Here is a 71691-nt window from a genome sequence, read left to right as displayed (position 1 = left end):
AAAGTATATCAAATCAAATGTGTCTTAGTGCAACCATAACAAGGTCATTTATTTATTCACGTATGCCTATACCTTCATAAAACATCTCCAGGAGGTGCACAAAGAAGAAGAACATCTCAGCAGAAAAATAATAAAAAACATACATCATTAAAATGCAAGAGCAAATTAGTATTCTTGCAACTACATTTATAATCCAGCACAGTTTAAAACCAAGTACAAACTACTGGGATTAAATACCAGTCACGGCCTGGGAACATATACAAGTTTTCAATTTGCTGAAAGATGAATAAGACTGTATCCTGTCTGAATTCATTAGAAAGCCCATTTCCAAAAGCTGGGGGCACCACAGAGAAAGGCCTTTTTTGCTTTCTGCTGAATTGCTTTCTGCTGAGTTAAATGGCTTTTTTCTTTTCTTTTCCCACCTATCTCTCAGAGCCCTACTTCACTTGCTACTGTTACCTGTGTGTGAGGCTCAGACCAACCTCAGAGGTGGCCCGAGAGGTGTACTGCCTGTCTCTTCAAGAGGAAACCACGAGGGACAGCTGGCAGACATAATGAAAGACTTACAAGAGCTAGAACCAGGGGTCTTAAACATGCAGCCCAGGGGCCATTTGCGGCCCCCAGATGATAGTTTGTGGCCTTCACCTTACCTGCCCCCCAAAGTGCCCACACATCCTCTGCTGTCAAGAGTAAAAAAAAAAAAAGCCTTGCCTCGCTTGCCAGCTCTCTCCCAAGACAGCATCTCTTGCACCCTCCATCCCAGACTGCAGCCTGCCAGTCAGCCCACCTGTCTGTCGGCTAAGGAAACTCCTGGGCGGCTTCCTCGGGCTCTTGCTCCGCTTGGCAGAAAATCTGATGCAGCCCAGCCTCACCCAGCCTCAGCCTCTAGTGGCCCCCAGGAAAATTGAGTTTAAAACCCCTGGGCTAGATGTAGGGACAGAAACAATAGGGGGGTGCCATTTCAGTGAGGGGGAAGAGAGGAAAAGGGAAGAGTAGGGAGGCAGAGGGGACAGTTGGAGGAGGAAGGGGAAGAGGAAGCATGCTGGATGGAGAAGGTAGAAGAGAAGGAGGATTTAGTGGATTTGGTTCAAGAAGACCCCTGGACAGGGGAATGGGTGGAATTTAGAGTTCCTTGAGAGTATGCAGAGAAGGAGTGGAAAAGGCAAATATGTAGGAAGCCACCCTACTGAGGCAAGATGGAGGAGAGAGAAGACAGAAAGGTATAAAGCATGGATACAGCAGGAGGCTCAGTGGAAAGAAAACGAAGCATAGGAAGAGGTGGGAGACCCCGTGGGGCCAGTCCATTTTGTCCCAATTTGAGACTTATGCTGGGCAAGAAGGTTTGGGAGCCACAGATGGGCTGGATCTTTCCCCCCTCACCTTGAAGCGAAAGGCGATATCTCTAGGGGACTTGTTATCGGAGTCCGACAGTTATAAACTGGTTTTGAATTCTTCACACATCCATAGGAAGGAGAACATATTGTTGTTTAAGGAAGATAAATATGGTGCCGTTTCTGTGAAAGGAGGGACGTGGAGGGCGCTAGGAGGGACGTGGTGGCACTGCGGGCTAAACCGCAGAAGCCTGTGCTGCAGGGTCAGAAGACCAAGCAGTCGCAAGATCGAATCCACGCAACGGAGTGAGCTCCCGTCGCTTGTCCCAGCTCCCGCCAACCTAGCGGTTTGAAAGCATGCAAATGCGAGTAGATAAATAGGGACCACCTCGGTGGGAAGGTAACAGCGTTCCGTGTCTAAGTCGCACTGGACATGTGACCACGGAAGATTGTCTTCGGACAAAACGCTGGCTCTATGGCTTGGAAACGGGGATGAGTACTGCCCCCTAGAGTCGAACACGACTGGACAAAGATTGTCAAGGGGAACCTTTACCTTTACCTTTTTCTGTGAAATCAGAGGCAGATGTTATTGTTGAAAAAGCCCACGAAACCGTGTTAAACAATAAAGACGTTTTATTAGAAAATAGTGAAGTGGCAGATTCAAGATGTCACATTTGGAGAAATGGGCTGAAAAGGATCACACTGTATAATTATTAAATAATGCAGGTGATGCTGTCCTGTCCCTTCAGCGCTGCCTGGGGACCGTACTGGAATGGATGCAGGAGAACGGCCTGAGGCTGAACCCGGACAAGACGGAAGTTCTGAGGGTGGGGGCCCCCACGGCAGGGGGCTTGGGTAGCTCTCTCTCGTTTGGGGGGGCGGCCCTGGCTCCGGCAAGTGGTGTCCGCAGCTTGGGCGTACATCTGGACCCGACGCTCACCATGGAACCACAGGTGGCGTCGGTCGTCCGTTCCGCCTTTTTCCATCTTTGGCGGATCGCCCGGCTGCGGCCCTATCTCGACACTGGGGCACTTACTACCTTAGTGCACACGCTCGTAATCTCAAGATTAGACCACTGCAACGCGCTCTACGTGGGGCTGCCTTTGAGGTTGACGCGGAAACTTCAGATGGTGCAGAATGCAACGGCCAGGCTTCTTACTGGAGGGAGAAAATACCACTACATTTCTCCTACCCTGGCCAGACTGCACTGGCTGCCCATTCATTTCCGTATCGACTTCAAAGTTCTAATGCTCACTTATAAGGCCCTAAACGGTTTGGGACCTCGATACTTGGCGGAATGCCTGCTCCCACCAAGATCTACCCGGACCACCCGTGCGAGCCAGGAGGTGAGGCTGAGGAGCCTGACGCCGAGGGAGGCCCAGTGGGAAAAGACGCGAAACCGGGCCTTCGCGGCGGTGGCTCCTCGCCTTTGGAACAATCTCCCTCCTGAGATTCGCACGGCCCCTACGCTGGGTACATTTAAAACGCAAGTAAAAACATGGCTCTACAGCCAGGCCTTCCCTCCTGCCAGCATGTAATCTGATTTGACCTAATTTTCTTCCTTTTTTCTATCTATCATTTATTATCTTTGGTATATTGTCAGTTTTGCCAGTATTTGGTGTTTATGGACTTTATTTTAATTGTATATCCTTTGCTGTTAGCCGCCCAGAGTGGTATGATATACCAGATGGGCGGGATAGATATAAATAAATAAATAAATAAATAAATAAATAAATAAATAAATAAATAAATAAATAAATAAATAAATAATGCCCACATTGGGAATACTGCAGCTTAGAGGGCGTGAATAGGGAGTTTGACCCTCAGGTCTCTTCAGAGTTTGAGAACAGGCAATATGAGTTATGTCCCTTCCATCTCAGCAGCTCTAAGGAATCAGTTGTTCCTGTAAAACAGGGGTTCTCAACCTTGGGTCCCCAGACATTCTTGGACTGGAACTCCCCTTATCGATGGTCCTGTTCTTCAAACAAATTTAAATTTAACAAATCCCACTGTTGCCAAATATATTCCACCTCTAGTAGTGGATCCAAACCTGGAAGGGAGCAACAATGGAGGTGTCAGGAGCTGGGGGTTGAGAGGATGCAAACCTGCCTTAGCTACATCCTGCTCGGATTGGTGTAACTTACTCTATGAGGGGCTGCCTTTGAAGATGTTTGGGAACTTCAGCTGGTTCAAAATGCTGCAACCAGGTTATCAAATGGCACTGGTTAGAGGAGGCCTACAACAATACTACACCAGCTACCATTCCATTTTCAGAGTGCCAGTTATGACGTATTATTACAATCCTATATGGTTTGGATCTAAGTTGCCTGAAGGACCATAACATCCTATATGAGCTCTCCTGGCTTTGAAGATCTCTTCAACCCCCTTCTCTCTGTCTCATAGTCATCACAAGTGTATTTGACAGGAACACACGTTTTTAGTCTAACTTGTTTCAACTATTGTGAGCTACCTAGTGGAGAAAGGCAGCAAAGAAATGAAAGAAACTAGCTAACAAATAAATAAAATAACTATATTATAGCAGGTTAGGTCGCTTGCCCATCTCGATTGTTGCTATCTATGGAACCTACCATAACTCTCTGCACTGAACTACCTGGCAGTTTATGTTTGACCTCACTTGTAATTAGTGTAATAGTAAGTATTACATAGTTGTGGGTTTTGTGAAAAAATGTGCATGAAATTACACATGATTTACACAATTATAGATTGGTGATATCATTTAATGTTTTCTAGCACTAGGCGGCACTGTTGCTTACTTTAAGAATGGAAACAAGTATTACTTTCAAAATCTTCTAGAACTGACACCAAAGAAAGATGTTCTTTTCATTATAGGGGATTGGAATGCTAAAGTAGGGAGTCAAGAGATAAAAGGAACAACAGGGAAGTTTGGTCTTAGAGTTCAAAACGAAGGAGGACAAAGGCTAATAGAGTTTTGTCAAAAGAACAAGCTGGTCATCACAAACACTCTTTTCCAACAACACAAGAGGTGACTCTACACATGGACATCACCAGATAAGCAGAACCGAATCAGATTGATTATATTCTCTGCAGCCAAAGATGGAGAAGCTCTATACAGTCAGCAAAAAACAAGATCTGGAGCTGATTGTGGCTCTGATCATCAGCTTCTCATAGCAAAATTCAAGATTAAAATGAAGAAAGTAGGAAAAACCACTGGGCTAGTCAGATATAATCTAAACCAAATTCCTTATGAATACACAGTGGAAGTGAAGATTTAAGGAACTAGATTTGGTGGACTAGAGTGCCTGAAGAACTATGGATGGAGGCCCGTAACATTGTACAGGAGACAGCAACAAAAACCATCTCAAAGAAAAGGAAATGCAAGAAAGCAAAGTGGCTGCCCAGCGAGGCCTTACAAATAGCAGAGAAGAGAAGGGAAACAAAATGAAAGGGAGATAGGGAAAGTTACAGAAAATTGAATGCAGACTTTCAAAGAATAGCAAGGAGAGACAAGAGGGCCTTCTTAAATGAACAGTGCAAAGAAATAGAGGAAAATAATAGAAGGGAAAAACGAGAGATCAGTTCAAGTATATTGGAGATATTAAAGGAACATTTTGTGCAAAGATGGACACAATAAAGGACAAAAATGGCAGGGACCTCACAGAAGCAGAAGACATCAAGAAGAGGTGGCAAGAATACACAGAGGAATTATATCAGAAATGTATTCGCAAAGGCCTTCACGGCTGGGATCTAATGGTTGTTGTGGGTTTTTCGAGCTCTTTGGCCGTGTTCTGAAGGTTGTTCTTCCTAACGTTTCACCAGTCTCTGTGGCCGGCATCTTCTAAGGACAGCACTCTGTGCTCTGGTGTAGTTGAGTTGGGAGTGCACAGAACATGGCCAAAGAGCCTGAAAAACCCACAACAACCATTATACCAGAAATATCTGGATGTTCCGGACAACCCAGAGAGTGTGGTTACTGACCTTGAGCCAGACATCCTGGAGAGCGAAGTCAAGTGGGCCTTAGAAAGCATGGCTAACAAGGCCAGTGGAGATGATGACATTCCAGTCGAACTATTTACAGTATAATCTTAAAAGATGATGCTGGTAAGGTGCTACACTCAATATGCCAGCAAGTTTGGAAAACTCAGTAGTGGCCAGAGGATTGGAAAAGATCAATCTACATCCCAATCTCAAAGAAGGGCAGTGTCAAAGAATGCTCCAACTACTGTACAATTGCATTCATTTCACACGCTAGCAAGGTTATGCTGTAAATCCTACAAGGTAGGCTTCAGCAGTATGTAGATCGAGAACTCCCAGAAGTACAAGCTGGATTCCGAAGGGGCAGAGGAACTAGAGACCAAATTGCTAACATGTGCTGGATTATGGAGAAAGCCAAAGACTTCCAGAAAAACATTTACGTCTGCTTCATTGACTACACAGAAGCCTTTGACTGTGTGGACCACAACAAACTATGGCAAGTCTTTAAAGAAATGGTCACCTTATTTATGTCCTGAGAAATCTATATGCAGGACAGGAAGCAACAGTTAGAACTGCATATGGCTACCAACATGAATTCCGGGAAGCAGTGGAAGACAGGAGGCAGTGGAAGACATGGGGTCATGACGCGTTGGACACGACTAAACAACAACAACTCCTTTCTGCTCCACTTCTGTGTTAAATTGAGAATTAAAAAAGAGATGTATGCACTTTTCCCAAATTTATAACTACTATTAGTGTAAGAAAGAGTATGAAAAGCATAACAGGCTGAAGATACCACACTATAAATAAACAACTTTTTATTAATATGTTGTTGTTTTTGTTGTTTAGTCGTTAAGTCACGCCCAACTCTTCATGACCCCATGGACCAGAGCACACCGGGACCTCCTGTCTCCCACTGCCTCCTGGAGTTGGGTCAAATTCATGTTGGTAGCTTCGATGACACTGTCCATCCATCTCATCCTCTGTCACCCCCTTCTTTTCTTGCCTTCACACTTTCCCAACATCAGGGGCTTTTCCAGGGAGTCTTCTCTTCTCATGAGATGGCCAAAGTCCTGGAGCCTCAGCTTCAGGATCTGTCCTTCCAGTGAGCATTCAGGGTTGATTTCCTTCTGAATGGATAGGTTTGTTCTCCTTGCAGGCCCTTCTGATGTCAGAGGTGCAGGTGTTGAAAGGGAATAGAGCTACTTCTGAGCTAGCTCACTTTCTGTTCAAGAATTGTCACAATATTAGACAGCCTTCCCAGGAGAATGGATGCTGTTCTACACAGGAAATGTGACAAACCTGCTCAACTTGGCATTTTCTCTTGCCTTTTCTAGGTAAATTTTCTTCTGGAAAGAGGCCATTCTGTGCTGCAGTTGTCATAATCCTGTGCAGTAAAAAATGACAATGAAACCATGAAGAAATCAGACAAGATTTCCTGTGATATTCCGTATAGGGTGAAAAAAAGGAGATTCCTCTCCATTTCTCTCCAAGCAAGAGGCTGCAAGATTCATCACCTTAGTATGTGCTAATTTGAAACCTGGGTGAGATGGTAGATGCCAGTCCAACAGTACATTGGGAGACATGGCCCAGCACCTATAATGGGGTATAGATTGTGAACAACCTAGGGAAAAATAAATGACAACCCTTAAATTAGCATTAACAAAATTGAACACAGAGAAATTCAAAACAGGCTTGAATTAACAAAATGTTCAGCTTCAGTATCTTCCACTTTTTTTAAAAAAAAAATGAAATACATATTCTTTATCCCAAATATGAAGAAATTTGCAAGTTCTTATTTTAAAAAACTGAAATACTTATCCACTCCCAATTATTTGGGTAATGGACACAAAAACAGTTGACATCAAATGCAATGCAACACAGTAAGGTGATCTGTATAAATCAGTTAAAGCCTTTTTAGAGTAGACTATGTCTAGATGGGCGGCATATAAATGCAATAAATAAATAAATAAATAAAATTTTAGAGTAAGCAGGAGACATTGCTAGTGTTAATGGCTGAAGAGTGCTTACTCAGTGGGACTTACCCAGCCCTTCCTGGACATGCAAATTGGTTGAACCTGGGCCCTTTCATACGCAAAACATGTGCTCTGCCAAGCTGTTCTGGCCCATCCTCAAAGGAAAACTTCTAAATTTTCAAAGCATGGGAGATGGAAAAACGGAGTAAGACCGGTCAGTTGAGCCAGTTCCCTGCACCTCTCATCTCCTTCCTGTAGATATGATCTTCAGAGACCTTTTCAAAACAAACAGTATAAATTTATGCCTCAGAAGAGGCAGATTTATGGGGAAATGGAGTCAGATAAGTTGTCCATGCCCACTCCACTTCCTCATAGCCACCTTCCATGTCTACCTTGCAGATAAGATCTTCATGGATCACATCACAATTGGCTACCTATAAGGCACACACAAAGCCCCAGCCATGTTACAAGAAAGAAGAAATATTTCTTACAAAGGTCAGTTACACAATACGGCAAAATTGCGGCATGATGCCACCAAATATGATTGGTTATTGGAAAACCCATAGAAGGAGGAGCTGTCTGACAATAGAGGTCACATTGATGATTTTTTCCCTATAAGAATCAGCTGGTGATGTTTTAGAGCTTAAGCAATAGGAGGTCACAGTGAGGAAGGCCACTTTGGTGTTTAGCTTGCTTAAGACCACCTTGAACATTGCAGAACTACAGCAGGCAGTTCTGTCTTGCTTCTGCTCTTACTGTGTACACCCAAGCCAGCCTTGTTCTTTACTGCTGGGGTGAGTCTGTCCATCTGATCAAGAGCAAGATACCATCTCGGTGAGCAAACTATGATGTTGTGTTCTTCATTGTTAGTACTATCTGGAAAAGCTAGTTGAATTTGCCAAAAGTTAGCACTATAACAGTACAAGCTTCTTGCACGGGGCAGCTGTAACAGTGGCCATGCCCACTTCCACTTCACATGAAACATACAATTCTTGTATTAACCAAGGACACCAATGGGGATAGGGTTTTCTTTGGAGAAGACCAGCACGGTAATTATTTCCCCAGGTGCTCTTGAACTGAAATACATCTTAATGGGATGTGTGCATTAGCACTATCTGAAGAACCCTGGAAGGGAAAAGTGGTCATTGGTTCCATCTGAACAATTTTGTACTTAATTTTGCACTACTACCATTTTTTTTAAAAAAAAGGAAGCCAAAATTCAAACACAATTAGTGAAGTTTCATTAGGGAGTAGGAGTGGTGGGAAGAGGAAGGAAGAGAAGTGACCAAAGATAAAGTGGGGAAGAGGGTGAGTTTTGAGGTGAATAAAGGGCCAGACAAGGAGACCAAGGGCATGATGAAGTTATGATGGGAGCAGAGCTATCATGTTAAGATGCAGATCAGGAAGAGTAGTGTTGGCGGTGGACATTGTGGCACTTTGGAAACAATTGTGGAGAGATCACAATCACATATGGATATGGATATAAACAGGACCTGGTAGTGTTAGCTACCAGGATCAAGGCTGGAAGAAGTATCAAACAATGCACTCTAATGAGTCTTTTCGGGAAAAGCCCGTGGTAGGGTGCATTTCTGTTTCCATGACTGAATCCAAAATACCTGGTGAAAACTGTATTGCATGACTGTTAGAGAGAGTGTACATTGGTGCAGTGCTGATCTGGGACACGCCTGGCCATACTGAACCTCATTAAAACAGTCAGGAATCTGTTCATTTAGGCTGTGAAATTTCATTCCACCTCTCTGCCCAAAGTGATTAAAATAAATTATTCCAATCAACATTTTGGCCCTATTTAGTTTGGAGATAGGTTTGCTGGATTTAAACCCATCAGCATGTCATCCTGGCCTGAACACCTGTATCACAATTCTAAAGGAATACAGCTTTTTCCACCTAGCTTATTTAATACCTGCCTTCCATGAAGCTAATTAAGATTAGGAACCTGTTGGAACTGAGCAGGGAGAGGGTGAGGTGGTGACCTTGATTCAGCACTACAAACATAGATAAATAAGATACTTAGGGGCTCAAATTGAGACTATGGGCTCGATCACACCTGCCAGAAGAACCTGTTATACCAATTTGGCTGGATTTTTTAGATCATTTCATAATTTTCTGTTGACATGATGTACAGCCAGCATTGATTAATTTGCCCCTGCAAGTGATTTATTTCCCTCTGCTGGGAGGGTTGTTTGAAATTGTACCGATAATGAATTGCTCCAGTCCTTATCGTTCCAGCGTGTATGAATGTTACTGTTGACTTTTTCCCCTGCAAAGGGGTTGTGTTTCTGAGCACTGTGGCCAATTTATGGCCACTGTATTTGTACTCTTTTTAAAATAATGGGATATTTGGAAGCCATTTGATTTTGCTAGTAATGGCTGCTACTAGTGAAAACAACACCAATACAATGCTCAGAAGGAGACAGTCTGAAGGAGGTAGTCTTCCCTCTCCCTTGTGGGTGAAAGAGAGTGAGAAAGAGAGAGATTTCCTGCTTTGAATTATAAATAAAGGGGTGTCGTGTCAATGTCTACTCTCTCTTTTTAACCCTACTCTTCATCATACACTTCCCCCTTCCAATGCTGTGCAAAAAAGAAAATGAAAATGAAAGGGAGAGATATTCAGGGAAATAAGGGAAAGGGATGAGTGGGTAAAACAGTGAAGGGAAAAGGGAAGGAGGACAGAAGACTCATATTGCACTATTGCTCTACTAATATTTATTTTATTTATTTATTTATTACATTTATACCCCGCCCCTCTAGACCATGTCTACTCGGGGCAGCTTACAACATAAAAATCAATATAAAATATATATAATCATTAAAAATACAGTTACTATATTAATTAAAACAATTAATTTAAGAAAAAATTACCAAGATGGGTAAGATAAGAAGAAATAAAAAGACTTAGCTGACTGGAGGGAAGGCCTGCCTAAATAGCCAAGTTTTTAATTGTCTTTTAAAAACACCCAGCGAGGGTGCCAGCCGAATTTCTGTTGGGAGGGCATTCCACAGCCGAGGGGCCACCGCCGAGAAGGCCCGGTTTCTAGTTTTTTCCTTCTGAGCCTCTCTTGGCGTCAGCCCCCTCAGCCGTCCCTGCTGGCTATGGTGGGTGATTCGGGTAGATCTGGGTGGGAGAAGACGATCTGCCAAATATTGAGGTCCCAAACCGTTTAGGGCTTTATAAGTGATCATTAGCACTTTGAAGTCGACGCGGAAACGGATGGGCAACCAGTGCCACTTTTATTATTTTTAAGAAAAGGACAGGCGGGGCCTGATTGCCGCAAGAAACAGTAGAGAAAACAAATTAATGCAAAATTAAAGAGCAATGTTACCTATTAATAATGGTTCAAATAGAAAGAAATGAATTGATGCAGTTAGAAACAATGTTCCTCCTGCTGATATGTGATGGATGAAAAAAAGTATGAGTACAACAGAGGTATGAAAAGAATCAATATAACTGGGGTTCTTTTCTTACATGTGATTAAACTCTATGAAGAACTAAGCATTAGTAACTAGAGATGGGGGTATTCATAGTCTTATATGAATACAACTACCCCTACACAGGTGGACATAATGAGGGTCTTGCCCCCTGGGGCCGGACTGTCCACTCACCTGTCCACTGCTGCAGCCAGCTCTGTGCTCCCTTCCAATCACTCCGGAGCTCGTGGTTGACTAGCCATTCCTGGCAGAAGGAGGGAAGACAAGCTTCCCTGCCAGGCTGACAAGTGGCTAGTCGACTGCGAGCTCTGGAGCGATTGGAAGGGAGCACTGAGCCAGCTGCAGCAGTGGGAGGGTGAGTGGATGGTCCAGACTGCTTGTTATGTCCACCTGTGAGTGTAACCTCTGCCTAGAAGGAGGAATAGATTAATTTTGCTTTCTCCTCCATGTGAATTTCTTAAAAAATAAATTTATGACCACGCCAATTATTATTGAGCCCATACCATTAAGTTGGCAGCAAGTGCTATCTGCATACAACAATACCAAAAAAAAAAACCCTTAAGAGACTTACGTATGATCTTAAGATTGCATATGTAACTCCTGTTAAAACAGCAGACAAACATTTTGCATTAAAGCATTACATGTTGTAATCCATGTGGTATTCTCTTCTTGCAGATTATCTCCTGCTGATCAGGATGTCTCCTATCAATCTGTGTTTGATTTTTGCTGTCCTATTTGCGGTTGCCATCTGTGAAATTCCCCCTGCCAAACAACAGAGCCGTTCGCCTTACCTAAAGATAGCCCCTGGCAATGCTGACTTTGCCTTTCGATTTTACCATCAGATTGCTTCAGAGGAAACTGGGAAGAATATTTTCTTTTCTCCTATAAGCATCGCTACTGCCTTTGCCTGCCTTTCACTGGGGGCAAAATCCACCACACTGAGTCAGCTTCTGTCAGGGCTTGGCTTTAACCAGACAAAGATCAGTGAGCGAGAAATACACAAAGGGTTTCATCATCTCCTTCACGTGCTAAACCGCCCAGAGGCTGAGATTGAGCTGAGCCTTGGAAATGCCCTTTTCACACATGATCAGTACAAACTCCTCAAGAAGTTCTTGAATGATGCCAAGCATTTTTATCATGCTGAAGTTCTTCCTACCAATTTCAAAAAACCTGAAGAAGCTGTAAAGCAGATCAATAACTACATAGAGAAGAAAACCCATGGAAAATTAGTTAATGTAGTCAAACAACTTGATCCAAAGGTTGTGGTGGTCCTTGTAAACTATATTTACTTGAAAGGTAAGACAGATGGACCAATTTTCCCATTTTTACACAGGATTGTAAGATACCTTTATAAGCCCACAGTTTAAGCAACCGTGGCTCTAGACCCTTGCTGCTCAGACAGAGTTCTTGCTGCAAAGTTTAGGGCCTCAAATATTTGCTGAAGATACAGGCCCGCAGAACAGAAGGATTCACAGAGAATGCCATTGGTTCACACAATGTTGACTGTACTCTGATGTGGGAAGTGAGAAAGTAGTTTGGCAGAGAGTCAGCTAGGAACCAAGAACTTCATCTCAATATGTCAGGACCAACAGTCCTTCAAATTTTCAGCTCTTCTCCACTCCTCATGTGTGCAATTCCACACACACCCTGGGGGGGGGTCCGTTGTGACTAGAACCAAATGGGCTGGAAATACCACACTCCTATAACAAAGATCAGCTCACAAGATCTAAAGTTTAGGCTCTGAACTCACATGAAATGGGGTGCTGCTGGCTAGATATGTCTCGTCTACGAGCTTAGCTCCTTCAGTAATTCCAGTTAGAAACGTTATTTCTTGAGAAGTAGAGTCAGAAATAATTATAAAAGTCTGGTTCCATATATGGCTCACTGATGTTCTATAACCAAAATCCATGAGGGACAGTTTTAAAAGACCCCATGCAAATCCTATTGTATTACTGAGATTTGGGTAGTGTGAAATGGTGATTAGGTTTCAAAAGGCGTAGATCTTTCGCAAGTACCCTCACTTCTCATGCCTTTCTTTTCATCAGCGTACTGGAAAAATCCTTTCAATTATGAGTTTACTCGAAAGGATGACTTCTTTGTGGATGAACAAACTACTGTGCAGGTTCCCATGATGAACAAAGACAGCAATTTCAATTTTTATCATGATGAGGAACTGTCCTGCCAGGTTGTCCACCTCCCCTACAAAGGCGATGCTTCCGCATTGTTCATTCTGCCTGACCCAGGGAAACTGAAACAAGTCGAAGCCGCTCTTGGAACAGATGTGCTGATAAAATGGGGGAAGTCTCTGAAACAATGGTAAGCTGACGTGTTGTGGTTGATAGACTGTTAACACCTTGAGGAAACTGTGCTCCAACCTGTGCTCACAGCACAACTTTATTTCTATTTATTTATTTTATTTATTTATTTATTTAATTTATACCCCGCCTATCTGGCCCACCGGACCACTCTACCACCTACCATCTCTTGATCCCATAGACCAGGGGTCCCCAACCCCCAGTCTGTGGCCTGGTGCCGGTCCGTGGGCTTCCTGGAACTGGGCCGTGGAGTCTGGATCTCCACCTCCCCGCATGCACGCACAGTGGACGTGTCGCGCTTGTGCAGGGGCATGTCACGCTCACAGAGGGGCGTGACACACTCATGGGTGGGCATGTCGCGTTGAAGTATGAGAGCCATAGTTACATCATTTTTGCTGCTAGACAGAGATTAGACTTGATTTAATCTAGCACCCACTCTTTGGTCTTTCTGGCTGTCCATAGTATCCATAATGCTCTCCTCTAACACCAAATTTTCAATGAACTGGGTTTGTGGGTGGGTGGATCCGCTTTCATTGTGGTCTAGCTTTCACATCTGTTTATACAAGTCTGACCCCCCACGCACAGAGCCTGCACCTCTCCCAAACGGTCTGTTGTCCCAAATAGGTTGGGGACCGCTGTCACAGACCGCTCAGAGCGGCTATTCTCTGATGAACTTAAATAAGGGAAAGGGAACTGTGTTCTCAATTCTCACCTCCATGAAGTGGAGTTACTTAATCACAAGACCTCTTTTGTGATCCTGCTTTTTGCCTTTTCTTCATTAATTCTCCACTGTTGTCATTTCAACAGCAACATGGCCATCATCTGCAGAACTGCTGGATAGCTCAGGTTGTGAGTTTGATTCCCCACTGAGCCTCCTTTACAGGGCTGGGCTTGATGATCCATAGGGTCCCTTCCAGCTTTGCAATTCTAAGATGATGATGGTGGTCATCTTCTTAAATTATTGATGCTTCTTAAATTATTGATGCTACTTCAACCAGTTTTCATTCCTTCTTTATGTAATCTTTATCCTCCTTATCTAATTGAGATGATAATTTATTTATTTATTTATTTATTTTATTTTAAATAGTCATGTTGTTGTTACACGCTGTCAAGTTTCCTCCAACTTACTGTGACCCTATAGTTACAACACCCAAACCTTGAGACATTAAAATCATGACATATGTTCCATAGAGACTAAAATATAGGAAAATATTACAAAGTTATTAAAAGTAAATTAGTACTTTTAATTTAAAAACTTTTGATTATTAGAGAGCATTTTAAAATTGTCATTTCATCCTTTTATTACAATCTAAATTCCTGTACAACGGCTCAAATCCTGTATTGGCGTAGTGGGAAATTACACTTGGTATAGCATCAAGTTATGCCCATGGAGGTTTGCAGGGAGATACAGCCAGCATTCTGTATTGTGTGCCTGATTGTTATAGGAGGCCCTCCTCTTGGTCCCATTGCTAGTGCAGGCACAGTTGATGGGGACATGAGAGAGGGTGTTTTCTGTGCTTGTTCTGAGACTATGGAATCCTCTCCCTCAGCAAGTCAGGTTTTATCCTTCTGCAGACTTTTAACAATCAAGATTGCGTCCCTGAATGCGATCATTTAGTGAAGAGGCAAAGAGCAATTCACAAAAGCAGCAAAACCAGGGAGCTGGACAGGGGACAGATTGGATTTATCTTCAGTGTGGAAGGGATTGTCACTCTCGAATTGGCCTTCTCAGCCACACTAGACGCTGTTCCAAGTCCTCCATACAGAGCACGTTACCATAGTCTTTCAAGACTGAAGGATGCCTACAGTTTTAATATTTAAATAAATATTAAAATATTTAAATTATACAATGCATTTAAATCAGTTTTATAGTTTAATTTTTTTAAAAATGTATATCTTACTGTATTTTTAATTCTATTGTTTTTAATACTGTAAGAGCTATCTTAAGTCTCCTTAACAGGAGGCTTCTCTCTATATAATAGAAACAAATACATAAACAAACTGCTTGCTGGATATAATTTCTACCTTGGTGTTTATTGTGCAATTTTGAGTTAAGTAGGATTTTGATCAGTGTTTCTTATACGTATTATCTTAGAGGAGGGTTGTAGAACGTATGCCTCTCTGGAGATGGCTGAACTTCAAACCCCATCTCTGCTAGCTAGTATACCCAATACAGTACTGAGGAGCCATCATAGAATTATATACTGTATTCATACAATTATGAAAGCTACAGTCTAAAAATATATATATGAAGGTTCAGTGTTATTCATCATTGTGATACCTCACTACATTCTCTTACTTCTTTCCACAGGAGATTAGAGCTTTTCCTTCCAAGGTTTTCCCTGTTTACTAGTTACGATGTTGAAAGCATACTAAATAAATTGGGAGTTACTGATGTTTTCACAGACCATGCTGACCTATCCAGAATTACTGGGGCACGTAACGTCAAGGTTTCAAAGGTATGCTTTCCTAAAGTAACTGTGCTGCAAGAATGAAATCAAACATTGTCATGTTACTTTGGGGACAACAAATACATCCCTGTTTGAAGATAGCAAAACATGTAGTTCAAGAGTTAGAAGACCTGCATACCGTAAATTCCTAAGTCCTTCTCTGCATAGAAGAATATTTGCCATGGGGAGGGGGAGTGACAGAATTTTCCAAGTAGATATGCCATAACAGACATTTGTGTAATTTTGTATATTTGACAGTAGACACCAATGCACACATTCTACACAGAAGCCATCTAGATACATAGGTAAAGGTAAAGGTTCCCCTTGACAATTTTTGTACAGTCGTGTCCGACTGTAGGGGGCGGCGCTCATCCCGCTCTTCAAGCCATAGAGCCAGCGTTTGTCCGAAGACAATCTTTCCGTGGTCACATGGCCAGTGTGATTTAGACACGGAACGCTGTTTACCTTCCCACCGAGGTGGTCCCTATTTATCTACTCGCATTTGCATGCTTTCGAACTGCTACGTTGGCGGGAGCTGGGACAGGCGACGGGTGCTCATTCCGTCGCGTGGATTCGAACTTACAACTGCTGGTCTTCTGACCCTGCAGCACAGGCTTCTGCGGTTTAGCCCACAGCGCCACCACGTCCCCTATCTAGATACATACAAGTAAGAATATTATATGTGAAGCAGCCAGAAGAAAACCTATCTGCCTCAGCAGTGACATTTAGGCATCATCTTCCAAAACCTATCCAGACTCACTTTCCCAAAGAAAGCCAGATATACAACACCTCATGAGTCTGTCTAGGTATTCAGGAGAGGGAATACCTGAACTCTAGACCAGCCTCATTTGGCATTACAGGGAGACTGAAATGGAGATCTTCTGCTGTGTGTGGAGGCTCTCCATGGGATCTGAGACCTGTGTGCACTCAATGGTTCTTAACCTTGAGTTACTCAGGAGTTTTGGACTGCAACTCCCAGAAGCCTTCACCACCAGCTGTGCTGATTGGGGTTTCTGGGAGTTGCAGTTCAAACGCATCCCAGTAACAAAGGTTAAGAACCACTGCACTGGGGCACTGCCAAACCCAGCTAGCAGTGTGGCAGAATTTCCTGTACAGTGTACAGGAAATGGGCACTATGTACGTACAAAAAGACAAACTAACTTTCAATCCATGATGGAACTGCGGAGTTACTAAGCAGATCACTGGGGAAGTTCTTCAATGCCCCCACGCCCCGCAAGCTAATGATGCAGGAATATGACAACATGGACAAGCTCTCAAGATTGGATGAGAGAGTGAGATAAGACCCGGTCTCTTATGTTGTTGTTCTGTGTCATCAATTTGGAACAGACATAACAGGGCTTTCCAGGAAAGTGAGATATTTAAGGAGTGGTTTTAACAATTCCATATCCCCAGTCAGTTCCCATGGCTGAGTGGGGATTAGGACCCATCACTCTATCCACTATATAATTATACAGGGAATGTGTAGCCTGCATAATTAAATTATGCAGATAATGCTTTTAAGCACTAAGGGGTGGTATATACGCAGCACACTTTGTTCTGCTTTACTCCAGGCTGGGTATGTAGATCAGATTTAGCTTGTAATATAAAAGTCAGGTTGCTATCCTATGATAATACTTGCTTCCTTTCCTTGCAGGCGATACACAAAACTTTTCTAAATGTCCATGAGAACGGCACTGAAGCTGCAGCCACTACAGTAATTGAGATTGTCCCAACTTCCCTCCTACCCATAGTAAAAATCGACAGGCCGTTCTTCTTTCTGATCATTGATGAGCTGACGAACTGCATTTTATTCATGGGAAAAGTGAAAAATCCAAGTGAGGAGCAGTCACAAAACTAGTGGTTATATGACAGTACTGACCACTCAGCGCTACATGTGAATGGGTCAGTTACTTAAACAGAAGTGCCAAATTAAACACTGATATGAAAATGGAAGTGTATGACATATCTGTGTTTCTTTTGCCAGTTTACATTTTCCAATTCAAATATATGTAATTGTCAATGCAGTATTATGTGTTTGTTCTAAATTTTACAATGGGCATCTTACAACTTAATGTACCCAGACATTATGACAATATAAATTTCCATTCAATGGAAGGTGTAAAACAAAAACACCTTCCACACTGTGATGGAAGCTCCTAGGTTTTCTAAACATATAATACTCAGGTGTTTTACCAATCCCTCTGTCATCATCACCCTTGCAGGATACCATTGCTTGCATGGGCAAGGTAAGCTACTTTAAGCTACTTCTTATGAAATAAATTAATTTTGACCACTCTGTTCACTGTACACTTTGCCTTACTGATTTTGTCAGGTAAAAGCACACCCCTTTTGAAGCTCTGCTCTGGTGTCTGTGATTGTTATCATTTTTGTTACCCAGGTTTTTATCTTCTCTAATACCCACCAGATCTGGGGGCAAAGGACTAATCAGGAAAAGAAGATGTCCTATATAATTTTAGCTGTTTAAATTAAGGAAAATAATTTTCTTGGCTGACATATTTTCCTACCTCTCTGCCCCCAATATTCCACAATTCAGTAAATAAATACAGTAAATCGAAAGGCCTGGTGCTCCTCCTAGGGGCCAATTGGGAAGAATTGTACCACATTTTTCCTAAGCTGTTTTATGTCCAGGAGGCATTTCCCAAAAGCAGACGTAGCTGGAATTCATTTCTGCTTATGAAATAAAGCACTCCAGGCCCAAAATACATCTAGGGCCCCCCAAGCCATGAAACAATGGTGCCCTCTGCCCCACAGAGGATATGAGGAGCCATTTTAGGTAAAAATAAAGGGGGCAATCAAGGATATGGGGCACTACTGGGAATCTGCACTATACTTTTCTCAGTCTTGATGTACTCCAGTCTCAAACTGCAACTTCTCTATGGGCTTGATTCCACTGACAATAACACCACTGTTGTTCCTGGGTTTTCTTTTGAAAATGATTTAAATTTTAGCATACGCGTGCAGTACATGCACACTCAGAGTACTGTGCCAGGGGAGCAAGTTGTTCCTCTGTCAGTGGTGTGTTTATTTCGATGCAGATGTGGAATCATTTCTGTGTTTGAGAACACCACATCTGCTTTTCTAACAATTCCTGCTATTGGATGCAGTTGTTGTTGTTTAGTTGTTTAGTCGTGTCCGACTCTTTGTGACCCCATGGACCAGAGCATGCCAGGCCCTCCTGCCTTCCACTGCCTCCCGGAGTTGGGTCAAATTTGTGCTGGTAGCTTCGATGACACTGTCCAACCATCTCATCCTCTGTCGTCCCCTTCTCTACTTGACTTCACTCTTTCCCAACATCAGGGTCTTTTCCAGGGAGATTTCTCTGGAAGTACTAGACCCAATAACAGGATTTTTTAAAAAAAGCTGGTGGCCTCCCCCTTGCCCCCTTACTCACTCACTCACTTACTCACTCACTCAGTTGCCCACTCAATCCCTCTTCCCCATTGCTTGCCCCCGCCTACCCAATCGCTCACCCATTTACCCAACCTCCATGCCATCACTTGGCCCCTGCCCACCCCTCAGACACCTTGCCCTTCCACTCTCACCCTTTGCCTCTTATTTCCCTTTCCACCCCTTTCCCTCTCATCATCCTCCCCCTGCCTTTCCACTCCCCCATTGTCCCCCCATCTTGGCAGAGCAGGCCCACATGATCAGTGATAGAGATGGCAGTGGCAGTAGTGGAAGCAGCAAGAAGACTGAGGAGAAGGAGGTGGTGGCAGTAAGGATGCACACAACGGGACAAAAGTTTTGGATTCAGACTAAATTCAAGGTAACTTTAGCTTAAATCGAAAAAAGAGATCCCTCTGCTAGTTTATTCCAGCAGTGGGAACAGGGCCTACAATTATTATTCTGCTGGCATTCCTAGACTATATTCTGTGATTTTTACCTTCTGCACCATTTATTAATCCATACTCACTTCCCCCACTTAGGACACAAAGTTTTCTAGGACCTGAAGCTGTGAGGCTGGTAATCTCTCTGCTCATTACCTATTTGCTCTCAAAACATCCTCTAAGTATTTTTTTACTTTACCGGGGCTGCAGACTTAAGTACAGTGGTGACCTGCATAGCGACGTTAATCCATTCCAAAAAAAACTTCGCTATTCGGATTCATCGCTATGCGGGGCAAAAAACCCCATAGGAATGCATTAAAACGGGTTTAATGCATTCCTATAGGGGAAAAACTCACCGCTATGCGGAAATCCTCCATCCGGCTGCCATTTATGCAGATTCGTCAAGACCAGGAGATGCAAAGTATAAAGGAGGAACAACCTTTGGCTGAAAAAGGTGTGCATCAACTAGAGTTCCTCACATGGTCTCATTTGCTAAGTGTGTAACGGCCCAATCAGCATGGCAAGATTAATGAATCCCATAACTCATCCTTTGAAATTACATTGTTTTTGTTTCTGAAGCAAAACCAAGTTATTTCCTTTATAAACAATTTCAAACTTCATGCTAAGAACCAAATGTTTAGTGGAAAAAAACAATGAAACAGCCCCAAAGTTAGTGATATCTTCTGCTGGACTTCAGGCTACAAACTATGCCTGAGGGATTAATCCAAATGCAAATATGAGGTTTCTGAGCATCGCCTGTAATAATGACTTACGAAATAAGAAGGGGGGGGGTTGAAGAGGAAAGGACAAAGAAAGCAGCATTTCCTTGTATTGCTTTTGATGATTCCTGTTTGGTAAAACCTTCAAAGAAAGGTATGTTACCCTGAGCTAGCCCCAGGCCAAAATAGTTCAATCTTCACAGGACTAATGCGGACACAGAATGATAGCTACCACATGACTAGGCATAGGATATTTGATGGTGGGTTTCGCTACAACTCCCACCATTCACCAGGAATTCCACCACCACCCCAGACAGAATTCTGGCATCTGTAGCCAAAAAATCCAAATCTTCCAAGGAGTGTCAGCACCCACAGCTAAGGTCCAGCATGTTCTTCTCTGCAGCCATTGCAAAGGGGGAGAGAGAGGTGGGAATGGTACTTGGTAAATTCCATGGGAACTACAAGGAGTTGTAAGAATGGTAGTCTCTGCTCACTAAACTGTGGCTCTCAAAATTTTTTTGCTTAATCCCTTGTAGTTTCCATTTATGTGATCCCCATAACCTGTCCAAGTTAACAATCTGGAAAGGTACCTTAGTAGGAGAAAGGACTCATTATCGATCCCTGGGAGTCCACCACTCCATATGTGGGACTGTGGCAGACACAACTGATTAAATGAACACAGAGACATTCCTTTTCACTCAACAAGGTTTCAGTTATGAAAGCCAAAGAGCTAAAAACTGAGAATAGTAGGAACCACAGTGTTTTCCCTAGCAGAACATGAGGTATGGTTGTTTTGAAGCCTTCTGAACGATCATATGTGACAATTCTCCAGCTGAATTCAATATTAAATGGGAAGTCATTGCAAAGGAGAAGAAAAGGAGAAAAACTGGGCTATGTTAGCCCCATCCACTAACAAGCTATAAAAGATCCCTAAGTGTAAAATTGTGTCAGTGGAAACCACGGCCAAGATAATCCATACTAAGGTAGTACAATACAGACATCATATAGTAAATTGCACTTTAGAGTAGGCCCTTGAGTCAACAGGGATTTGGAGAGTTACCTCTGTAAGTTCCGATTCACATGGGCCTACTCAAACAGCAACTTACTGTAGCATACGATTAGAGTAGCTCCATTTTAAACAATGGAACTTGGAGAGGAGTTGAATCACTAAATCTATATTAATTTCAATGGGCCTACGCTTGTGTGATTTATTATGCTAACCAACGGGATTTTGGCCACTGTTTCTAAATGCCAATAGCCAGCTGGGATTCCCCCCCCCCCACCAGGTCCCATAACCTGGTGCCAGTATATTGCCCTACAATTGTTTGGATACCAAGAAAAACGATCATATATATATGATATATATGATTGTTTTTCTTAGTATCCAAACAATTGTAGGGCAGTAGACTGGCACCAGGTTATGGGACCTGTGAGAACTATTTTTTTGTGTGTCACTGTGATGCACAATGAGCAGCGGAAGGATCAGGCAGTTCCAGTGAGTGAGATGTCCCTGGACAACTACTGGTCTCTCTACCCTTGCCCTGTCAGAACTTTTGCCTCAGTTGAAGTCCCTCGCACCAAGGCTGCACTGGAGAAATGCACAGAAGGAGAGTGGGATTCACAGATGACCACTTGAAGAACCACAGATACAACTGCAACCTATCCTTTTTATTGTGGTCTCAGTAACTCACACATATGGAGGATTGTGAGTTCACTTACTGTAGGTGGGATGGGTCGATCTGGGTGTACAGAGAGGATTCCTCTGCCAAAGAAGGCTTCTGTCCTCGTAGGGACATCCATCTGGTAATGATGGATGAACATTGAGAGGTGAAACCCCACTGACAGGTAAGTAGCTGGAGATCACATCATGCTGTGGGCTTGGAAGGGCTTTTCATTAACTGAACCCGCACGAAGGCGAGTGACCATTCCACATTTGAGGGATGTAACAAAGAGTTTGCAGAGACCTTTCAGAAATTGCTTCACTAACAAGTGGACAAAAAGGGAGTCAGCTTGGCCAGGCATCAAGCAATGTAGCAAGACAGCAACCAGATAGACCTTTATGGATGAGAATGAGAGGACTTCATCCATTAGTGAGGCGAGGACCTCCAGAATATGTCCCACATGCAAGGATGGTGGGGGAGATTCCCTCCTGAAGCACAGAATACTGGATTGCCCTCCATTTTTGAGCATGGGAACATAGGTGAGAGGCTCCTTTATGGCCTCCAAAGGCTGAGTTTATTTGATATGAGACTAACTTACGTGCTTCTGTATGAAAAGTCCAGGTGATAAGATTGTGGTCCTCTGAAAGGTGGTGTAGCAAAGGTTCCAGTTTTTCATCTGGCCACCCTCAATCACAATGGAATTAGGTTTGGGATGTTGAAGGAGAAATGATGCTTCCTGAATCTGAGAAAGCTTCTCAATACTCCTCAATGTTGGAGGGACCAAAGAGGATTTGCCCATGGTGGATGATCCAGCAATGTCAAAAAAGGAGGAAGTAGTAAGAGTATTGGTGTTGAGGAGTGCTGGTGGATCCCACTGAATGCTGGATCATCAATTGGTGATGGGAGCTCCTTGATGCTGAGTTGGAGGAACCTTGCCATGCATAGCACCTGCCTGGAGTAAGATCTCCTATCCCCCAATGGAGAGAATGAGAGCACTGGCATCACCAACAATGTTGTCCAACAAGGAGGTAAGTGAAAGAGAGGGAAGAATCAATGGGGAGTTGAGATTTACTTCTGGCCATGTGAAGAAGGTGGGAATGGTACCAGTTTCAACTGTGTCAGTCCTGATTCACAAATACAGTGATGCCTAGACTAACGAACATAATCCGTTCTGGAACATGGGCGTAACTCGAAATGGTTGTAAGTCAAAGCACCATTTCCCACTGAAATGCAATTAATCCGTTCTGGCCAAAGAAAAAAAATCACCACCACCACCCAAAAAAATCACTGCAAGACCCATCGGAAACGCAATTAATTCCTTCCAGGTGAAGGGGGGGGGGAGAAAAGCAGGCAGAGAATGCAAGACAGATCAGAAATGGAGGAAAAGCAAAGCAAAAAGCAAGCGAAGCATGCAAGACAGATCGGAAATGGGGAAAAACAAAGCAGAAAGCAAGTGAAGCATGCAAGACAGATCAGAAATGGGGAAAGGGCAAAGCAAAAAGCAAGTGAAGCATGCAAGACAGATAAGATATGGGGGGAAAGCAAAGCAAAAAGCAAGTGAAGCATGCAAGACAGATCGGAAATGGGGAAAAAGAAAAGTAGAAAGCAAGCGAAGAATGCAATCATATTGGAAATGGGGGGAAAGCAAAGCACCAACAAACAACCCCCCAAGGCCCATCGGAAATGGGAGGGGAGAACCAAAAAAACAAATAAACTCCCCAAGATGGTTGTGGGTTTTTTCAGGCTCTTTGGCCGTGTTCTGAAGATTGTTCTTCGTAACGTTTCACCAGTCTCTGTGGCTGGCATCTTCAGAGGACAGGAGTCAGAACTACCCAAGATCCATTGGCAAAGGGGGAAAAACCCACCAAAAAACAAACAAATCCGAGAACCATCGGAAATGGGGGGAAATGCCAAAAAACAACCAACCCTTTCCAAGACCCATAACAGCACAGAAACATAACGCCCCCAGGTTCTCCGCCAGATATTTTTCAAGGGCGCACTCCCAGAAGAGGCACCACTGTGGCGCGCCCTCCCCCCCTTAGGACAAGCGGGAAACGACCCACGATGCCGGCTGGGAGTGAACCGTCACTGCCTCCCCACCTGTGTTTGATGCTCCGCCATTCTCCCCTGAGCATGACTGGCAAAGAGATTAACACTGAAAGTTGGTGCACTTTTTTTGGCTTTTTTGATTGGGCTAAAAGAGATAACAATTGCACCAGTCTGGATTTTGGAATCTGTTTCGTGCCAACACAGCTACGGCTTGTTTTACATCTAAAAACACAAAGGGAAGTCTTTCCTCCCTCCTTGTTAAATTATAGGCATTTTTCTGATGCTGACTCGGGTCCAGCGTTGGGAGCCTGCTACTTCCCCCCCTCCCGCCTACCCTGCCCCTTTTAAGATCGGAGTCAAGGCGAGGAGTGCAGGCTCGTGGCTGCAGCTGACTTTGCCGGATTTCTTCGAAGGGCGCACTCCCAGAAGAGCCACCACTCCGGTGCGCCCTCCCCCCCTTAGGATGAGCGGGCAAGGACCCCTGATGCTTTTTAATGTTAGTCGCCCAACCCTCTCACCAGTGAAAATCTTCTCGTTCACCATGTAACCAGCCAGCCGGTGGGCGCAGAGGTTGAGGTAGCAGCGGCTCAGCCGTGCCCTCCCCCTTTAGGACAAACGGGAACCAAAACTCTCCCCCCCCCAGACGCTGGCTGGGAGTGAACCGTCGCTGCTTCAACCCCTGCGTTTGATGCTCCGCCTTTCTCCCCTGAGTTGGCTGTGTGGCTCCGGCTTTACCAAGACCCCTCGCTCTCATTAATGGTCCAGGCAAAGCTGCAGCTTTGCCTGCCTCCCCTGCCCCCTCTTCCTTCCTGGGCTGCCCCGTCAGAGCCTTCAAGTAACTGCAGGGCAGCCCCAAGTGGGCAGAGGGGCCGGTATCGACCCAGCCTATGCAGGTGAGTAGGGGAGGAGACGGGGTCGCCAGTCAGGGAGGGGACTTCAGCCGGAGGCAGAGGCTGTGGGTGGTGGAGCTGCTGCTGCCGACGCAAAGAGGACGATGCAGCTACCGTCTCCCCAGCAACCCCGGGTCAGAGGAGGATAAGCAACCGAGCCGGAATGCCAGCCAAGCCCCCGTGGCTGCTCCTGTGATGGGATGGCCAGCCACCCAGCCAGGAGGAGGAAGTGGGTCTCGATGCCCCACTGGCGCTCCAGGGCCACCACCTCGGCGGCTTACTTGACGCAGAGGACACGGAAGCCCTTGTCCCTTAAGGCCTGGCTCAGGCGTTCTGCCATCAACTTGAGGTCCTCCACCCCACCTGCGTGACACCCCCCTGTGCATGCAGGGGGTGGGTGGTGATCCGTGTCCGCGGCCCAAGTCCGGCAGCCTCACAGACCAGCACCGGGCCACGGACCAGGGTTGATGATCCCTGGAGTACGCCACCGAGGTAGCGGCCCTGGAGCGCAAGCGGGGTGTCGAGGTCCACTTCCTCCTCCCGGCTCCTGGCTGGGAGGGTGGCCAGCCCATCGCAGGAGCGGCCACAGGGGCTTGGCCAGCATTTCAGCTTGGTTGCTTATCCTCCTCTGACCCGGGGTTGCTGGGGAGACGGTAGCTGCATCGTCCTCTTTGCGTCGGCAGCAGCAGCTCCACCACCCACCGCCTCTGCCTCCAGCTGAAGTCCCCTCCGTGGCAGGCGACCCCGTCTCCTCCCCTCCTCAAATGCATAGGCTGGGTAGATACCGGCCCCTCCACCCACTTGGGGCTGCCCTGCAGTTACTTGAAGGCTCTGACGGGGCAGCCCAGGAAGGAAGAGGGGGCAGGGGAGGCAGGCAAAGCTGCAGCTTTGCCTGGACCATTAATGAGAGCGAGGGGTCTTGGTAAAGCTGGAGCCCCACAGCCAACTCAGGGGAGAAAGGCGGAGCATCAAACACAGGGGTTGAAGCAGTGACGGTTCGCTCCCAGCCAGCATCGGCGGGGGGGAGAGTTTTGGTTCCCGTTTGTACTAAAGGGGGGAGGGCACGGCTGAGCCGCTGCTACCTCAACCTCTGCGCCCACCGGCTGGCTGGTTACATGGTGAACGAGAAGATTTTCACTGGTGAGAGGGTTGGCCGACTAACATTAAAAAGCATCAGGGGTCGTTGCCCGCTCGTCCTAAGGGGGGGAGGGTGCACCAGAGTTGTGGCTCTTCCGGGAGTACGCCCTTCGAAGAGATCCGGCAGAGTCAGCTGCGTTCACGAGCCTGCACTCCTTGCCTTTCCTGGAACCGGCGGCAGCTCAGCCTCTGCGCCCAACAGCTGGTGGGCCAGCTTGAGTTCACCTAGTGGCAGCCGCTGATCCCTGCCACACTGCCTGGCCACTGACCACGATTAGCTGAGGCAAGGCGAGGAGTGCAGGCTCGTGGCTGCAGCTGACTTTGCCGGATTTCTTTGAGGGCGCACTCCCGGAAGAGCCACCACTCCAGTGCGCCCTCCCCCCCTTAGGACGAGCAGGCAATGACCCCTGATGCTTTTTAATGTTAGTCACCCAACCCTCTCACCAGTGAAAATCTTCTCGTTCACCATGTAACCAGCCAGCCGGTGGGCGCAGAGGTTGAGGTAGCAGCGGCTCAGCCGTGCCCTCCCCCCTTTAGGACAAACAGGAACCAAAACTCACTCCCCCCCCCCCGATGCTGGCTGGGAGTGAACCGTCGCTGCTTCAACCCCTTCGATTGATGCTCCGCCTTTCTCCCCTGAGTTGGCTGTGTGGCTCCGGCTTTACCAAGACCCCTCGCTCTCATTAATGGTCCAGGCAAAGCTGCAGCTTTGCCTGCCTCCCTTGCCCCCTCTTCCTTCCTGGGCTGCCCTGTCAGAAACTTCAAGTAACTGCAGGGCAGCCCCAAGCGGGCGGAGGGGCCGGTATCGACCCGGCCTATGCAGGTGAGTAGGGGAGGAGACGGGGTCGCCCGCCATGGAGGGGACTTCAGCCGGAGGCAGAGGTGGTGGGTGGTGGAGCTGCTGCTGCCGACGCAAAGAGGAAGATGCAGCTACCGTCTCCCCAGCAACCCCGGGTCAGAGGAGGATAAGCAACCGAGCCGGAATGCCGGCCAAGCCCCCGTGGCTGCTCCTGTGATGGGATGGCCACCCACCCAGCCAGGGGGAGGAAGCAGGTCTCGACGCCCCACAGGCGCTCCACAGCCACCACCTCGGCGGCGTACTTGACGCAGAGGACACGGAAGCCCTTGTCCCGGAAGGACTGGCTCAGACGTTCTGCCATCAACTCGAGGTCCTCCAGCCCAACTGCAAGGGTGACACCCCCGTGCATGCAGGGGATGGGTGGTAATCCATGTCCACGGCCCAGTTCCGGCAGCCCCACGGGCTGGCACCAGGCTGCGGACTGGGGTTTGATGCCCCCTGGAGTACCCCACCGAGGTGGCGGCCCTGGAGCACGAGTGGGATGTCAAGACACACTTCCTCCTCCCGGCTCCTGGCTGGATGGGTGGCCATCCCATCACAGGAGCGGCCACGGGGGCTTGGCCAGCATTTCAGCTCGGTTGCTTATCCTCCTCTGACCCGGAGTTGCTGGGGAAACAGCAGCTGCATCTTCCTCTTTGCGTCGGCAACAGCAGCTCCACCACCCACCGCCTCTGCCTCCAGCTGAAGTCCCCTCCGTGGCGGGCAACCCCGTCTCCTCCCCTACTCACCTGCATAGGCTGGGTCGATACTGGCCCCTCCGCCCGCTTGGGGCTGCCCTGCAGTTACTTGAAGGCTCCGATGGGGCAGCCCAGGATGAAAGAGGGGGCGGGGGAGGCAGGCAAAGCTGCAGCTTTGCCCGGATCACTGATGACAGCGAGGGGTTTTTGGTAAAGTCAGAGCCGCACAGCCAGCTGAGGGGAAAAAGGCTTAACATCAAACACATGTGTTGAGGCAGCGATGGTTCACTCCCAGCCAGCATTGGGGGGTCGTTTCCCACTTGTCCTAAGGGGGGAGGAAGTGCCTGAGCTGTTGCTACCTCAACCGCTGCGCCCACCGGCTGTCTGGTTACATGGTGAATGATAAGATTTTCACTGGTGAGAGAGTTGGGCAACTACCATTAAAAAGCCAAAGCAGCTCTTCTTACTAGTTCAGTAGCTGCAGCTGAGAGGAACCTAGGCTTGAAACAGATTCAAGGCCTGAGGGTGAGATATCAGAAATAAATCCTGCAGGGGTGTCATCCACCTATAATAAGAGAGCAACAGCTGAGCGACTGCATCAGAGCGAGGAATGGAGGCAAGGTGAACAGCTCAGAAACTCAACTCTGATCTTAAAAGGGGCAGGGGAGGCGGGAGGGGGGGAAGCAGCAGGCTCGCAATGCTGGACCCGAGTCAGCATCAGAAAAATACCTATAATTTAATAAGAGGGGAGGAAAGACTTCCCTTTGTGTTTTCAGATGTAAAACAAGCTGTAGCTGTGTTGGCACAAAACAGATTCCAAAATCCAAGCTGGTGCGATTGTTATCTTATACAAGCGATACGGCCACCTACAAGCTCAGCTCACACACACACACCTGTACGTGCAGGGGGTGGGTGGTTATCCATGTCCGCAGCCCAGTTCTGGCAGCCCCACAGACTGGTACTGGGCTATGGACCAGAGGTTGATGATCCCTGCTCTAAAGGACATGGAAGCAGACAGAACCCAAGAAGAAACAGGGTGGATCAAGGTATATAAGGAACAGGATTGGAGGAGGACAGGAGAAGGAAGAAAACATTCAAGCAGTGTCCTCAAGGTCTGACTTTGGCAGCTGATGATAATGAAATGAAGGGGTGGGGAATCGAGCCCATGCGGATATAGGCGATTCAGAGTGGATGGGACTCCCATCCAAATGGCCAGCTCCAGAAGTTTCCAGTCAGTCTCCTCTCCAGGTGCAGAATCCCAACTGTGTGACTCACAGAGAATGAAGAACGAATTGTCTTCCAGGGTATGGATTATTCTGTTTAAAGGTCTGCCTTACATGATGCAGCCTCACAGAGCTGTGAAAACACACCTCCAAAGGAGACCAGCAGGCCATATACTAACTAGGGCGTCTCGAAGACTGGATATGGCAAACGATTCATTGGAGGACAGAATTAACACCAAAATAAGAAATGTGTGAGAAAGCCGTTTTCTTTAGGAAAAAGAAATTGAACTGCAGAAAAGGGCTACTTCTCAAGATGTCTTTTGGGGTCACTCTGCATTGCCAGGCAAAACCCAGCAACTGATAATATGCTGTTCAGCACGGCAGAGCCTTAATTCTTTGGCAGAGCAGCTGACAAATTGTAACTGCAAAGGTTTGAATTCCCAGAGATAAGAAAATGCTCTTAATTGTCATGCAGAAGATACAAATGTTTTAACCAGCATAAGCTAAAAAAGCAATTTCTTAAATTCAGGAAGCAGTTTATGCATTATGATTATGGGATCTGAATGGCAAGCGCGCAGTTGCCTCCTCTTTGCCTGTGGTGGCTTTGTTTTCAACTCTGTGGTAAAGGTCCCTCAGGTTGCAAGAAGTGAGGGTTCAGAAGTGGAAGATTTATGGCGCAGACTTCACTACTTCTCTGCAAGGTTTTTCTTTTCCTGAGAGAACACTCTTGTGTTCTCTCAGGTTTTGCTTTTCACCTGCTTGTGTTGTCCAAAAAAAAAGCAAAAGGCACTGGTGGTTGGCACTCCTGGCTTCCAGGACGGGGTTCAAGTCCCCGCGGTGTCCTTGCTTAAAACCCAACGCAGCTGGTGCATCTGTTTGGTCACCTTATATCTATTTGGTCCAGTTCAAATTTATTATTTATTTATTTAGTTTTTAATTTGTTCTCTTTGCTTGTACGACCAAAGGCACAGCTCACAGTACAGGCTTTTAGAAAGATGCGTCTAAATCCTCTGCAACAAATCACACTAATTTTAACACTATTAAATAAGCTCGCACAATAGAACAAAACACAGCTCAGAAGCTCTTTTTTAAAAAAGAAAAAAGAAATATAGCATCTTCCATTTTAAAAATACAATTACAGTGGTGCCTCACTTAACGATTACCTCGATAAATGACAAAACCGCTGTACGATGACTGTTTTGCAATCGCTTTTGCGATCGTAAAACAATGTTTTAATGGGCAAAATTCGCTTCCCGTCAATCAGTTCCCTGCTTCAGGAACCTATTTTTCGCTAGACAACGTTTTTAAAACAGCTGATCAGCAGCTCTAAAGTAGCCGCCCACTGTGTAAAATGGCTCCCCGTTGTGTTTTTGGACAGATTCCTCGCTTTACAGGCACCAAAAATGGCCGCTCCATGGAGGATCTTCGCTGGACGGTGAGTTATTCAGCCCATTGGAACACATTGAACGGGTTTCCCAATGCGTTTCAATGGGATTTTTTATTTCCCTTAACGAGGATTTCGCTCTACAGCGATTTTGCTGGAATGGATTATCCTCGTTAAGCGAGGCACCACTGTATCAACTTTCTGAAGAGTCAATCTTTTATTGCTCAATACCGTAACTGTTCTACACATACAGACACTTAAGGACAATAGGGCTTGTGGTATTACAGTATAGCTCATGCCATAAACCTGACTCCCAAGTCAGCAACGGAAGGATCAAGCTGGAGTTTCCCTGTGCTAGCAGTTTGCCTGTTGTGACGTGAGGGTGAACACATGAAACACCTGTTTGGAGTTCCTTTGCTTGCTGAGGATAAATGTGTGAGTCCTACTGCTCCTCTTCCGCTGGATTCTGGATGTTGTCACAGGAACTTTGGACATAACGACTGCCAAGGGTCTATTGAAATTGTAGGTTGCTATGTTACTTGCTTAGGAAAAGAAGTTCCAGATCCTACACGGGAATGTTCAGAAGTTGGTGCAGTTCTCAATCTGGGCCAACAAAGACATGACAAAGAGTAGTTAGCGCCTTTACAAATACATTCCTGCAGCAACAACGGCTCTTCTTTTAATTTGTACACAGTAAACCTGGGAGCATGATCAGGCCCAGCTTCCTCTCTACATGCCCCATGGCTGTCTTGTTTACTATATTACCTGTTGAATGTTGTGCAGATCCACAGAGATTTGGGATTTAAGGCCAGAGATTAAGGATGGGAATGTTTGCATAGTCCTCTGGATGCCATTGGACTGTCATTCCCATTATCCCATTGGCCACATTGCTGACCAAGGCTGAAGGGAGGAGTCATCCCTGGGCAACATCTGGAGGAACACCTGTTCCTGGCTCCACCATTTCCTCCTATGATAACTAGTCTCTTTAAAACTGCAAAAGATCTTTCACAAGGGATGACATTTCTCATCATGCTCCTCTACTCCTTCTAACAGCAGCTTCTGAGACTGGGCATGTGGTTCTGTCTGGGACTGCAGGCTAGAAAGAAAATGTCTGTCCTGGAAGTCAGCCTACTCAAACCCAATCAGCACATCTGCACATTTACTAGAGAGAGCTACTGATGTGCCTGGCGGTTGGCTTTGCGTTTCCTCTCCTGGGTAGTGCGAGATCCCCTCTAAATGTGGTTGCTTTGTCCCATATATATCACTGGAGGGAATATGCAACCATCACCACCACCACCTTTGAACTGCAGAGATGGAAGCGGCCCTTTGGATCATCGAGTCCAGCCCCTGTCAAGGAAGTACAGTGGGGAATCAAACTCACAACCTCTGGCTCCGCAGCCAGAGACCTTATTTCCAAATAACTATAAACCATTTAGATCTAAAGTACAATGTTAAAGCATACAATAAAAAAAAATACTGAAAAAAATCCATGAAGTTTAAAAGAAATATGCCATCAGATTGCCACCACTGGAATCAGGACCCCAGGCAGTGTTCTGGGGGGGGGGGATTTTGACTTTTAATGTCTCCTGTTTCACCCCATGGCTCCTAAAGCCTTCTGCAAGGCAAAAGGGAATCCCAGGGTAGATTGGATTAAAATCACATTGATTTAAATTATGATTTAAATTGTGATTTAAATTTTAAAAAATCAGATTTTTTATGATTTAAATTTAAAAAAAAATTTTTTTAAATTTAAATCATGATGTAAATCAATTTTTTAAAAAATATTGATTTTTATGTACCCTGCCAGGGAGGCTTAGAATGTGAAATAAGGGCATAGGAAGCTTTGCATCAATTTCAGCTAATTATTTCTAGCACCCAGAAAAGGCTTATGCAAAATTACACAATTTTGCTTCTTGCCTAATACTGCTAGTTGAAAATTCCGACCGTACACCTTAGAAATATTGCTAGAAACCCAAAAATTTACCGTGCCACTTAAAAGTGAAAACTGAACAATTCCAGTCAAAATCCCCCTTAAATGCTTCAGAATAGTACCTATGTGGTAATAATTACAACTAAAGAATAATGTTACAATTAATCATTATGTTACTTGTTACCAAAAAAGCAATGAGCTATAGGTGAGCAATTTGTAACTATTCCCTCCAAGCTCTGCAATTAGGCTTGGAGCTATCCCTATTGCTAAAAACTGAAGGAGGCACTGTTAGAGATACAGTGGTGCCTCGCATAGCGAGGTTAATCCCTTCCGGATTAACCCTCGCTATGTGAAAACATTGCTAAACGGAATGTAAAAAGCCCCAATGGGTCCTAAACTTACCGTTCAGCGAAGTTTCCTCCATAGCGGCAGCCATTTTCGTGCCCTCGGTAAGCGAGGGGAGGGCACGAAAACGCTGCGCGCAGCCATTTTGGAACCGCCTAACAGCTGATCCGCGGGCATCGCAAAGCGAAGATTGGTAAGCGAAAAGTTTACTGATCGTCGCTATGCGAGTTTTGCCCATTGCGACCGTCGGTATGCCTCCGCAGTAGCAATTTAATTAAAATGGCAGTATTTAAGATTCACCATATGTGACTGCTATCTGTAACAGTAGCAGTTGAAGTCTAAGGATGATATTATTACATGTACTAAAGTGTAGTTTTATAAGCTATGAAAGCTGTTAGTTAGGGTGTAGAGACTGCTGTTATACTTCATGATATTAGCACATCAGTGGGCTTAAAAAGCAAACATCAGTTTTATCTTATTAACACATTTAGCACTAGGAATAAAAAATATTGTAAATCTATAAGTCATACATAAACAACAATAAGAAAAATAATCCTTATTAAACCCACATATATCCCTACAATAGAAAAAAAACTTACTCAAAATTCCATTTCAGTAATGAACTATCCACTGGTACCATAGCAACTTAGATTGAAACATTTCAGGCGTTGTGTATTGGGAACATGTACCAGAGTTTGAACTTTTAAAAAGAGCAAAATGAAACTCCTATGGGAATATAGCTGGAAGGATTGACCTTTGTTTCTTTCCTCCTAATTTAAATCTCAGTTGGGTGGATAACATGTTCAACTCTTTATAAAACATGAATACTTCAGTCTTTTTCTTAATACTCTTTTATCAACAGCACAGAACTTAACAGAATCTGCTTTACTGGGAAAACACATTTCTATGCAGCAAAGTAATTTTCCATGAGACTGAGATGGATGATGTTTTTGGTCCACTCCCAATGACGAGTTAAAGAATACAGCCAGCACCAGTACCATGCTTCTAACATACAACACCCTCAAACATCACACCTAATTATGGAACTCTTCAAAATAGAGTTCTGCCACACATACACATTGGTGGCATATTCTTAAATGGAAGTGAACTGACCTTTGTGAAGATTAGAAGAGATCCAGTGAAGATAGGAATGGGGAATTGGGAAGATGCAGAAAAAGAGTGAGGAGAAAAATGAAGAAGGAATCTGTGATCTGTACTGAAGTTTGAAAACTACAGAGACAGGCAGCAAAGGAACAGCAAAACAAATGCAGAGGCATCAAAATACAGCTAGCTTTACTCATGGTGGCAACCATGCCTCTATCACCCGGTAAATGTAATAAACCAAGACTTGATCCCAACTTAGAAGCTACAGAAGCCTGCAAGAATTGTCTTAGTAGTTAAGTAATGGTCCTGCCACTTTTCCAGTTTCAAAGGTGGAATCAATCCTGTTGAAATTACCAACCTCAAGCCAACTGCACCCTTTAAAACATTTAAATATCTAATGTTTTAATGTGTAATTGTTTATTGTTATATTTCATGTTTTATATGTTGAATTTGATTTTATATTTGTAATGATGTTTTCTGTTTGATTACCTTGTGAATGGCTCAGGGTGGTCTGGCTAGATGGGCAGTATAAGTAAGTAAGTAAGTAAGTAAGTAAGTAAGTAAGTAAGTAAGTAAGTAAGTAAGTAAGTAAGTAAGAAAGAAAGAAAGAAAGAAAGAAAGAAAGAAAGAAAGAAAGAAAGAAAGAAAGAAAGAAAGAAAGAAAGAAAGAAAGAAAGAAAGAAAGAAAGAAGATTGACTGACTGGAAGAAGGCTGGGCTGTTCCAGAGCTCCAAGGTCAACACCCCTTCCCTACAAAGAAGAGATAAACCAAAAATAAAAATTGAAAAAAGAAACCTAGTCACTGCCTTTCTTGCTCCAAACCAGTGATAAATGTTGTTGCCTCAAAAATGTCTTGGTCTCCTACAAGCACCAGCGTCTCTCTAGAAGACATTTTGACAGGTTTGAGCTAAACCTGGTGGAACTGTTAAATACAGTTTTGTACATAACAATAAGTATTTATCAGAATCAGTGCTATAGAATGAAGTAAAGCAAGAATTTATCCATCTGAGATAATTGTAACAGCTGAGAGAGCAATCCCAGGATTGGCTAACCCTGGGATAAAGCTAGCAGACCTAGCGCACACACTCTGTGGTGGTGTGGGTTGGTGTCGTACTGAAGTGTTGTCGTCATGGTGCTGTGTTGGAATATCCTGGAAGAAGCCGTGTCTTCGTGCTGTATATTGGGAGAAGAACTCTGGGTACTGGACTGAACTTATGGCATATGACTGCTGAACTAATTTACAAGGACTTTGACTCTGATTTATGCATTGAATTCTGTTGAAACTGCTGTGTATGACTTTGGGACTGGAAACAAGGACTAAGTTGTACATGTATGTATATATCCTGTAAATAATACAACTATTCTGCTATCAACACTGCTTTATTGCTTGGTGTCTTCATCTGTCAGGGAAGTTCTACTAATTAGTGCCACCTGGTGCATCCTGGTAATACTGCAACTCTGTCAATGGTTATGGGCCCAGGTATACACCCAGGTGAGGTCCAGTTGCATTTTAGATTGCACAACTGATTATACAACCAGGCACATAAAGGGGCATGCTATTTGACTCACTGCATATCTGTGGCTGTCTCTGCAAGTTCCCATGCATGCACATGCTTTCTACCTCTTCCAGCCTTAGTAGCTGGTACCAATACAGCCCATCAACTCTAATATAATTTACACATTCATGTGCACAAACCAGAGAGAAGAATAACAGCTAAGTAGTTGCATGACATGGAAAATGTGAGAAGAGAATATTGCATTGCATATATAGAAGAAGTGTGTTTTCCCCCCCTTTCTGAGAGCCTCAGGCCGCCAAAGTCCAGAAGGAACTTTTCAAATAGCACAAAAAATAAATACAGGCTATTGAGAAAGATGTTTGGGACATTTTACTCAATGGCTGAAATCCCATTGCACAAGTCATTGCACATAATGTTGTTAGCAAGTTTGGGAAGTAAAAAAAAAAATCCAGTTTCGCCACAGAAGATCCTGGGGCTTCTGTGGAGTCAGTTTCATTATTAGGAAGCCAACGTAATATTTATATATTTATTTATTTACTACATGTATACTGTACATGAATTACGTTTACTTTAAGGGATGGGGAGGTACAGGGAAGTCTTACTAAATTTGCAAGTGACACAAAATTGAGTAGAATAGCTAATATCCTGGAAAAGAAACAAAATGCAAAGAGATTTTGATGACTTGAGCAAAACATCAGAGCTGAATTGAACATAGGTAACTGCAAAGTTCTTTGTGTCCCCTCAGTCACCATAGGACAGCGATGGTGAACCTATGGCACTCGTGCCATAGCTCTGTGGGCATGCGAGCCATAAATCGCTGGATTGCTACCCCTGGCAGCCATACCTGAGGAGGAGGCTGCAGTGCTGGCACCCTGACAGGCGGTGGGCCAGGATCCGGAGCAGCTGGTGCTGGTGGTGTCGGGCCAGCCAAGCTATAGGCAGTAGCGGGATTGGGCACAACTGGAGGTGGATCCAGAGTGGGGACTGGAGGCACCTCTGTGCCCGGGATTCCTGCCCTCACTTCTGCTTCTGCTGCCGCCCACTGGTTTGTTTGTTTGTTTGTTTGCAGTTTGGGCACTCAAGCTCAAAAAGGTTCGCCATCACTGCCATAGGGCCTCCTAAGACTATTTTCCTCTCTATTTTGTCCTATGAATTGAGATGCAGCTTTCTCTATAATCATTAACTACTTGTTAACTACTTCTTTCTCTATCATTGTGTCCCGGTGGGTTAGCCTCTTTTTCCCTTGCGTACCTGGACTGAAAACTTGAGGTAAGCCAAATAAGGTGTGGCACAACAAGGACAGTGATGATAACACTTGGAGAGCAAGGTTGATCATCTTCCTTTTTCTCTTTTCTACCAGGTGAAGCATTTGACTGGCCTTTCTCCTGATATTTGAGCCAGGATTGACAAGTAGGAACTGACGGTTCTTTTTCTAGTAAAGCATCTTCTCCTCCCTCTGTTTTCTCTTTCCCGCCCAAGAGAGGGTTCATGGGGTGCTCTTGCTTTACACAGGCATTCATGATACGTTTTGGGAACCCACAGAGAAACTTTCTCTCCAGTCCAGGGATCTTCCTTCTGGATGTACTCCCACTCTTCCTGAGGTAGAGCAATTCCTGTGGCTTCCACCTGGAGGCAGTGACAGATTTTACTTGGGCTCCATGATCACTGCTGATGGTGACAGCAGCCACGAAATTAAAAGACACCTGCTTCTTGGGAGGAAAGCGATGACAAACCTAGACAGCGTCTTAAAAAGCAGAAACATCACATTGCCGACAAAGGTCCGCATAGTCAAAGCTATGGTTTTTCTGGTAGTGATATATGGAAGTGAGAGCTGGACCATAAAGAAGGCTGACCTCCAAAGAATTGATGCTTTTAATTGTGGTGCTGGAGGAGACTCTTTAGAGTTCCCTGGACTGCAAAGAGAACAAACCCATCAATTTTGCACTACATAGCAGATGTTAATGATCAAGAAGATAGATCTAGATCTGTCTGTCTGTCTGTCCATCCGTCCGTCTGTCAGTCCATCCATCCATCGGAAGGCACTCAAATATTTAGGTCTCAAACACTTTATACCTTACAAAGCCAAGGTATACCTTATACCTTACCTTGACCTTGGAGCAGATGTGCATTAGCAGCCAGTGCAAGTCTTTCACAATGAGTGTCATATGAATTGTAAAATGTATTTGTGCAAAAATCTACTTGCTCCATTTTATACTTCCCATAGCGTCCATGTTCAAGGGCAGACCCACAAAAAGTGCTTTGCAGTAGTCTACATGGGACATTAACACTGCTCAAAATTTCTGTGACCAGATTGTCCCTATCCAGGAATAAGATAGTCACCTCAACCCCAACAAGAAGCCCAAGAAGCCTATCCAACCCCTGTAGGACCCAACTCCACCAAAGCATCAGTAGGTTTCTGTAGGCAAAAAACAGGCTGCAGATTATCTAAAAGAAAACTACATGAGCTGATGCAACTTCATAAAAATGGAGTGGGACCAGTTCATCATGCCTGACCCTGGTTTCCCGAAAGCAACACCTATTATCTATCTGTTGTATAATTCCACGTCCATGTTAAGAAAAAGCACATATATTTCTTTGCACAATATTGTGACAGAATTGGTTACCTGACAAACTTGAAAACAGGATTGCACTGCACTGGAATGAGGAGGACTTTTCCTATAAAAACTCTCTTTTCTGAGTCAGAAAGGCCACCTCTCCAGAAATCAGCTCAGCTCAGTTTAGCTGGTTCAAATCTGTCTTGTGTTCCTCATGGTCATTCACTGACTGTGGGTTGAAGTCTGACCATCTGATACAGAACAGGTAAGCAAAGTACTATTCTGTGTTTTTATCCCTGCTTTTCTTCTTGTTACAATGATCTGCTACTCTCATTGTGGGAAAGGGAAATTAACTTGGTAAAGGCTTAACTTGACAGGGTTTTTCTTGAGCACAGACATTCAAAACACTCTGATACAGTTTTCATTAGCCCAGGACTGCAAGAGAGGATAGGGTTTACACATGACCTCAATATAAAGTCTGCCTAGAATGGACTGATCTCTCTGATCTGATCATCCATGGCTGAATTTCTACCCATCTCTACATATAACATGGTTCATTTGCATTGAGCCCTTTTTGGATGAAGAGAAATGTGTTGGTTTGAGAGCCATTCCACAATGCCACATTCCATTGGGCAAATGAGAAGTCCAATTTCTCTACAGATAGATATTCATTTATTTTTAATTGTGAAATTTTGAAGCATAACGATACAGGGGAGGGGAAAATGTGTCAGGCAGGATTCCTGAGGGAAGGACAAGCTGATGGCAGCTCAGAGTTCTTAGCTGAGTTGAACCAAAGGGGAGGGCAAGCAGAGATAAAAGACATGTACTAAGAGTGGTTAAAGTGCAATACTGCAGTCAAAACTCTGCTCATGGTCTGTTCAATCCCGGTGGGCTCAGGTAGCTGGCTCAAGTCTGATGCAGCCTTCCATCTTTCCAAAGTAAAGTGACTAACTGATGGGGGGGGGGAATGTGTAGCCTGCATAATTAAATTGTAAACTACATAGAGAGTGGTTTAAACATTATGGCACAATATATAAGAAACACACTTTGCTTTTTACTGTCTTCAATGGTAGATAGTATTAGATAGCTTGATGAGTTGGGTACAGTGGTGCTTTGCTAGACAGTTACCCCGCATGACAGTTTTTTTGCTAGACATTGACTTTTTGCGATAGGTATAGCGATTCGCAAAACAGTGATTCCTATGGGGGAATTTCGCTGGACAATGTTTGGTCCCTGCTTTGAAAACCAATTTTCACTACACAACAATTTTGACAGCTCCCACCACGCTCACAAAAAAGGTGTTTTTGGGACCTAAGCTTCACGAGACAGTGATTTAAACAGCGATTTAAAACGGCAGTTCACAAAGCGGCTTTCCTATGGCCGATCCTCGCTAGACAACGATGATTCTTCCCCATTGGAATGCATCAAACAGGTTTCAATGCATTCCAATGGAGAAATGCTTTTTGCTAGACAACGATTTCACCAAACAGCGATTTCATTGGAACAAATTATCATCGTCTAGCGAGGCACCACTGTACTTGGATATGGTTTGACTCCCCATTGAGCCTTGTGCAAGCTATACATTCCAAGAGCATCTCCAAGAGAAAGGACTGAATACTTCATACCAAGTAAAGCCTGAAAAGGATTTCTGTAAGTCAAAATAGACACGTGATTATGATCATGTTTAGGAGGATATGATACCTCAAGGAACTAAGACATCTAGTGCCTCCTTTGAACAGAGGAGATATCTTTGATTCAGTCATGGAATATTAGAATGTTTATGTTCCTTCTTTGCAGATTTCTTCCACAGGAACAAGATGTTGAATCTTAAGTTATGGTTGCTTTTTGCTGGACTCTTCACTCTTGCCACCTGTGCAACGGAACCTGTCAAACAGCAGAGCCATTTGCCTTTCCTAAAGATAAGCTTTTACAATTGTGACTTTGCCTCTCGATTTTACCATCAGATTGCTTCAGAGGAACCTGAGAAGAATATTTTCTTTTCTCCTATAAGCATCACTACTGCTTTTGCCTGCCTTTCACTGGGGGCGAAATCCACCACACTGAGTCAGATTCTGTCAGGGCTTGGCTTTAACCAGACAAAGATCAGTGAGCAAGAAATACACAAAGGGTTTCGTCATCTCCTTCAAATGCTAAACCGCCCAGAGGCTGAGATTGAGCTGAGCCTTGGAAACGCCCTTTTCACACATGATCAGTACAAACTCCTCAAGAAGTTCTTGAATGATGCCAAGCATTTTTATCATGCTGAAGTTCTTCCTACCAATTTCAAAAAACCCGAAGAAGCTGTAAAGCAGATCAATAACTACATAGAGAAGAAAACGCATGGAAAATTAATTGATGTAGTCAAACAACTTGATCCAAAGGTTGTGGTGGTCCTTGTAAACTATATTTTCTTCAAAGGTAAGACAGGTGGACAAATTTCTCATTTTTACACAGGTTGTAAGATCCCTCTGTAAGCCCACAGGTTAAGCCACGACTTTAGACCGTTGCTGCTCTGTCAGATTTCTTGCCACGAAGTTAAGTTTGGTGCCTCAAATGTTTGCTATAGAAGCAGAAGAGAAAAGGAACTAGCAGTGAATGCTTACGTGATATTGACTATACTCTGGTGTCGGAAGTAGGAAAGTAGTTCCGCAGAGTGTCAGCCCACCCAATGAGCAAAAACTAACAATTTCATCTCAGTATGTCAAGATCTACCAATAGATAGACATCGGGTGCAATAAGTCTTCAGAAGTGGGGCAGGATTGCTTTATACTGCAGTATAAAGCTTAAGCCAGTGGAGATCCTTTCTTATACCCCTATTTTTCTAAGCGCTACGGGCAGAGAGTTACTTCTTTAGATCACAGTTTGCCCAAAGAGAGCTCTAAATAGCAGAGATGCCACTGATGTCTGTTCAGATTATTTTTTGCTCATGTTCATCCCCTTGCATAAACGGTGCCCTATTTCATCTGGCAAGGTCAAAGGCTACTCCCCCAGATTGTCCTTCACCATGATACAACACAGAGGCCACCACCATTTATCTATATCCGCATTCTGGGTCCTCTTTCACCACTTCAAAGACCTCAGGAGCAGCAGTGCTGAAGAGCCCAAGCCAAAGTTTGGGTCTAGTAATGCAGTGATCTGATAGAACCCCTGAGAGTCCCATCTTCTTGGACATCAAGAAGAGCAGATAAGTCTTCTGTACATCCGAAGTCTGTACAGCCTGAGATAAGGCAAGGCCATATTCTTTGATATTATAGAGTCTGTAGGAAGTATTTGAGGGATGTGGTGGCGCTGTGGGTTAAACCGCAGAAGCCTCTATGCTGCAAGGTCAGAAGACCGCCAGTCGTAAGATCAAATCCACGCGACGGAGTGAGCTCCTGTCGCTTGTCCCAGCTACTGCCAACATAGCGGTTTGAAAGCATGCAAATGCAAGTAGATAAACAGGTACCACCATGGTGGGAAGGTAACAGTGTTCCATGTCTAGTTGCACTGGCCACGTGGCCACAAAAAACTGTCTACGGACAAATGCTGGCTCTACAGCTTGGAAATGGTGATGAGTACCACCCCCTAGAGTCGGACACAACTGGACATTTGTCAAGGGGAACTTTTACCTTTACCTTAGGAAATATCTGACCTCGACTGATTAGCACTGGTAATGAAAGCTCCTGTTTCTTTCTTAGCTTCCTACCACTCATAACACCAGAATTCCAGCAGTGCCTTCAATGCATATTCAGAGGTGATATAAGCAGTGATGTTAACAGAGGAAACAACTGGCCCAGGTCCTACCTCTGAAATAGCGAGACCTGATAGCCTTGAGCCTGACGTTTGCAGTTCAGAAGTAATATTGGCGTTCCATGGACCTGGATCTACTTCTGGAACAGAGTGGTCTCTTCTGGAAGCTCCAGAATCCAAGATGCTGCCAGTACCATGCCCAATGGGTCCTATAGCTTTAAGGATTTCCACTTTGTTGTACAACATGGAAGATGCAAGGCTCAGTCTTGGCATAGCTGCCTAGACATTCTCAGCTGAGCTCCATTTGGTACAAAATACTGTTTGGGAGGGTTTGCACCACCCTTTTTGTCCTTTCACAACCTTATTTTTATCCTCCTTGCCCATTTCCTTACAAGCACTTTGGAAGGAGAAATGAGATGCTCAAATATATCAAAAGTGAGAGTTGCTTATTGAAATGAGTTTATATTATTAATACATGTCACAATAATGCACCTATTTAATTTCCATTAAGCTTGCGAGATCTCAGAGTGCCAGCAGAAATCTTGGGGAATTGCTATACTTCACTGAGTCTCCAGGCAAGGAGGCAAATATGGATGGGTTTTTCAGAATTATCAGACTACTAAGAATCCTGTTCTTGCCCAGGACTTGCTAGGAGCTTTCTTTCTGAACAGGAAGCTAGGCAGATCCAGCTTTAAATACATTAAATACATCTAACTTGGTCTCAAAATCTTGCAGTTGAGGCCTTTTTCCAATGTGACTGTATTTGCAGTATCTGTTAAGTGTCTGTCCAATTAAGTCAAACAGAGAATTTTAGGATTTGCAGTACAAGAAATCAAAAAATCCAACTCCTAGAGGCAAATCTTTGTTACTTTGGCCTTTCCCAATTTCTAGGCCGACTTGCTTGCTCATTTCTACAATCAACTGGCCCAAAAACTTTAGGCCCCTCCTAAACTTTGTCTCACCTCTGTAACACCAGAAAATCCCACTCCTGTAACATCACAAGGGTCAGCTCACAAGTTTAGGCTCTGAACTCACATGAAACGGGATATTGCTGGCTAGATTTGTCTACCAGTTTAGCTCCTTCAGTAATTCCAGTTAGAAACATTATTTCTTGAGAGGTAGAGTCAGAAATAATTATAAAAGTCTGGTTCCATATATGCCTCACTGATGTTCTATAACCAAAATCCATGAGGGACAGTTTTAAAACCCTCACGTCTCATACCTTTCTTTTCATCAGCGTACTGGAAAAATCCTTTCAATTACGAGTCTACTCAAAAAGATGACTTCTTTGTGGATGAGCAAACTACCGTGCAGGTTCCCATGATGAACAAAGACAGCAATTTCAATTATTACCACGACGAGGAATTGTCCTGCCAGGTTGTCCACCTCCCCTACAAGGGCAATGCTTCTGCATTGTTCATTCTGCCTGACCCAGGGAAGCTGAAACAGCTGGAAGCTGCTCTTGGAACAGACGCGCTGATAAAATGGGGAAAGTCTCTGAAACAACAGTAAGCTAATGGGGTGCAGTCATACATGCCAAAAGAACTCCAGCTATATTGATTCTGCTTTTATTAAAATCATTTTATGAATTTCCATTCACGCAATGCATAGGCGACATCAATTGATTTTGCTAGTCAATTATTTCCCCCCACCTCCTTGTTTCACTTCTATTGTTATATTGTTTACTTTGCAAATGTGTCAGGTTTCTTGGCAGTATGGCCACTGTATGGCTACCGTGCTTGTAGTCTCTCTCTCTCTCTCTCTCTCTCTCTCTCTCTCTCTCACGTTTTTAATTTTTTATGCCAAGTCAATATTGCTTACTTTTTAACTTATTTCATTTTCTTCACAACAGTTTAGCGATGTATCACTTAGCTGATGTCTTCCAGGGTATCAAGGGGGAACCCATTTCTTCTGTTTGGAGATTCTTGTGGAACCTATCTCCCCATAGCACCATCCACTGTGCAGCCCCCTGTCCAGATCCCCACTCCTCCCACAGTCACTCATACCCTTGACCCTCATGTGGAGAAGAGGATTCCTCAGTCTCCCTCAGATTCCTAAAGTGATCACTTAGGAGCCCCTCTTTTGGAAATCCTGACCTACCATGAAAAAGGTAATGGCAGTCACAACCTCCCAGTGCCCATACCAAGCACCTCTTGTGGAAAACAGAAGACAGATGTGCCTGGAAGGAGGTGGGCAACTGCCCAAAGAGAGTGGGCAGATTCCCATCTCTGAGCAGTGGCAGCCAAGCGAGCTACAAACTCACCTTCCTGATAGATGGGGCAAGGAACCATGCTGGGTTTGGGAAAGTCTGGCTGCCACTGCTCTTTGCCAGCTGGGATCACTTTCCATGGCCAGACAGGCTGGTGTGAGAAATGCTCACCCCTTGTTACTTAAATGCAGTAACCGGACAACCACAAATACAAGCAGCTCTCCTTTATTAAAAAACACTTTTGCAAAAGCAGGTGTCCTAGCTAGGTAGGCCCACCTATCATTACAGGTAGCATGATATTTATCCCCTACTCCTGGCCGCATGGTCCCTCCCTTATTTCCCATTGGTCTGTACAGCCTATCCGATGCACCTAAAGTGATCACAGGAAGTCCAACCTTTGTTTACATCTCCCAATCCTCTCATTGCCTAAACCCCAGACTCTTATTTATTTCGGTCCTTATTTGGTATATGTTCCCTTTTCCTAACCTCCCTGCAGTCATTCTAACTGACGCATTAAGTTCCTTCCTTCTTACCTAGGCCTACTCGCCCAGTCTTCTTGTCAGTACAATAGGGTACCTCCCTTATTTGTACTTTCCTCTTATAATTTCTCATGGCTTCTCGAAATTCTTTGTGTCGGCTAAATAATTAACAAAAAGTATGTACTGATTATTTTACCATGACCATTTACTCAATTATCCTGTCCTTGCACGGACTTGCAAAAGCAGCACTGATTCCTCTATTTCTCTCACTGGGGAGGAAAAGGCTCCAGCCATGGAAAGCCAGCTGTTCCAGCATCTTTCCTCCTTCCTTCCCTTTCTCTCTCTCTCTCTCTCCTGCAGAATTCCAGCATCATACTTAGCATGAGCTTGTAAGAAACAGCTGCAGACTGCTGCCTGTGCTTATGTCTGCCATTGGTTGCTGTGTCTTCTGCCCCACTGGCACCAGCTATCATAGAGCCATCACAGAGACCAGTGGTTTTCAACCTTGGGTCTCTCTCCATGACTGTCTTGTCTTCCGGTGTGCCTGTCTGTTGGACTCAAGGCTGGCTGCTGTTAACCCTCTGGCTTCTGGGGTATTGCCTTCTCTGCACACCACCACAGAACACATAAGTGATATATCACATTTTTTAAAAAAAAATTAGGGCAGTGAGATTGAAACAGGATGAAAAATAAATCAATGTACATGAATATGGCACACGTAGCCTATAGAACCGATACAAACAGCAAGAAATTGAACTGGCAGCCATGTCAATGTGCCCAGAAGTACATATACCATGTGACTATGCATACAAATGCATCGATATAAAAAAGGGATTGAAAAAAGGAACAATTCAAATGGTCCCTTAGCTGGGGAAACTCAGATTCCAACCTATGCTCACAGCAGTACTATAGATCCACCACCTCAATCTCATATACTACTCAATTCCTATACTCGGATGAAGTTAAATAATGGAGAGGGGACTGTCTTCCCACTTCTGACCCCCACAGAGAAGAAGTGGAGTAATTTAATCAGAAGATCTCCTTAGTGACCCTCGATTTTACATTTTCTTCATTAATCCTCCACTGTTGTCATTTCAAGTCATTGCTGCTTTCTGCCAGTAATATGGTTATCATCTGTATATCTTGAATTGTTGATGCTGCACCTACCGGTTTTTATTCCTTCATCATCTAAGTCTAATTAAGGTGACCATTTATTAATATATTTTATTTAATATAGTTATGTTGTTGTTACATGCTGTCAAGTGGCCTCAAACGTACTGCAGCCCCATAAATTAAAACATCCAAACCTTAAAATATTAAAACCATGATATATTCTCCATAGAAACCGAAGTATAGTAAAATGTTTTCATCCAAAGTTATTAAAAAGAAATTAGTAGTTTTAATTTAAAACTCTTTGGTTATTAATCAGCATTTTAAAATCACCATTTTTTACATTTAAACTTTTCTTCCCTTGATTACAATTTAAATTCCTATACAGTGGCTTATATCCTGTAGTGGCACACTGGGAAATTATACTTGGTATAGCATAAAATTATGCCTGCAAAAGTTTGCAGGGAGTTACACCCAGGTATTATGGGTTGTGTGCCTGGTTATGCAATTAATTTCAAAACTGATTGCACCTGTGCCTGCAGAACTGCTTGCTGGATATAACTTCTACCTTGGTGTTTATTGTGCAACTTTAAATTAAGCAGGTATAGATGTGCAATAGGATTTTGGGCAGGGTGTGTCTTATATGTACTATATTGGAGGAGGGTTGAGAAATGTATGGCTATCATGGGATGGCCAGTCCCAGCAGTCCTAGCTATTATAGCCAATGCTGAGGAGTCATAGAATCATAGGATCATGGGAGATGCAGTCTAGAAATATATATGAAGGGTCAGCGTTACTCACCATTGTCTCACCACCTTCTGTTTCTTCTTCCAACAGGAGATTACAGCTCTTCCTTCCGAGGTTTTCCTTGTCTGCTAGTTATGATGCTGAAAAAATGTTAAATAAATTGGGAATTACTGACATATTCACAGACCATGCTGACCTTTCTGGAATTACTGGGGCACGTAATCTTAAGGTTTTAAAGGTATGCTCTCCTAAAATAATTGTGCTGCACGAAGGGGATCAAAAACTGTCATGTTACTTTGGGGGCAACACTGTTTGAAGATACCAAAACATGTAGAGCAGGAGCTAGAGAATGTGTATAAATTCCTGAGGGCATCTCTGCATAGAAAGATATTTTCCATATGAGGTGGGGATGGGGACAGCATCTTCCAGACAGATGTGCCATAACAGACATTTGTGCAATTCTGTATCTTTGACAGTATACATACTGTAAATGCACACATTCTGCCCAGAGATCATCTAGATACAAGGAAGACTTATATGTGCAGCAGCCATAAGAAAACATAGCTGCCCCCGCAATGACATTTAAGCATTGCCTTGCCCAAACCCTTGGCTTCCCATATAAAGCCAGATAAACAACATCCCACAACTCCTATCCAGGCATTTGGAAAAGTGCTAAACTGAATTCTAGCCCAGCCTCCCTTGGCAGTCTAGAAAATGCGGTAGACTGAAATGGACAGCTTATGCTATCTGTGGAGGCTCTCCATGGGATCTGGAACCCTAAAGGTCACATGTCCAATTATGAGCAGAGAATAAATAATGAGTGTAGGTGTAGTGGATACTCTCATTTTTTTGTTCCCCCACAACCGAAAAGGGTCTCTTGACTCACCAAGAAACCATTTCAGAAAAATTGTCAACTGCTGCAATTTTTCACTCCTGTGTAAGGCTGTGATGTCAACAGCATGCATGAGTCCTAAAATATCACTCTATCCATTATACTGGACTAGATTTAACTTCTATAATAATAATCAAGTCACTGCCCTATAATAATTCTTGTTTCCTTTCCTTGCAGGCAATTCACAAAGCTTTTCTAAATGTCCATGAGAACGGCACTGAAGCTGCAGCCACCACAGTAATTGAGATTGTCCCGACTTCCCTCCCTCCCCAATTAACATTCAACAGGCCTTTCCTCCTTCTGATACTTGATGATCTGACCAAGTCTACCTTATTCGTAGGAAGAGTAAAAAATCCAAACGAGGAGCATTTACAAATCTAAAAGCTTTGTTGCAGTACTGATAGTTCAATGCAATGGCATCCTTCAATCTTGAGAGACTATGGTAGTTTATGGGTGTTTATGGGTGAGTTGCTTGAATGGGAGCAGAAGTGCCAAATTAAATACTGATATCAAAATAAAAGTGTATGGTATATCCGTGTTTTATTTTCCTTCAGTTCAAAATTTCTAATTGAGATATACATAATAGTCAACACCTTGTATGTATGTATGTATGTATGTATGTATGTATGTATGTATGTATGTATGTATGTATGTATGTATGTATGTATGTATGTATGTATGTATGTATGTGTGTGTGTCTGTGTGTCTGTGTGTGCGTGCGTGCGTGCGTGCATGCATGCATTTGCAATATTTTTACTCTTCCTTTTTCCTTAAAGGAGACCCAAGGCAGTAAAAGACAATATTTAAAGCTAAAAAAAGAGAGTGTATAAGGTCTGGCCTGCTATGGGAGGGAGTTCCCTATTCTGGGAATAGCTACAGAGAACCCCTTCTCCTGTGTCGCCAGCAAACATAGCTTTGAAGGTGGTGGGACTAAGAGAAAGACAGTAACCATGTATGTTACAGTAAGTAGACCTGGGAGACTCTATGATTCTCACTTCTCATCAAAAACTATACAATACAACACAGGAATTTATGAAGGGTATCCACGGCAACATACAGAAATGGTGTGTGGATTGTTGATGGCACTGTTGCATCAGAAAAAAAGACCACATTTGCATGTGTTTATACTTAGGGCAAACCATCCTTCCCCTGTAAGAGCTGCCATGCATTAGGACATGCATTCTTTTTGGCATGTTTAGCCTGTGTCAGTGGTTCATAGCAGCATCCAGTTGCCTGGCATTGTGGTTCCGAGAAAGAGAGAAAGAGAGAGAGAGAGAGAGAGAGAGAAAGTGGAGGTAGAACAATTTTTTTAAAAAAAAATATTTTTATTGACAATTCATTAAAAATATAATACCAAATTCATACAAATTATAATACAATCACAGTAATCTTCTTATTTATATGTTCTTACACATCCCTATAGTAACGTAACCTCTTAACTACTTCAGTTTTTTTCCATATATACACACACAACCCGAGTGACAGGGAACAGGCAAAACAAAAGGAGAGAGTTGAGAGCGAGCAGCAGCCGGAGAAGGGCAGAATCTTTTTTTTAAGGGGGGGAAGTCATAGGTCAAGCAAATTTTATTCAGAACTTTTTATGAAAGGTAAAAGAATTTGCCTGGGGAGAAATTCTCCTAGATAATTAGTATTAATTTAATATAAATTGTATTTTAAACAAAATCGATGCAACATCAAAAAATAGAAAGGTATCAAATGATGGCAATAAAATTAGGAAGCTAACAGAGAGATCAGGTTTAATTGATGGGTGGAGATATTTAAATCTTGAAGTGAGATAATATACATATTTTTCTAAAAGATATTGTACCTATTCAAGAATTAATCAATTCCTTATTTCAGAAACTTTGGTCTCAAATCTGGACAAAATACAATTTGCCCAGAGATAGCTTCTGACCGTGCACCATTAAAATTTTCTTGGGTCAATGAAGCAAAGAGTAAATCTAGAATTTGGAGACTGAGCTCTAAGGTATAAATATAGAAATTATTGGAAAAATAAAGAAATAAATAAAAAATTTCTATGAAATAAATGATAAATGATACTGCAGAAATAAAATCAGCATTGCTATGGGATGCCCTAAAAGCCTGCCTCAGAGGAATTTTTTTATGGAAACCTCTAGAATAAAGAAAGAACAAAATAAGCTCTAAGAACAATTAGAAAGTAAAATAAAAAAGCTATCAGAACAACATAAACAATTAGGAACAAAGAACATATTTAATGAACTAACAGAAACTAGAGCGGAGTTAGAAGCATTGGATACAGCAAAGGTTCAGACTGCTATGAACTATTTAAAGAGAGAATATTATGAAATAAAAACACTACTGCTATCATATGCAGTTAAAAAAATGGCAGCAAAAAGAACAGTTGTCTCATTAAAAACGAAGGAATAATGGTAAATTCACAGCAACAATACTCTCTACAGTTATGGAATATTATAAAGATTTATATAAATCAGAAGTAACACCAGATATAAACACCAAGAAATTTATACACACATTACAAATAAATCAAATTTTAGAGAAACATAAAGATTATTTAAACAGCCCAACAACAAAAACGGAGATAAATTCAGTTATTAAAAAACTTAAGAAAGGAAAAGCACCAGGCTGTGATGGATTCATAGCTAAATTCTATAAAGTATGAATAGAAGATGTCATAGAACATCTTCTAAGGCTATTTAATTCAATTTTGGGTGGTGAGGAAATATAAGAGTCATGGCATACGGCCAGAATAATAACTATATTAAAACCAGAAAAAGATCCAGTGTCTCCTTCATCTTATAGATCTATAACAGTGCAAAATCAAGATCAAAATTTTTTCTCAACAATACTGGCACAAAGATTAAGTAGTTTTGTAACTAAATATGTTCATACAGATCAATATGGTTTTATGCCAGGAAGACAAATGCAAGATGCTATCCGCAGAGTACCGAATATGTTGGTGTAAATTAGCAGAGTTTTGTCCCAGTCCAGCAGTCCAGTTGAATCACACAGACAAAGACAGCTTCTTCCAACACCAAGTATATTTATGATATATACAGTACAGAGGTTTTAGCAGTACAAACCAGCAGCATGACAGCATGACATCCCTCAGAAGAGATCCTCCATCTTCTCCACATGTCCACACATGCATATTTACATACAACCAGTCAGTGAGGAGGGACGTGGTGGTGCTGTGGGTCAAACCGCAGAAGTCTCTGTGCTGCAGAGTCAGAAGACCAGCAGTCGTAAGATCAAATCCACGTGATGGAGTGAACTCCCTTCGCTTGTACCAGCTCCTGCCAATCTAGCTGTTCAAAAGCATGTAAATGTGGGTAGATAAATGCGGGGGCTCACTCCGTTGCATGGATTTGATCTTACGACTGCAGGTCTTTTGACCTTGCAGCACAGAGGCTTCTGCGGTTTAATCCTGGCTAAATCATCTTACCATCAACTCAGACAAGACAAAAATTATGGTTTTCTCTAAACGTTGATCCCCCTCTCTCTGGTCAGTGGGCCCCCACTCCTATCAGCAAGTACAAACCTTTAAGTATTTAGGGATCCTCTTACACTACAAACTTAACTGGTCCGCTCATAAAAAAAAAACCTGTCATTGCATCCACATCTCAGAACCTAAAGGTAATTGCTAAGTTTCACTTTTCTGCCGGCAATCAAAGAGTTCCAGCTGCTCTCCATATATTCCAAACTAAAATTCTCTCACAATTATTATATGGAGTTCCTGTTTGGCTCCTTCTTTAGAAAGATACTTGGTCTCCCAAGTTCCATCCGACTTGCCTCTATTCTACTTGAAATATCTACTTTTAAATATTGGATGCACCTGTTTTTAACCAGATCCCCGGATTCGTTATAATATGCTCTGTTAAAAGATCCTTACTTCCCTAAATGGATACAATTTATCCATTCTAAGTAGTTATCTATTGATATCTTATTAGAATCACTCTTCGATTTAGAATTATATGTTACCCACTCTCATATTAAAGCCAAGCTATATCAATGAGAGTTTGAAAATCTAAGAGACCTCTTAATCCTTCTTGCTCTCCAAATTTTTTCGGTTTATCCCCTTCTTTAGAATACCTTTTAAATTATTTCAACCTACGCGGCGGAGGGCCTTCATGCTAGCGCGGTTTAATATCTTCCCGTCAGCCATGCATTATGGCCGTTTCTCCAAAACCTCTAAAGGCAAAAGACTCTGCCTTTTCTGTCACTTGCTGCCTGATACATTGGATCATATTCTATTCGGATGTCCAGGACATTACTCCCTTCAGAAACTCTTTTTAGATCATTGATTGATTCCCTTCTTGGACTTTTCCCCTGACCTTCTCCCTATTTTTTAATTGACCGCTGCGCTCCCCTCACTGAGGCAGTGGCTAATTACCTAGCTGTAATTATGAAACTCACTATTGCCTCATAATATAGAACTTTTCTTTACCCCATTTCCCGGGTATTATGTATCACTTTTCATCATTTTGTATTGCCTCATTTAATGTTGACTATGTCTATCTACTTTGTGATTCTTTTCCCCTTGTGCTTTATTTCCCTGTTCACACTGCTTGATACGAATAAAGGTTTACCAAATTAAATTATTGATTGTCACTCATCAGCATTTCAGTCAGAGGTTTCGTTGAGTCAGACCTGGCTGGAGATGCCTATGGTTGCATCTGCACATTTTGTGTACAAGATATACAGAGTCCCGCATGTCTTTTCCAAAGCGTAACAGCCTAAATTGGTGCATAAAATGGAGGGAAAATGATGCCCAACAGATCTGATTTTGCCCATCAAAGATTTCAGATGCATCTTTAATGTTTTTCCTGTAGATAAGATACTCAGGGACCTTTTCTATGAAAAGCATGCATTTACCCAATGAGCAATAAAAGTTTTCCAAAAGAAAAATATCAAAAGCTGATGCAACCTTACCAGTGTTTGAGAGATGGAAAAATGGAGTTAAACGGGTTGGTCATGCCAGTTCCAGCTTCGTGGAGGCATCTCCCATATCTTTTTAGTAGATAACATCTTCATATATATTTTTTACGCAAAGCACATGGCCCCTTCATTCAGTTATGGCTTACCAGGAAGGAGGAAAGACTTGAGGTGGGTAAACTAGAGACATAATTTTATTTCACAATTTTAAACAAAATGGCAAGTGAGGCCTCCCCAGTGTCTGGGTTCAGACTGATGCTTGGCTTCTTCTAGGTTGTCGTCCTTATGACATAAAGTAGGTGCAAGCCAATTCCGTGTGTGGTTTCAGCACACACAGCCTCACATGTATTTTTAATAAAGGATTTTAAGAAACATGTTAAGTATCTGACACAGAAATAAAAAGAAGTTATGTCCCTTTACTCTACCACCAAAATTAGTGACCGAAATAGAAAATTTCCCAGCAAATGTAAAGAGTTTAACTTATTTGTTTAAGGATAAAAAAATTGCCAGATTGAAGGATTGGATTATTAAAATGAGATTGAAGATACAGATTAAAGTTAAAGTTCAAACTAATAAACTATCATGGTATAATTATATCCAATTAGATAGTTGGACAAATGAATGTTTGAGAACTAATGGCAAATGTAGAAAATATACTAAGTACAAACAATTTCTATCATCACATAAAGACATGCAGAAAGATGCTTTGAGGAAGGGAGTAGTAAGTAGAATTTATAACCTAATTTTGGAACAAGAGAAAAAATAAACAGAAATAGGTTTGAAATCAATTTGGGAACATGATGGAAAGACAGAAATTAAAACAGAGGATTGCACAAAAATTTGGAAGATGATAGTTTTAAGATTAATGTCGGTAAGAATAAAGGGGAAAAAATTTAAATTAGTTTAAGGTGGTACATGACTCCAGTGAAATTGAATATAAAAAATTCAGACTATTCTAAGGCCTGTTGGAAATGTGATGAAGAAATTGGCATGTATTGTCATGCGTGGTGGGAGTGTAAATGGATTCAGAAATTTTGGAAACCGATTTTGAAGGAAATATGTGATATATTTTGAAAAGTTATAGAATTCAATTCTAATATTGCTTTCTTGTCAATATTTGATAATAGAACTTGATTATTGACCAAAGAAATTGATTTCCAATTTTATGAAAAGTGCTAGAATATTAATAGCTAGATTCTGGAAAGATGAAAATGATATTTATTTATTTATTTATTTATTTATTTATTTATTTATTTATTTATTTATTTATTTATTTATTTATTTGATTTGATTTGATTTGATTTGTATCCCACCCATCTGATCTAATAGACCACTCTAATTAAATTAGAGGATTGGGATAATGAAGTATGGAACACTGCATTAAATGATAAATTGACTACTGATCTTAAGATGAAAAGAGGGGAAATAAGTTCAAATATTTTTATGCTATTTAGGGTAGATTTATTGAATTTGTACTAGTGAAAGGAAAGGGGAAAGCCTTTAAACAACAATCCATAAAATTTTGGAAAAGAGGTTCATATTAAAAACATTGCTTCAAAGGGCCCCATGGGTATGGGAGTGCACTGTGGTTTAGATAGTATTAGTAAGTATTTTGTATTCTTGTATTTGTTTTTCTTTTGGAAATTATTATTATTATTATTATTATTATTATTATTATTATTATTATTATTATTATTATTATTATTATTATTATTATTATTATTATTATTATTATTATTATTATTATTATTATTATTATTATTATTATTTACTTATTTATTTATTTATTTACTTATTTATTTATTTATTTATTTATTTATTTATTTAATTTAATTTATATCCCGTCTATCTAGTCGCGGTGGACTACTCTAGGCGGCCAACAGCAGAGATAAAATACAATTACATAAAACAGCATAATTGCAACAACAAATTTAAAAACATTTTTAAAAAGAAAGAGAAAGGATCAGTAATGGAGATGCAAGAATGGACATTGGTGGTCTTTCCCCGAGGACAAGGTCACTGGAGGAATGTAATCAGACCAGATCCAACTTTCAATCAACCACCACAAGAGGGAGACTGGGCAAGACATCCTTGTTGCAGCATGATATGCGCGGTGCGGAGTGCTCCATTGAGGAAGCCTGCAGACCAGGAACGGTTTGGACCAGCCCCTCAATAAATTTTCCTAATTTACAGTCACGATTTTCATCATCACCTTATGGATATTTACCTGATCTTAGTTGTTTGATGCTATAGAAGTTGTTGTGGAATCACCAAATATTACAGCAAATAAACCTGTTGATCTTTCAAAAGAGATTCAGTGGTTAGGTAAAGGTAAAGGTAAAGGTACCCTATATTTGCGAAGGCTTTCACAGCCGGGATCTAATTATTGTTCTGGGTTTTTCAGGCTGTCCTCTGAAGATGCCGGCCACAGGGACTGGCGAAACGTCAGGAAGAACAACCTTCAGAACATGGCCAAAGAGCCAGAAAAACCCAGAACAACCAGTAAAGGTTCCCCTTGACATTTTTAGTCCAGTCGTGTCCGACTCTAGGGGGCGGTGCTCATCCCGTTTTCAAGCGCTTCTCCAAAGACAGTTTCCATTGCCACGTGGCCAGTGTGACTAGGGAAAGCCGTTTTACCTTCCCACCAAGATGGTACCTATTTATCTACTCCCATTTGCATGCTTTCGAACTGCTAGGTTGGCAGGAGCTAGGACAAAGCGATGGGAGCTCACTCCGTCGCGTGGATTCGATCTTACAACTGCTGGTCTTCTGACCCTGCAGCACAGGCTTCTGCGGTTTAGCCCACAGCGCCACCATGTCCTCTGATTCATTGGTTATTTCCCTCCAAAAAAGGAGGAACTGCCTCAGTCTTCTAACAAACCCAATCACAGCTATAAATTGGAAAAATGCTCAAGATCTCTCATTACAAGCATTTACAAATAAGATATAACATACAATGTTGATGGAAAAAATGACTAATAAAGTTAGAGTATATAGAGAAGAAATAAGGCACAGTCAATTCACTGAAAATTGGAAGCCTTTATTAAAATATGCCAATAAAATAAGTCTCAAGACATGTGGTTTGGAAAAAGAATTTGGAGCATTTAGATTGTTGGTCGATATTTCTTTAAGATGAGACGGGAAATGGTGTAAATGTGATTTTGAGAATTGTGGGGAATAGCAATTGGTCAACAGTTAAATTATATAACAAGTAAGATGACAGTTTACTTTGTTAAGCTTAGTGTTTATTACTTGTAACATGATGGACTGTCTTTTCTTTTGAAATGAATGAATGAATGAATGAATGAATGAATGAATGAATGAATGAATGAATGAATGAATGAATGAATGAATGAATGAATTTTTTAAAAAAAAGAGGGGGGAAAGGGAAAAACGTTTATTGGTTTGCCTGGAGGTATTTGAGCGAGCAGCAGGAGTCGAGAAAGGAGAGATGGCGGTGGCGGCTAGAAAAGATTGAGGAAGAGTGGCGGTGAGATTGTGAAAGTATTTTTACCCCACCTTTCTTTTAAAAAGGATGCAGGCATCTTACAGAAATAAAAAAGAAGCCGTAGAAAAGTTTATAATAATAAATTATTACCATATTGAAAAGAATTAAACTCACATATAAAAGCAGTGTTAAAAAAACACATTAAAAACAAGAGAAATCCACCATTCTCTTTAAGAGTTCCCCTTGTCAGCCAGTCACTAAAGAAAATTTTAACAAATAGGGAGTACAGAATGAAACTACTACTTTGTAACAAAACTCTCTGTGTAATATGCTTAACCGCATAGACCAGTGGTTCTTAACCTTTTTGAAAGAAACGCCCCCTTGAGCCATTGAGGAAGTTATCATCACCCCCTCCCCACGGTGATATTTATTCATTTTTTCATTTTTATTTTTTAAAATTTATTTATTTATTTATTTATTTATTTATTTATTTATTTATTTATTTATTTATTTATTTGTTTGTTTGTTTATTTGTTTGTTTATTTATTTGTTTATTTATTTGTTTATTTATTTATTTATTTATTTATTTATTTATTTATTTATGACACTTAAATCCAATGACCCCTGAAAACAAAATTAAATTCCAAGAAAATGAAATGCCCCCCAAAAAGTAACATTTAATGATTTAGTTGCAAGTGAATTTTAAGACGCAAAAAGAAATATAAAAAGGGCATAAAAACAAATGCAGGAACTAAAAATTTCAAGACAAAAAGCCTGAAACTAAATTAAAATTGGAGGAAAATATATATTTATTCACATTGTAAAAAGGCTGCAGCCATCTTCACAGGTTTGGCTTGCTCCAGAGCCCCCCTACCGCCCCCTTCTGCTCCACCGCCCCCACGCCGCCCCTTTTTGTTCTACCGCCCCCCTGAAAAATGAAATCGCCCCTTGGGGGGCATTATCGCCCACGTTAAGAACCACTGGCATAGACAATGATGTAAAACTCTCTGGAACCTCTGGGAAATAATATGAAACACCCATATTATGGAATCCTTCTCCATCAAAAGTCGCAACTTCCTCTGATTCAAAAAACGCAGGCAGGCTTTCATATCCCTAGTAGGCCATATATTGCATATAGCCTCTCTAGTACAGCCTTATACAAAGGAAGATCATTTGTTAGCATGGCACAATATTCTCTACTATACTGATTGACTGTCACTTATCAGCATTTCAGTCGGAGGTTTCTTTGAGTCGGACCTGGCTGGAGATGCCTATGGTTGCATCTGCACATTTTGTGTACAAGATATACAGAGTCCCGCATGCCTTTTCCAAAGCGTAACAGCCTAAATTGGTGCATAAAAGGGAGGGAAAGGGATGTCCAACAGATTTGATTTTGCCTGTCAAAGATTTCAGATGCACCTTTAATGTTTTTCCTTTAGGTAAGATATTCAGGGACCTTTTCTGTGAAACGCATGCATTTACCCAATGAGCAATAAAAGTTCTCCAAAAGAAAAATATCCAAAGTTGATGCAACCTTATCAGTGTTTGAGAGATGGAAAAATGGAGTTAAACGGGTTGGTCATGCCAGTTCGAGCTTCGTGGAGGCATCTCCCATATCTTTTTAGTAGATAACATCTCCATATAATTTTTTTGACGCAAAGCACATGGCCCCTTCATTCAGTTATGGCTTACCAGGAAGGAGGAAAGACTTGAGGTGGGTAAACTAGAGACATAATTTTATTTCACAATTTTAAACAAAATGGCAAGTGAGGCCTCCCCAGTGTCTGGGTTCAGAGAGATGCATGACCCCAAGAGGTACAGTTGGGCTGCCTGCCCAGGTGTGGAGAGCCTCCCTCAACCTTTGGCTCCACAGACCCCTAAATAATGATCAAGCAGGTATATAAGGAAAAGGAACTCTCTCAAATATTTAGATCCCAAACTCTTTATTCTTACAAAGCCAAAAACAGTATCTTGACCTTGGAACAGATGTGTATGTGTATTTACCAGTACAAAACTTTCAGAACCAGCATTGTATGAGTTCTAAAAGATATTCCTGCCAAAATCTACATTTTTCTTTTTCCATAGCATCCATGTTCAAGGGGAGATCCACAAAAACGTGCTTTGCAATAGTCTAAACGGGACATTAGCAGTGCTCAAGATTACCATTCCTATAAAGGAATGAGATAGTCCCCTCGCCCCCAACAACAAGCCCAAGCAGTCCATCCAACCCTAGTAGGAACCCAACTCTACCAAGGCCACGATAGGCTTCTATACACAAAAGCAGACTGCAGATTATCCAAAAGAAAACTGTAGGAACTGATGAAAATGGAGCCAGACCAGTTGATCCTGCCTGCTCCAGGTTTCCGAAAAGGAACACCTAGGATTTGTCTGTAGTGCAAGTCCACATCTTTGTTAAGGGAAAGGAATACATTTGTTGTTGTTGTTCATTCGTTTAGTCATGTCTGACTCTTCGTGAATCCATGGGCCAGAGCACGCCAGGCCCTCCTGTCTTCCACTGCCTCCCAGAGCTGGGCCAAATTCATGTTGGTCACTTCGGTGACACTGTCAAACCATCTCATCCTCTGTCGTCCCCTTCTCCTCCTGCCTTTACACTTTCCCAACATCAGAGTCTTTTCCAGGAAGTGTTCTCTTCTCATGAGATGGCCAAAGTATGGGCGCCTCAGCTTCAGGATCTGTCCTTCCAGTGAGCACTCAGGGTTTATTTCCTTTAGAATGGATAGGTTTGTTCACCTTGCAGTCCAGGGGACTCTCAAGAGTCTCCTCCAGCACCACAATTCAAAAGCATCAATTCTTTGGCAGTCAGATTTCTTTATGGTCCAGCTCTCACTTCTATACATCACTACAGAAAAAACCATAGCTTTGACTATGCGGACTTTTGTCAACAAGGTGATGTCTCTGCTTTTTAAGATACTGTCGAGGTTTGTCATCACTTTCCTCCCAAGAAGCAGGTGTCTTTTAATTTCGTGGCTGCTGTCACCATCTGCAGTGATCATGGAGAAAGTGAAATCTGAAAGTGAAAGAAAGTGAAATCTGTCACTGCCCCCATATCTTCCCCTTCTATTTCCCATGAGGTGATGGGACCAGTGACCATGATCTTAGTTTTTTTTATGTTGAGCTTCAGACCATTTTTTGCGTTCTCCTTTTTCACCCTTATTAAGATGTTCTTAGTGGTATCATCTGCATATCGGAGGTTGTTGATATTTCTTCCGGCAATCTTAATTCCGGTTTGGGATTCCTCCAGTCTGGCCTTTCGTATGATGCATTCTGCATATAAGTTAAATAAAGCCAGGGGACAATATACAGTCTTGTTGTACTCCTTTCCACATTTTGAATCAATCAGTTGTTCCATATCCAGTTCTAAATGTTGCTTCCTGTCCCACATATAGAATGTTCAGGAGGGAGATAAGGTGGTCAGGCACTCCATTTTCTTTAAGGACTTCCCATAGTTTGCTGTGGTCCACACAGTCAAAGGCTTTTGCATAGTCAATGAAGCAGAAGTAGATGTTTTTCTGGAATTCTCTGGCTTTCTCCATAATCCAGCGCATGTTAGCAATTTGGTCTATAGTTCCTCTGCTCCTTCAAAATCCACCTTGTACTTCTGGGAGTTCTCGGTCCACATACTGCTGAAGCCTGCCTTGGAAGATTTTGAGCATAACCTTGCGAGTCTGTGAAATGAGTGCAATTGTACGGTAGTTGGAGCATTCTTTGGCATTGCCCTTTTTTGGGATTGGGATGTAGACTGATCTTTTCCAATCCTCTGGCCACTGTTGAATTTTCCAAACTTGTTGGCATACTGAAGTTGGCCTTAACAGCGTCATCTTTTAATATTTTAAATAGTTTAACTGAATGCCATCACCTCCACTGGCCTTGTTGTTAGCCGTGCTTTCTAAGGCCCACTTGACTTAATTCTCTAGGATGTGAGTCAGCAACCATATTATCTGGGTTGTCTGGAACATCCTGATCTTTCTGGTATAATTCCTCTCTGTATTCTTTCCACCTCTTCTTGATGTCTTCAGCTTCTGTTAGGTCCCTTCCAATTTTGTCTTTTATCATGTGCATCTTTGCACAAAATGTTCCTTTAATATCTCCAAATTTCTTGAACAGATCTCTGGTTTTTCCCGTTCTATTCTTTTCCTTCTATTTCTTTGCACTGTTCATTTAAGAAGGCCCTCTTGTCTCTCCTTGCTATTCTTTGGAAGTCTGTGTTCAATTTTCTGTAACTTTCCCTATCTCCCTTGCATTTAGCTTCCCTTCTCCTCTCTGCTATTTCTAAGGCCTCATTGGACAGCCACTTTGCTTTCTTGCATTTCCTTTTCTTTGGGATGGTTTTATTGCTGCCTCCTGTACAATGTTACGAGCCTCTATCCAAAGTTCTTCAGGCACTCTGTCCACCAAATTGAGTTCCTTAAAATCTGTTCTTCACTTCCACTGTGTATTCATAAGGGATTTGGTTTAGATTATAACTGACTAGCCCAGTGGGTTTTTTCCTACTTTCTGCAGTTTAAACTTGAATTTTGCGATAAGAAGCTGATGATCAGAGCCACAATCAGCTCCAGGACTTGTTTTTACTGACTTAGAGCTTCCTCACCTTTGGCTGCAGAGAATATAATCAATCTGATTTCGGAATTACCCATCTGGTGATGTCCATGTGAAGAGTCGCCTCTTGCGTTGTTGGAAAAGAGTGTTTGTGATGACCAGCTTGTTCTCTTGACAAAACTCTATTAGCCTTTGCCCTGCTTCGTTTTGAATTCCAAGGCCAAACTTCACTGTTGTTCATTTTATCTCTTGACTCCCTACTTTAGCATTCCAATCCCCTATAATGAGAAGAACATCTTTCTTTGGTGTCAGTTCTAGAAGGTGTTGTAAATCTTCATAGAATTGGTCAATTTCAGCCTTTCCAGCATTGGTGGTTGGTGCATAAACTTGGATTATTGTGATGTTGAAAGGTCTGCCTTGGATTTATATTGAAATCATTCTATCATTTTTGAGATTGTATCCCAATACTGTACAGCTTTTCTCACTCTTTTGTTGACTATAAGGGTTACTCCATTTCTTCTACGGGATTCTTGCCCACAGTAGTAGATATGATAATCGTCTGAATTGAATTCGCCCATTCCCATCCTTTTTAGTTCACTGACGCCCATGATGTCAATGTTTATCTTTGCCATCTCCTATTTGACCTCATTCAGCTTCCCAAGGTTCGTAGATCTTACATTCCAGGTTCCTATGCAGTATTTTTCTTTGCAGCATCGGACTTTCCTTTCACTTCCAGGCACATCCACAGATGAGCATCCTTTCGGTTTTGGCCCAACCAGTTCATTAGCTCTGGACCTACTTGTACTTGTCCTTCGCTCTTCCTCAGTAGCATTTTGAATGCCTTTCTATCTGAGGGGCCCATCTTCAAGCATCATATCTTTTAGCCCAGTGGTCAGGGAACAGGTGTAAATTACCTCAAATGGGGTAAAAATGAAAATCCTGGGGTTAATGAAGAGGCAACCCCAACCCCCTTCTCTCCTCCTGCTCCTCCTCCTCCTCTTCTGCCCACAGGGGGTCCCTGACCCCTTCTCTGGCCCGACTGCAACTGAGCCACAGTGGATGACGGCCGGCTCCAGCCAGCGGCGTACGGCAACTGAGGCGACAGCAGTGGGGCTGGCCATGGTAGAGATCGAGGCCAGGGCAAGTGGCCAGAGCGCCCCAGCTAGGAGGAGCCTCTCCTTCCAGTGCCTGGAGAGGTGGATCGCAGTGGAGTGGGGCAGGAACGGCAATGACGCTGGCCTAGGCCAGGCTCAGCCTCCTGTCACTGGGACATCACCACTGCCCCCTACACCCCGTCCCCAGAGTAGCCCGTTGGGCAGCAGCAGCGCTCGCCCAGCTGTGCAACTTCCTTCGGCAGCGCCTCTGTTCACTTCGATGGTGAGGCCCACGGGAGCCCCGACACCGAGGACAAGCCACCTGCTGCTCTTCGACGGCCACCCAGGAGCCACCCGCCAGCGGAGAAGGGGAGCCACCCCTGTGGAGCCAAGGACTGAGCACAGCCCCACCAGGCAGTGGAGGTGGCGGCCCAGGTCTGGGCGACGAGTGCTCAACTGAGATCCTTCCTTTCAAATCAAGGGGGTAATGTTGGCGTATATAATTCTTTTTTTGGGGGGGAGGGTAAAAGGGAAAAAGTTCCCTGGCCCCTATTTCAGCCTTTTGTTTCTGTTCATGGGGTATTCTTGGCAAAGATACTGGAGTGGCTTGCCAGCTCCTGCTCCAGGTGGATCATGTTTGACCTTTCCATCTTGGGTGTCCCTGCACTGCATAGCCCATAGCTTCTCTGAATTACTCAAGCCCCTTCGCCATGACAGGTCAGCAATCCATGAAGGGGAAGGAACACATATTTCTAGCAAATGTCACTTGCGCAATATTGTGACAGAATTGCATATTGTTGGAGAATATGATTGATTACTTGAAAAACCTGAAGAGGGGTTTCGCATTGCACTGGACTGAGGACTTTTCCTATAAAAACCCACTCTTTCCCTGTCAGAAAGAACAGCTCTCCCAGAATCAGTTCAACTCTGTTCAGTTGGTTCAAAGCTGTCTTGCGTTCCTCATCATCATTCTCTGATTGTGGGGTGAAGTCTGCTCCTCTGTACTGCCAAGAACAGGTAAGCAAAGTATCATGCTGTGTTTGTTATGAGCTTTGCTTCATGTTCCAATGTTCTGCTATTTTCATTGGGGAAAAGGTAAATGAACATGGCAGAAGTATAACTTGTCAGTGTCTTCCTTGGACATAGATATTCAAAAGGCTCTGATACAGTTTTCATTGGCTCAGAACTAAAAGGCAGGCTAAGGTTTGGACATGGCCTCAATATCTGATTGATAATTATTCTGATCATCCATGCTTTGAAATTCTACCCATCCATATGTACAATGTGATTCAAATAAATTGTGCTCTTTTTTTCTTAAAGATAAATTTCTTAGGTTTGAAGCCATTCGGCCATGTCATCTTACCTTGGACTGTTAGGCCGTTGCTGCCATTCCTGTACAGACATATCTTTTGTTGTTGTTGTTGTTGTTCTTAAAATAACGAAGCAAAGAGAGTGGAGGAATGACTGGAGAAACCTGTCAGCCAGAATCCCTGTGGGATGCGCAAGCTAGGCAGCAACTCAGAGGTCTTAGCTGAGGGAGAACCTACCAGATAATAATCCCAGCCAAAGGAGCAGAGCTGAAGCGACATGTACTACCATCATTTAGAGTTGTTACTAGATAGCTTAGTGAGTTGATTACCTTACTACAGAGTCAGAGACCAGGGATTTGACTCCGCACGGAGTCTCTTGTGTCCCTTGGGAAGAGCGCCCCCAGAAAAAAGGTCTGGTAATCCACAAGTGAATACTCTCTACTAAGAAAACCCTGCAAAGGGTTTCTACAAGCCAGAATTGATATAACGGCACATAATAATAGTTATTATCATCATCAAGGAGCTATGATGGTGAAAAGCACATGTCTGAACAATTTCCTCTCAAGTTCCTACACGTTGTTGGGGTACAAACATCACTTTTCAATTAGATTTAAAGTATGCTTCTGTTGCAGTTTCCATTTTGGTCCGCTCAGTTGAACTGGTCCCATAAGAGAACCTATGTAGTCAGGCCTTCAGAGAATGATACATGGAGAGAAATATCTCAAGAAAACGATACAGCCAGTGGCTCAGTTGAACAGAAGAGATACCTTGGATAAAGTCATGGAATTTTGCAATGTTTATCTTCCTTCTTTGCAGATTTCTTCCACAGGAACAAGATGTCCAATCTCCATTCATGGTGGCTTTTTGCTGGGCTCTTCGCTGTTGCCAACTGTGCAACTCAACCTGCCCAACAACAGAGCAATTTGCCTTATGTAAAGATAGCCCCTGGCAATGAGGATTTTGCCTTTCGATTTTACCATCAGATTGCTTCAGAGGAACCTGGGAAGAACATTTTCTTTTCTCCTGTCTGCATCTCTACTGCCTTTGCCTTCCTGTCACTGGGGGCTAAATCCACCACACTGAGTCAGCTTTTGGCAGGGCTTGGCTTTAACCAGAAGGGGATCAGTGAGGGAGATATACACAAAGGTTTTCAGAGTCTTCTCCAATCGCTAAACCGCCCAAAGGCTGGGTTTGAGCTGAGCCTTGGAAATGCTCTTTTCACGAATGATCAGTTCACACTCCTCAAGAAGTTCTTGACTGATGCCAAGAATTTTTATCAAGCTGATGCTCTTCCTACTAATTTCAAAAAACCCCAAGAAGCTGTAAAGCAGATCAATAACTACGTACAGAAGCAAACACATGGAAAAATAGTTGATGTAATCAAAGATCTTGATTCGTCAGTTCTCGCTGTCCTTGTAAACTATATTTATTTCAAAGGTAAGACAAATTGATAATTTCCTCAATTTTATGTATGGTTGTTAGTCCCCTTTAGAGGCCTACAATTTAAGCAATGGCTTTAGAGTTTCCATGCTCTGACAGACGTCTGGCCATGAAGTTAATGTTTGGTGCCTCAAAGGTTTTGGTGGTAATCTCCATTTTCTCTAATAAGAAAAACTGGTATAGAAACAGGCCTGAGGAATAGAAAAGGGTTTCCTAGAGCAGTGGTTCTTAACCTTTGTTACTCGGATGCTTTTGAACTGCAACTCCCAGAAACCCCAGTCAGGACAGCTGGTGGTGAAGGCTTCTGGGAGTTGCAGTCCAAAACTCCTGAGTAACCCAAGGTTAAGAACCAGTGTCCTAGAGAATCCCATTAGCTCATAAGATGCTGAATATACTCTCATGTGAGAAGTGGGAAGTAGTTCAGCAGAATGTCAGCCAACGCAATGAGCAGAAACCAACACCTTGGGCTCAAAACCTTCTAGTGAAGGCCTTTCTCCCTCATGAACCACATTTAGTTGTCTGTAAGGTGTTTGTCAGGTAGAACATCTGAAACAGAGGATTGTAAGATTTGTGATAAAAATCTGTTGAAGCTATGGTTGATAGCTGGCTGGCTGCTGCCACCAGGGGTGTTGACATGATCGCACCTAAACGACCTCTCCGGCGCAGAGATCACCCTTTGCCCTGCTTTAATCCAGAGCTGTGATCAATGAAGCAAAATAGGAGAAGGCTAGAGCACATACAAGGATGTGGCAGCCAAAACTGTGCTCACGACCTGGGGTTCAATCCCAGGTAGGTTGACTCAAGGTTGACTCAGCCTTCTGTCCTTCCGAGGTCGGTAAAATGAGTACCCAGCTTGCCGGGGGGGGGGGCAATGTGTAGCCTGCATAACTAGCTGGCCCTAAAGCATTTCCAACCCCTGCTAAACTGTGCCCATCTCCCCTCTCTGACACTAGAAAATCACACTCTTGTAATATCATGAGGATCTGCCACTGATCTCAAGTTTAGTCTCATTTTAGAGCATGATTATACTATGATAATAAATGCAGACTTGCATCAGGGGTTTTTAAATCCTTTTTACAATCACATGGCAGTCACATGGTTTTTGGGCCGTACATCCTCTTGGGATATCTTTCAATCTGTATTTAAACTGTGTTGTATATCAGTGGAGGAGGTACATGGGCTTTTAGAATCATTGCCTCCCTCCTTTCCTGCCCTTTTTTTAACCTTAGAGGTCATCATAGGTTAAAAAAGTCTTCCCCCAGTGGACGGATTAATCGCTTTTACATTAGTTCCTATGGGAACTAATGCTTTGAGATACAACCAGCGCGTTGAGATACAACCAAAAACAACTGGAACAGAGTGGTATAATATACCAGATGGGCGGGATATAAATCAAATAAGTAAATAAATATAAATAAATAAATTGCATTTCAGTGTATTCCTATAGGAAATGGTGCTTTTAGTTATGACCAACTTGAATTATGACCATCACCCCGGAACAAATTAAATTCGCAACTCAAGGCATCACTGTAATTCCAGTTACAGACAGCATTTCATGGAAGGCAGAGATGAAAACAAAACATGGCAAAATTTGGGATTTCGTATATTGCACATTATTATTCTATCGCTGAAAGCCATTAAGAAACATCCACAGTTTTAAAAGACCCAATACGGACTCCTGTTGCATTACTGAAATTTGGATATATGTGAAATGGTGATAAATTTCTAACATGCAAATATGTTCAATCCTCATGCTTTTCTCTTCATCAGCGCAGTGGGAAAGTCCTTTTAATCGTAACTATACTAAAAACAGTGATTTCTTTGTGGATGCGAAAACAAAGGTGCAAGTTCCCATGATGATCAACGATGACTATTATAATTATTACGAAGACAAGAAACTGTCCTGCCTGGTTGTCCAAGTTCCCTACAAGGGTAATGTGAAGGCCTTGTTCGTTCTCCCTGACCAAGGAAAACTGAAACAGGTGGAAGCTGCACTTGGGAAAGACGTGTTGCTAAAATGGGAACAATCGTTGGAAGTAGGGTAAGCTGGTGTGTTGTGGCTGATGGAGTGTTAAGACCTTAGTTGAGGGAACTTGGTTCCAACCTGTGCTCACAGCACAACTGTCATTCTACCATCTGCCATATCTTGGTCCCAGTGGTCCCCAACCTTGGGCTCCAGATGTTCTTGGACTACAACTCTCAGAAGCCTTCATCACCACTTCTTCTGGCCAGGATTTCTGGGAGTTGAAGTCCAATAACATTTGGAGGCCCAAGATTGGGGACCACTGTCATATACCACTTAGAGTTGCTATTCTGTAATGAAGTTAAATATTGGAGAGGGGACTGTCTTCCCAGTTCTGACCCCCACAGAAAGGTGGTGGAGTACCATAATTTTCTGTTTATAAGATGCTACTTTTTCCTAAAATCATTGCACTAAAAATCGAGGAAAGAACAAAACGGCACTTACCTTGCCTCTGCAAACAGGCTTCCTTCAGTCAGGAGGCTTAGCTTCCTCCAAACACGAGGCTTATGGAACTGATGTCAGCTGATGCTGAACAAACCAATTGGAAGACAATAGGGACTCCTCATGTCCAAGCATTCTGAGCCCAGAGGCTAAACACTCAAAGCTAAGTTTTCTTAAATTGGGGGTTAGAAGGGGTGGGATCTTATAAACAGGAGTGTGGTCCTGCTCTTGCATTTTTTTCTTTAATCTTCTGTTATTTCAAGTCATTCCTGCTTTCTGTCAGTAATATGGTTATCATCTGCACATCTTAAATTACTGATGTCCTCCTACCAGTTTTCATTCCTTCTTCATCAAAATCTAATCCAGATTACATTTTATTTCTTTTATTTTATTTAATATAGATATGTTGCCATTTTTACATGCTGTTAAGTTACCTTCAAGTCCTTTGATTACAATCTCAATTAATATACCATGGCTCAAATCCTGTACTGGCATACTAGGAAAATGCACTTGGCATAGCATAAAATTATGCCTGTGGTTTGCAGGAAGTTACGCCTAGGCGTTCTGTGTTGTTTGCCAGACTAAAAAAATGTTTGCAACTGTGCCTGCAGAAATGCTTGTTGGATTCTTGCTACATGAGAATGCAGTGACTTGTTACTCTGAAACCAGATTTCAAATGACCAAAATATTTGGCATAGTAACAGTAGACAATATTATGTTACTGTGTACCAGATTTGGTGATGCTATGGTCAAAGAGATTTAAAGGTATGGGGTTTTTAAAGCACCATGTTTCCCCGAAAATAAGACAGGGTTTTATATTAATTTTTGTTCCAAAAAACACATTAGGGCTCATTTTCAGGGGATTTTTTTTCGTGTACAGCAGTCTACATTTATGCAAATACAGTCATGTCATCTTCTTCTGGTTGCTGCACAATGGTGGAGAGTGAGGTTTCACTTTACTGGGACTTATTTTGGGGGTAGGGCTTATATTACGAGCATCCTGAAAAATCATACAAGGACTTATTTTCAGGGTAGGTCTTCTTTTCGGGAAAACAGGGTATACTGTAGGTAAAATATACCCCCTGTACAGACACTGGCAATCTTTTTTGTCAGCAGGTTTTAAACAGATGAAATAAACTGAAAAGTCCAGCTTGTGAGTCCCAAGGGGATTTCTAAACATTTGACCCTGCCAGTCAGGATACAATAAACTGACTCTCAGGAGGAGAACTCTTTAACTCACTTGTAGTAAACTCAGGCAATTGAAACTGGGAAAAGGATACTGTATCTGGTTGTAACAATATTTTAAAAATATATTTTAAAAAGGAATAGAAAACAAATATTCAGAAGCTCATTTAAGCTGTGAAATTACTGTTCTTCACACTGAACAGCAGCCCTGATAATTGCTTTGTGTTTTAATGAGAAGTGATTGACTGATGGGAAAAGGAGTCAACTTCTGAGATTTTCCCTTGCTTTGTATCACTTTGTGAATGGTAGTAAGCACAAGAGGGCATCCTGTAGACGAGTGGTTCTTAACCTTGGGTTACTCAGGTGTTTTTGAACTGCAACTCCCAGAAACGGCAGCCAGCACAGCTGGTGGTGAAGGCTTCTGGGAGTTGCAGTCCAAAAACACCTGAGTAACCCAAGGTTAAGAACCCACTGCTGTAGACCATTTTGACTGTAGCTATTGGTGTTGTCAACAAGCAGGCTGTCCTTTGCTATGTAAAGCTTGGCATCCATTTCCAGCTGGCAACTCAAGGACAATATTCTGCAGTCAGACTTTTTCCTGATGTTTTGAATTGTGGATGTTAAAACACAATAACAAAATAAAGGATTTTTGACTAACTGAAAATAATGTCTATCTTGGAGTTTACTGTGCAACAAAGTGAAGGAGATATAGTTATGCAACAGGAGTATGACCACTTTGTCTTATATACACCATTCTAGAGGAGGGCAGAGGAATGTACAGCTGAGGAGTCATAGAATAACGCCATTCTTCTGTTTCTTTTTCCAACAGGAAACTAGCCCTCTTTCTTCCAAGGTTTTCCATGTCTACTAGTTATGATGTTAAAAAGATATTAAATAAATTGGGAGTTACTGACGTATTTACAGACCGTGCTGACCTATCCGGTATTACTGGAGCACGTAACCTCAGGGTTTCAAAGGTATGCTTTCCTAAAGTAATTGTGCTGCAACAATGAAATCAAACACTGTCGTGTTATTTTGGGGACAAGTACATCCTTGTTTCAAGATACCCAAACATGTAGTGCAGGAGATAGAGGATCTGCATAAATTCCTGAGTGCTTCTCTGCATAGATAGATATTCTCCATATATGGGGGAAATGTGACAATGTTTTCCAAACAGACATGCCATAATAGACATTTGTGCAATTTTGTATATATGAAAGTACATTTGAAGTACACATGAGTGTACACATTCTGTACAGAGGTCATCATTTCATATAAGAAAGACTGTTGTATGTGCAGCAGCTGTAAGAAAGCATCTGCCTCGGCAGTGACACTTAGGCATTCTCTTGCCCAAACTTATCCAGCCTCACCCTATTCAGACATCCAAAGAAAGGTAGATATACAACATCCCATGAGTTGATCCAGGCATTCAGGAGTGGGCTAACCTGAACTCCTTTGTAATATTTAGAACATTGGCATTGCAGGGATCCTTTAGATCCTTTGGCATTGCCGGGAGAGCTGTAGACTGAAATTGAGAGCTTCTGCTATGTGTGGGGGCTCTCTAACATCTACTTTGGTTTGGGCATGTCGTGAGAATGGTTGACGGTCGGATTCCAAAAGATCTCCTGTATGGAGAATTAGTGCAGGGAAAGTGCCCCAGAGGGAGACCACAGCTGCGATACAAAGATATCTGCAAGCGGGATCTGAAGGCCTTAGGAATGGACCTCAACAGATGGGAAAACTTGACACCTGAGCATTCAGCATGGAGGCAGCCGATGCAGCATGGCCTCTTCCAACTTGAAGAGACACTTGTTCAGCAGGGAAAGGCAAAGAGGCAGTCCCGAAACCAGGAAAACCAGAGAGCTGGAGAGGGGACAGATTGTATTTGTCTTCAGTGTGGAAGGGATTGTCACTCTCAAATTGACGTTCTCAGCCACACTAGGCGCTGTTCCAAGTCCTCCATACAGAGCACGTTACCATAGTCTCTCGAGACTGAAGGATGCCTACTAACTCCTTGGAAACTGAGACTCTGAAAGATCAGGATGTCCAATCATGATACTCTCCATTTTCATTCATCCACAACCAAGAAAGGTTTCTCAGCTCACCAAAACCCTTGCAGAAAAACTCTCATTCATGCAGAAGAGTGAAAAGGACAAGGTTGTGGTATCAGCAGCACAGAGAAGAAAGGATTTATGCAAAATGTAAAGAATTTTTTTGTGAAGGAGGAAAAAATGACTCCATTTTCTACAAAATCAATGCCAAAAGGGGGGAAATAAACAAAAGCCTTTGTCACCGCCAAAGTCCCCTGCAAAACAAGTATTATTTTTAGTAATTAACACCAGTAATAGTTATTTTTGACATTTCTCAGGCTGCTTCAACAGCTTTGAGGGGAACATTAGGAGAATTAAGGAGAACAAAGGAGGACCTATGCAAAAACAATTTTGGATTTTCAAGTCTTTCTTTCGAAGGCTTGAAAACATTTCAAGGTACCTTATGCACTACAAGAGCATTGTATACAGAAAGGCAAGATAACTTTCAATCCATGACTGAAGTGGGGAGTGTATGGTACTAAGGAGATCAGACAACACTGAGACAGGACAGCATTATGAGATTGGGCCAAATATGTTATGCTGTTGTTATGTGCCGTAAAGTCGGAACTGACTTTATAGAGATGCTAAAATAGGCTCTCAAAGTAAGCTTGATAGTTAAGGAGTGTTTTTACCAATTTCATACCCCCAGTGCCTTTCTATGACTGAATGGGGACGTGAAACCAGGCTTCCTAAGTCCACGAACATCACTCTGTCCACTACATTACTAGACCAGATCTAGCTTGTATAATAAATACCAGGTTACTCTCCTATAATAATTTTTTTCCTTTCCTTGCAGACAATTCACAAAGCTTTTCTAAATGTCCGTGAGAATGGCACTGAAGCTGCAGCTGCCGCAGTGCTTCAGATTGGCGACCGTTTCGGCGTTATCACAGTAAAATTCAACAGGCCATTCGTCTTCCTGATAGTTGATTATCAGTCTAAGACTATCTTATTCATGGCAAGAGTGAATAATCCAAGCGTGGAGCAGTCACAAAATTAGTGGCTTTGTTGCAGTACTGGCAGCTCAATGCTACCCAAATAAACCGCATGTTTCAAAAGGTGCTTATGGGTCAGTTGCTTGAACGGCATCAGGAATTGCCAAATTAAACATATAAAAATTAAAGTGCATGTTATGTTTTTTTCTTCACATGTTTAAAATCAGATATATGTATTTGTCACCACAGTATTATGAACTGCTGGATAGCTCAGTAGCTTAGGTCTCTGGCTGCAGAGCCCGAGATGGGGAGGTCAATTCCCCACTATGCCTCCTTGAGAGGGGCTGGACTTGATAGGGTCCCTTCCAGCTTTGCAGTTTAAAGGTTATTATTATTCAGAGGTTATTATGTATTTGTTCTAAATACAAAGGGCATCTTGCAACATATTGTACCCAAACTTTATTCCAATATAAATTTTCATTCAATGGAAGGTGTAAACAAACCTCCTAGGTTTTCTAAGCATAAAATATTCAGGGTGGTTTACCAGCCCCTCCGTCCCTTGGTGCTCTGACACCCCATAACTTGCCAAAGACCACACAGGTTGCAGGGGACATAAACCCTATCAGCAACACACACTCAAGGGGTCTTGGTTGGCCCCTTTCTGCAAAGCACAGTAGGGATTTCAGCTCCCTGACTGAGACTCCAAAGCTGCAGGTCCGAGAACAATGACTGGAATTTGCTTAATGAGCAATATGCATTGTGTACTAGCAGCTAACTTACCACTGAAATGATGGTTGAAAGTCTGATCGCCAGGAAGACAGGCAAACATTCACACTAGTTAGCATTTGATGAACAAGAACTGTTTGTTTCCTCTACTTACTTGAGCAGGTCAGCACAAACAGATAGGATGTCTCAGCACGATACTCCTCCCTTACTCACATGCCAGTGAATGCTCCCCAGATCAGCCTATTTTCTATGCTGAGTCCCTTTAATATCTCCCCAGGGGTTATACATTTTTATTTTGTTCTCACACATGAGATAAACCACTTCAAAAGTTTTCTCCCTTTGGTTGAGATTAATCATATTGCTGTGCTTTTTTGTTCTCATTTCATAGCATTTTTCTATTAAAATGATGTGGCTATGCAACAGAAAAGGTAGTATTTTGCACTGAAAATCTGAGTTTTGCACATTTGTTGCACGAAAATATAACTTTTTTGTTGATAATGCTGTTGACAGATATCACTGGTGTTTTTATTGTTGTGGAGTAGAGCAGAAGCTGACTTTTTTTTAAATGGGTTTTGTCAAGACACCCTCATCAAAAGTCTGAAAAGATTATGAATATTCATTACCTCTTTTATTTATTTCAAGAAGTCAGCTTTGGACTGACAACTTTCCTGCCTTCTAACTATTAAATCACAGAGGTCCTGATGCAGACTGCACATAAACAAATCACAACTCATGAGAAACAAATGTCTACAGTGGTGTCTTGACTTACGAATTTAATTGGTTTCAGAACTCTGGTCGTAACTCAAAATGGTCATAGGTTGGGACGTTTGTAAGATGAGGCACCACTGTACTATCATCCTTGCAGATTAGGAAATGCCATGCCCGTTGCTAAGGCGAGGAAGAAAAGGTACACTTCAGAGAATAAACTAATTTTGATTACTTTGTTCACTGTGCACTTTGCCTTATTGAG

The 71691-nt window shown here is 42.7% G+C and overlaps 4 protein-coding genes across 4 annotated transcripts; all 4 read left to right on the top strand.

The window, feature by feature from the left end:
* The first annotated feature begins 11035 nt into the window (after window positions 1–11035).
* LOC110088621 (alpha-1-antitrypsin-like) lies at window positions 11036–20591 on the top strand. Its single transcript, XM_072986616.2, has 6 exons — window positions 11036–12004; window positions 12754–13024; window positions 15335–15482; window positions 17128–17308; window positions 19127–19209; window positions 20577–20591. Exons 1-6 carry the CDS (start codon window positions 11362–11364, stop codon window positions 20589–20591), a joined length of 1341 nt encoding a protein of 446 aa, XP_072842717.2. The 5' UTR covers window positions 11036–11361.
* A 15401-nt stretch (window positions 20592–35992) lies between these two features.
* LOC110088627 (alpha-1-antitrypsin-like) lies at window positions 35993–46918 on the top strand. The gene is made up of 4 exons (XM_078387545.1): window positions 35993–39789; window positions 42338–42608; window positions 45736–45883; window positions 46715–46918. The coding sequence occupies exons 1-4, from the start codon at window positions 39189–39191 to the stop codon at window positions 46916–46918; spliced, it is 1224 nt and encodes a 407-aa protein (XP_078243671.1). The 5' UTR covers window positions 35993–39188.
* Window positions 46919–62717: 15799 nt separating this feature from the next.
* On the top strand, window positions 62718–63332 carry LOC144587350 (kallistatin-like). Its single transcript, XM_078387537.1, has one exon. The coding sequence runs from the start codon at window positions 62718–62720 to the stop codon at window positions 63330–63332; it is 615 nt and encodes a 204-aa protein (XP_078243663.1).
* Window positions 63227–70777, top strand: LOC110088620 (serine protease inhibitor 2.1-like). The gene is made up of 3 exons (XM_078383753.1): window positions 63227–65362; window positions 67800–67947; window positions 69857–70777. Exons 1-3 carry the CDS (start codon window positions 65052–65054, stop codon window positions 70058–70060), a joined length of 663 nt encoding a protein of 220 aa, XP_078239879.1. The 5' UTR covers window positions 63227–65051; the 3' UTR covers window positions 70061–70777.
* The last annotated feature ends 914 nt before the right edge of the window (window positions 70778–71691 follow it).

The sequence above is a fragment of the Pogona vitticeps genome, chromosome 1 (assembly GCF_051106095.1).
Source record: "Pogona vitticeps strain Pit_001003342236 chromosome 1, PviZW2.1, whole genome shotgun sequence".
Classification (NCBI taxonomy): domain Eukaryota; kingdom Metazoa; phylum Chordata; class Lepidosauria; order Squamata; family Agamidae; genus Pogona; species Pogona vitticeps.
This window is presented reverse-complemented; position numbering and strand designations above follow the sequence as displayed.

Excerpts from the sequence above, each read along its gene's own strand:
- LOC110088621 (XM_072986616.2), top strand. The coding sequence starts at position 11,362 with ATGTGGTATTCTCTTCTTGCAGATTATCTCCTGCTGATCAGGATGTCT. Across the intron at positions 12,005-12,753 it reads AAACTATATTTACTTGAAAG|CGTACTGGAAAAATCCTTTC; the intron begins GTAAGACAGATG and ends TCTTTTCATCAG. Across the intron at positions 15,483-17,127 it reads GTAACGTCAAGGTTTCAAAG|GCGATACACAAAACTTTTCT; the intron begins GTATGCTTTCCT and ends CTTTCCTTGCAG.
- LOC110088627 (XM_078387545.1), top strand. The coding sequence starts at position 39,189 with ATGTTGAATCTTAAGTTATGGTTGCTTTTTGCTGGACTCTTCACTCTT. Across the intron at positions 39,790-42,337 it reads AAACTATATTTTCTTCAAAG|CGTACTGGAAAAATCCTTTC; the intron begins GTAAGACAGGTG and ends TCTTTTCATCAG. Across the intron at positions 45,884-46,714 it reads GTAATCTTAAGGTTTTAAAG|GCAATTCACAAAGCTTTTCT; the intron begins GTATGCTCTCCT and ends CTTTCCTTGCAG.
- LOC144587350 (XM_078387537.1), top strand. The coding sequence starts at position 62,718 with ATGTCCAATCTCCATTCATGGTGGCTTTTTGCTGGGCTCTTCGCTGTT.
- LOC110088620 (XM_078383753.1), top strand. The coding sequence starts at position 65,052 with ATGCAAATATGTTCAATCCTCATGCTTTTCTCTTCATCAGCGCAGTGG. Across the intron at positions 65,363-67,799 it reads GAACAATCGTTGGAAGTAGG|GAAACTAGCCCTCTTTCTTC; the intron begins GTAAGCTGGTGT and ends TTTTTCCAACAG. Across the intron at positions 67,948-69,856 it reads GTAACCTCAGGGTTTCAAAG|ACAATTCACAAAGCTTTTCT; the intron begins GTATGCTTTCCT and ends CTTTCCTTGCAG.